This window comes from Glycine max, chromosome 17 (assembly GCF_000004515.6).
Source record: "Glycine max cultivar Williams 82 chromosome 17, Glycine_max_v4.0, whole genome shotgun sequence".
Classification (NCBI taxonomy): domain Eukaryota; kingdom Viridiplantae; phylum Streptophyta; class Magnoliopsida; order Fabales; family Fabaceae; genus Glycine; species Glycine max.
This window is the reverse complement of record NC_038253.2, coordinates 24,515,934-24,579,444: the sequence shown is the minus strand read 5'-3', so window position 1 is coordinate 24,579,444 and position 63,511 is coordinate 24,515,934. Positions and strand designations below refer to the sequence as shown.

Here is a 63,511-nt window from a genome sequence, read left to right as displayed (position 1 = left end):
TGACTAGGCTATCAAAATACAAACTCAAGAAGTTATCATCTAACATTTGACCTTCCAAATTATAATATTCAATAAAAGAAAATATATTACAATTAATATGCACTAAGAATCTTCTCATTGGCTACATTTTCTTTTGAAAAGAAAAATACAAAGAAAAACCATAAACCATAGCACAAGTAGTAGTCAAGTACACACATTATCCAATCTCCAACACTGTTGAAATTTGAAAACAATGTGCTTCAAAAATTCGAACCCAACAACTCTATACATAATAGACATTACTCGCATGCTCCGTGGTGAAATCTCCAAAGCTTGTCGAAATTGTTCAAATCCCTTCATGTAGAAAGGCTCACAATTTAGACATATCTTTAATAAATAGAAACAATTGAACACTAATGAAGCAACTTCATCATATATTTGTTAGATACATAACACTTTCATATTTTTCAAGTATGGATTTAGAGACAATAATTTATATCGTCTTATGCACTTCCTAGGTGCTCTAATCTGATAAAACTACGAAAGAAATAAACATAATTCCTTCCATTAACCAGTAGAAAACACTTCCTATAGTGAGGCTATAAGACTATACTAAATTGAAATTTCAAAGACCCATATAATGCTAACTAAAGCCCCACAATCCATCCATTAGTTTGTATTGACAGATAAAATTGTACAATTGAAGAACTTCTGCTTAGAATACCTATATATACGGCAGAAGCTCAACCAAGTGAGAAGTCAGTTATAACTGTCTGACAATGATAGTTATAACTGACTATAACAAAAAGCAAAAAATTGGCAAGGCAAAAACAACAGCTATCGAGAAGAGTTATTCTCTCACAAGAAGTTTAGTTATTCCTCAATCCAGAAAATCAGATTGTATTAAACTATTATATGGGAATTCTGCAGTAGGAGAACACAATTTTGATCTACATTTTTCAAAGTCCAACACCCCTTTGATACGATGTTGAAATTATAGGGTTTAGATAACGAAGGAATGAAAAAGAGGAATAAGCTATAATGAATTATGTGAGATTTGAATGATATGAAGTGTGTAAAGTACATAGTAATACCCATTTAGTATTTATACTAATAATTGCCAAGTGGAGAGTGTTCAGTAAACTTTAAAAGCTAGCTAGTTAGGTAAGATTAAGAATGCACAATTGTCGTCAAGTTTTTCAGCTATTGGATAAGAGAATTGCACCAGTGTTGTAACACCCTGACATATATATATATATATATATATATATATATATATATATATATATATATATATATATATATATATATATATATATTATTGGTAATTATGTTTGATGTTTGATTATATTTGTTGTGTTATTTTATCCGTAATTATTTTCAAGGAGGTGAGTTTAGTTATTAAAAAGGGTGTTAGTAGTTAAAACGTTAGCTTCTCATAGAAGCCTCTCGAGAAAGCTTCTCAAAGAAGCCATGAGGAAGCTTCTCGAGGAAGCCTCTTAATGAAGCTTCTCAAGGAAGCTACATGAAGATGCCTTAGTAAAAACATTGTCCAGCCTTCGTTAACCGTTGGATCTTCTCGAAATTTGGTTTACAGCTTCACAAGACACTTGTCCACAATCTGACCGTTGGGATCTTTGAGAAGATGTCTAGCGTGTGCACGACATTTCCGTTCCGGAGAGCATTACTCACTTGTGCGTTTTGAGCCTTGTAGTCCAAATAGCTTAGGAAAAACGCCATTTCTTCTCCTTTCTTTCTTCCAAAACCATTTCCAACATTTCAAGCTTTTTGTCCATCACCCACAGCCACCATTAGCCACCACAAACCGTTGTTGTTCTCCGTTGAAACCCACACCGAGAGGAACCCTTCAACCAAAGCGAAATCTTCCAACTTGGCTTGCGGTTTTGGTAGATAACAAAACCCTAATCTGACCTTTCATTTTTCTTCGAGGTAACCATGGTTCTATGCTTGTTCCTTGTTAGTTTCAACTTGTCTTTGCATCTTTTCTGACTTTGGAACCGCCATTACATGTTTTACGCTTCCTTTGAAAAACCCTAGAGAAAGAGACTTTGTAAACGTTATCATTTCATGAAATGCATGTTATTTTTGTAACCTACACTGAACCTCAGTCACATTGGCGTGGTCGGAATTTCCAAATGATGTTCCTTTGTAAAACCCAAAATGCTTTCAGCTCTTTCATGTAGTGATGTGGGTGTTTGACCCAGAGCATTGTTATTAGCTTTGTTTTCTGAAATCCATATTAAGTCTCCTTCGTTTTGACATGGTAGAGGCTTGCGTGGAACCAACGAGCAGAGAAGAAAAAGAAATCTCCAAGTGACGTGATGAGGAACCCGCGGGTAGCTCACAATAGGTGAGGGGAGTTTATTATAAAATTTACCGTTTTAACACCATAGTTAGGGTCAAGGAACCTAGCCATGAGGATAACTGCTTGTCCCTGTTGCATGTTGATTTTTCTTTTATAGAAAATGATGTTTTTAACTAATGGGATGCGATGAAATTGGTATTGATATGCATGCTGGTTTTTTAGGAAAAATTATGTTTTGACGAATGGGATGCGATATATATATATATATATATATATATATATATATATATATATATATATATATGTGTGTGTGTGTGTGTGTGTGTGTGTGTGTGTGTGTGTGTGTGTGTGTGTGTGTGTGTGTGTGTGTGTGTGTGTGTTTTGTGATGAATGATATTGTTGTCTTTATTTGATTTGTGTTGTTTGAAGACCTGTGAGTGTGAATCTCAGGCATGAAATATATATATATATATATATATATATATATATATATATATATATATGTGTGTGTGTGTGTGTGTGTGTGCGAAATGCGATTTTTTGTTGATGTCGCTATTGAGGATTTTAATTGATATGTGATGATAATGATAATTATGATGACATTGATTTGAGATGACGTTGTTAATAAAGACCATGTCAACATGAATTGTTGTTATTGTTGATGAATATGTGAATATGAAATGAGGTTGTTGTTGTTGTTGATAACATCATTGAGACGAGATGATATTTATGTTGAGAATGACATGGAAATGGAATGTTGATTGATGTTGGAAATGCATTGGCATGTGCATGTTGTATATGTTCGTGGGGGGCGAAGTGCACTAACCTTCCAAGGTCTTTGGCACTTGCTTTGGGCCACTTTCATATGTTGGATGTTGTGTATGTTCGTGGGGGGCGAAGTGCACTGACCTTCCAGGGTCTTTGGCACTTGCTTTGGGCCATGTTCATACGTCGTATGTAGTATATGTTATAGGGGGTAGAGTGCACTGACCTTGTCGGATGGCCCAGACATGGGTGACAAGCGTGGTTAGAGAATCTAATCATTTCTGAGGGGATGCTTAGGCGCTTTAATTGGTCCATGGTCTTTGGCACTTACTTTTGGCCATGTTCATAGCTCATACGACACAAGAAATAGAATAACTGTGGCGGAGTGTACTTTGTACTGAGGGGGCTTGTCACCTGGTAGGGAACTCCTTTAGGCTCCCAGGCTGATCACCTATGGGAGGGGGGCAGTTACGTGCACAACCGGATGGTCTCGACGAACTATGCATGATTCCCTAAGTGAGAGTGTCGTGTGGACACGCTTAGGCTATTTCTTGAGATTTGGTTGTTGGTACATACCACATTGCATCTAAGAGTTGAGTCAGGTGAATGCATCATTCTGTGCAGTCTCGATTGGATCCATGGATGGATGATGAGAAATTGTTGAATATGGATGATGAGTAAATGTTGAATGTGGATGATGAATAATTGTTGGATGTGAGTGTTGAATAATGAATGTTGTGTAAGCTCATACTGTTTGCCTATGTTTCTTGCTAATTGTGTTTATTTGGAATTGGTATTGGATCTTTTTATAATGAACTCACCCTTGCAATTTTGTATCGTGTGGTTGATACATGTGATGATCACGAACATTGTTCGTGGGAGTAGAATGACAGCAACAGGGTGCAAGGAGTAAGATTCTGGTGAGGAGTTGCCGAGCTGACGTGATGAAGTTGACATTATTTTTGGAGAGAGTTGTGTTTTGTAATCAACTCCTCCGTAGTTGGTTTAAGTTTTATTTTGTTGAGTTAAAGATGTAAAACTTGGATTTTAATTATATTTATGAACAGATTTAATTTCCATTATGCGTATGATGTGTAACAAGTTACTATTCCTATATAATTATATATTCACTTAAGTAATGGCATGTTGTTGGATGAATGTATGTTGTGACAAAATTACTTCTATTCTCATAAGCAAAATTAAGGTAGTTCTTTTTATAAAAATTGAAATTATCGCATATTAGAGTGATGATATCGTAGTGACGAGGCGGGTCGTTACAAGTGCTGCCTGTTAGTTCTTCTGCCTGTTCTGCTACCTGTAGAACCTGCACAAGATCAAAGAAAAACAAAAAACATAGCAAAGCAAGCAACCAAGGATCAACACCAGATTTATATGGTTCAGCAATGTGCCTATATCCATGAGAAATGGCAGCTCATCATCATCACATTGATCATGAAGAAATTACAAGTTCAATACAAGCAATAGATAGCTTGATCTCTTTCGGTTTCTCTTTTCAAAACCTATCTCAATCTACTAACTCTTCTTTTCTGTTGAACTCTCTGTCTGTTTTTCTCTTCTTCAAAAACTCCCTTAATGAATAACATGATCAAATATATATACACTCTAGTTGCTAGCTCTAGGAACAAAGGCTATACTTTGGTGCCAAGACCAATTCAGTTATGACAACTGAATTCAGTTATAATGAATTCAGTTATGACAACACAACTAGAATCCTTCCCATTTGTGCCTTTAGTGATTTTGAGTCACATACCACACTGCTAGAGGAAGCATGGATATGATGAAGGAGAAGAAGGATTCACCGCTATACAAGTGCAAAATGTTGGTTGCCTTGGCATAAAATGCAGCAATGTAGTTTGTGATGCGAGTGATTTTGATCACAGAGGTGGTAAGGTGAATGTTGTGACAGAGATATTGAATTGGGTGGTGTTGGTGGTGGTGTAGGACTGGATTCCATTGTTGAGGCTTCTAAAGTTCCAGATACCATATAAGTGTTTGAGTATTGAGAGAAAAGGAGAGAAAGAGAAATAGATTATCGAAGTTGTAACATAATTCTATTCTATTTAACATTCTGTCATTGGTTCCATGTTGTACCCTTTTAAACTAGTTTGAAAGTTGCCAAACACCCCATCAGGCCAATTACTAGTATAGTACCACAATTTACAATCATTGCATCAAACTCATGGAAAACAAATGAAAGGAAGAATCCAACCACTGAGAACAACAATTTTGGATGAGAAAGGCATCAGGATAATGACTAATGATTAGCAAAGTGTACCTTGCTAAAAGAACCAAGAGTCATAGAGATATTTCCACTTTCCACCAAAGCAAAGACCATTATATCATCCAACTCAATTGCATGGCCATTAGACTGATGAAGAACCCATAACCCATAAGTAAAACAACAATTGAGAGATCAATCGTCCATAAGATATAAAAGGGATCCAAGCAAAGGAGGTACCTTTATAGCTGCAGTAAACCTACCCAGATGTAGATAAGCAAGGCCTAAAGCCTAAGAAAATTTTAAATATTTATAAAGAAAAATATATGGAAAAGCAAATTCAATGAAAGGAAAGAGGGTAGAAAATTACTTCCCACAAATCAGCCAATGTTCAAAGATCTTAACTCTCTTTACCTGTGGCCAAGGAGGGAATTGTGACGATGCACTAGGCATGCCAGCCAATGTTCCATGGAAACTTCGATTGGGGAAGGTGTGAGAGGAATTGATACTAGGACCATATGCACCAGTTCCATGTCCTATGCGTGAATGAAGAATCTAATTGAAGATAAATGAAATTATCTTAGTTGTTTGTGTTAAAAATAGTAAATGGGCCTAGAGGATTAAGACCTTCACTTACATCCTTGGATATGATCATGTCTACATCAAAGTTTAGTTCTGGGTTCACTGTGGCAAGTTTCATGGACAAAAACTGCAAAATATCTCTTTGATAAGTTGACTAGTCACAAAACAATAATAATGGAACAAACAATAAAATTTGTGTTATTGAGTTATCATAAAATATCTCTTAGCATGCACTATTTGTAGAAGCAAGCTTCATAATGATGAACCAAGCAATTTTGATGATGCCAAAAGCCCAAGTGGTTGATTCAAGATTGATTCAAGACTTCAAGATCAAGCATCAAGAATCCAATCCAAGATTCAAGATTCAAGAGAAGAAATCAAGAAGCAACAAGTCAAGACTTCATATAGGATAAGTATTAAAAGATTTTTTCAAAAACCAAATAGCACAGTTTTTTTTTTACAAAAGAATTTTCTCAAATTTTCTAAAGTTGCCAAAGTGATTACTCTCTGGTAATCGATTACCAGTTGGCAGTAATCGATTACCAGTGACCAAATTGGTTTTCAAAATGTTTTCAAATGATTTGTAACGTTCCAAAATGATTTTCAAATAGTGTAATTGATTACACTATATTAGTAATCAATTACAAGTGAATTTGAACGTTGGAATTCAAATCCAATTGTGAAGAGTCATAACTTTTCATAAAATACATTGTGTAATTGATTACACCATTGTGGTAATTGATTACCAGTGAATAGTTTTGAAGAAAAAGTTAAGAGTTATAACTCTTAACATGATTTTCTCAAAAGTCATAACTCTTCCAATGGTTTTTTGACCAGACATGAAGAGTTTATAAAAGCAAGACCTTGGCACGCATTTTACAAGCATCCAAAAAACACATATCTCTTTCAAATCTTTTCTGACCATTGCCCATTGTTTTTCTTTGCAAAAACTCTTGCCAAAAAGCTTTCTAAACTTCGGTTTCAAAACTTAGTTTTTCTGCAAGTGGAAATTCTGCAAAAAACAAAAGTGTGCTATCTTTTCTTCCTTCTCCCTCTTGCCAAAAGAATTCAAAGGACTAACCGCCTGAGAATTCTTTTGATTCTTCCTCCTCCCTCTGAACAAAAGATTTCAAAGGACTAACCACTTGAGATATCTTTTGTTTCCCCTTACAAAGATTCAAGGGACTAACCGCCTAAGAATTCTTTGTCTTAACACATTGGAGCGTGCATCCTTTGTGGTACAAGTAGAGCGTACATCTACTTGAGTTGTAATACTGAGAACAAGAGAGGATACATCTCTTGTGAATCAGTTTAAGTAGAGGGTACATGTACTTGGTTGTTCAAAGAGAACAAGGGAGGGTAAATCCCTTGTGGATCTTTAATGGTGAGGGTTACCACTACTGGAAAACCCGAATGCAAATCTTTATTGAAGCCATAGACTACAACATTTGGGAAGCCATAGATATAGGACCTCATGTACCCACCATAGTAGATGGAATCACATCAACAGGCACAACAATAGAAAAACCTAGAGAGAAATGGTCTGAAGAAGATAAAAAAAGAGTTCAATATAATCTTAAAGCCAAAATCATTATTACTTCTGCCCTAGGAATAGATGAATATTTTAGAATCTCAAACTGCACGAGTGCTAAGGAGATGTGGGACAGACTTCAACTCACACATGAAGGCACAACTGATGTTAAGAGATCTAGGATTAATACACTAACCCATGAATATGAACTCTTTAGGATGAACACAAATGAGAACATCCAAAGCATGCAGAAAAGATTCACACACATAGTTAATGATCTTGCCTCCTTAGGAAAAACCTTTCCTAATGAAGATTTAATTAATAAAGTTTTGAGATGCCTAAGTAGGGAATGGAAGCCCAAGGTAACTGCCATTTCTGAAAGTAAAGATCTTTCTTCTATGTCTCTTGCCACACTTTTTGGCAAATTACAGGAACATGAGATGGAACTCCAACGGCTAAATCAAAATGAAGAAACCGACAAGAGGAAACGAAGCATATCACTAAAAGCCTCCTCATCAATGCAAAAAGAAAATGAAGATGAAGAATCAGAAGATGAAGAAGACTTCTCACTCGGTGTGAAGAAGTTTCACAAATTTGTCAAGAATAGAAGAATCGAGAGGCGTCAAAATTTCAACCATGGAAAAAGATTCCAAGAAGGCTCTCCAACTCTTAGATGCTACAAGTGCAACCAACTTGGTCACATAAAAGCAAATTGCCCCTCAAACGAGCAATGGCCTGGAAGAATGATAAGAAAAGCCATGAAGAAAGAAGGACTAAGAAGGCTTACATCGCTTGAGATGACAATGATTCATCCGAAGGATCTGAAAAGGAGGAAATCAACCTTCTAACAAAAGACTATGAGAGTGAAGAGGACATCACTCAAAGGGACTAAAATCATGATGGCAATCTGATTTCCATTTCATTCCAATGATGAAGATCAAACATTCCAATCACAGAAAAATGTATTATCTTATCCAGTTACTCAACTTAAGTGGTTCAGTTCATTAATTTTAAATTAAATTGTTAACACGATGACTAACATTTTTTTGTTGATTGTTGTTTTGGGATTGTTTTTAAAATGATTGATTGTGTTCTTTGAACTTTCCAAGTTTTTAAATTACCTTTAACAAATCTGAATGTTTGATGATGCTTGTGATCTATATCCTTCAATCCTTGTGTGATTCTTGTTTGATATGTTTGAATTACTTGATTGATTGCTTTGACCTTCCACTGTCACCATCCACTTAGATTATTATTATAGTTTCTATTTCTAAGTCGTGCATTTGGCTATGTTTTGATACACTTATTAGTATATTACTTTCTAAATTAGTTGTTTTAATTTGGTTATCTTGGATGACTTTCTAATTATCTAACATTTTATTATAGTTTATGGATGAATTATTATCTTCCTTGCTTAGTTTATGTATGAATTACTATCCTCCTTGATTGTTTTATGGATTAAAATGCTTGGATGATTGAGTGAATGTATGATTTTATGTCTCTATACGCACTTTGGCTTTTTGTTGATGCCAAAGGGGGAGAGAAAGTTGAGATTAAATCAAGAACTCATATAATTAAATAACTTAACTTCAAGTGAAGCTTAAACTCAAAAATAAAGGGGGAGAATTAAGTGAGTGATCGATTAGAAGATAGAGTTTGTATAAAGGGACTTTATAGGATGGTCTAATTATCCCTTGGCATAAGTGGAAATATTATTTAATTTAACCTTGGTTGATGATCGTGTAAGATTTTCCTAAATCTATTTGGCTCGAGTCAAATCAGAAATATTGACCACAATTATAAAATTCTTCAGCATGGTTCAAAGTTTGGTCAGGTTATTAAGCAAATGGGGACTAATAATGCCAAATAGTTGGCATTTATTAAATCATATTCTTCACAAGTCAGGAACCATCCACCTATTTTCCTGTGTTGAGAAGTCTAAACAAAACTCATGGTTGAAAGGAACCATTAACACTTATTGAATGTGGAAGAGATTTAGGTAACGTTTGGTTTGAATATTTTTTTAAAAATAATTTTTATTTTCAAATTTTTAAGATTTATAAAAACATGTACGAAAAGAAAATATGGATCTGAGGTGCTATCATGTTTTTACTTCTTTAGAAAAAACGAAAAACGTTGATTTTAGTTTTTAGCCTGTTTTTTAAAACATTTTTGGAGAAATATTTTCTCCATTTTAAATAAACGTGTTTTTACTTTTATTTTTTGTTTTCTTTAAAATGAAAAAAAAAAATCAAACCAAGAGCACCTTATTTTTCGAGTAAAGAGCTCTAGCTAGTTTCTTTTTAGGGTGATTGTCCATCATAACCTATGCTTCATGATCAATCTCTTTATGAGGTGCTTTACAATGTCAATAAGGAATCAGATTACAATCCTTTGTTTACCTATGCTCTACTGCAACTTTGCATTTCTAAAGGACAAAGTTATTATCGTTGGGCATACCAACTGTCTTCAGTGGGGTATAAGGGCTACTACAGGCTCTATAATATCAAACAAAGGAAATTCGTTATTTTCATGTATGTGATTTTCTTTAAGTCTCAGTTTCTACTTCATACATCTGAATTCTGATCCACTTTTTAAACTAGTTGATTTATTTCCTAATCTGATAGCTACGCTGCACAAAGTGTTGTTCACCCTCCAATTCATTTTCATTTTACAATTCTAATATTTCCACTACATTTTTTCAGGATAACCGTTAAGCCTCATCAACTACCCATAATAGTTTAGATACCCTTCCTTTCAAGACAACAACAAAAGTCCTAGACCACCCATTTACTAACAATAATACACTTGTTCCCCAGTACACACAAAGCCTAGTTAGGATAGACATATTGCAGGTACTATAAGAAATATAAAAAGCTAAAATGAAGCAAACTGTTCTCACAAGTTAAAATCAAGTTATATATTTTTAACTTTTGGAAAAAACGTGTGGAAGCTTCTAAAATGTTAAGGTGTACAAATTAATTTTAATCCTATTTGGATAAACTTTTCAACAAGTATTCATATGAAAGAAATTTGATGCATATTTTGACTTAATTGTAAAATTTAACACTCAACTTTTATTATTTTGTAAATTTTATCATCTAAGTTTTATTTTTGTAAATTTTACCATCCAAATGTTTAATTTTTACATATTTTTATCATCGTTTATGAAAGATAGATGATTTTGATTTTTAACATCCATTGTAATTATAACTAATGTAGAAAAATAACTTCACACATCGGTTATAACCACAACCAATATAGAAAGTTACTTTCCTGCATCAATTATAACTATAACCGATGTACAACGATCTAGAAAATTGACTTGTTATATCGTTTTATTACCATCACTATAAAATCCCTAAAAGAAATTAAATGGTAAAATTCGCGAAATGTTAAAAGTTGGAAGATAAAATTTGTGAAAAAAAAAACTTGAGGAATAAAATCTGCAAAATTATAAAAGTTGAATGATAAAATTGACAAAAATAAAACTTGAGTGGTAAAATTCACAAAATAATAAAAATTTATTGGTAAAATTTACAATAAAGCTTATTGTCTTTAAATTTTTTTTATTGAGTGATTATTCAAAAATTTATCCAAGGCCTTTAACTTATACTTTCCATCTATTGAGTGTAAGCCATTTTACCTCTTTGTTTTCTTCTTCCATAAAAGCTTGTTAAAAAAGTTTATTTGAATTGGGCCAAAGCTAACTCATACTTTTCAACAGCAACTCGCTTAGAAAAAGAATACATCGTCTACATTATATAATGATTTTTAATTTTTTTTTTTTTTTACTTCAGGTCTCTTCCCCAAACGAGCCTTAACTCTACCATCAAAATGTGCAACTTCCAGAATGGCAAAAGGACGTCGCAGAGGAAATGACATACACTCAATAGATGGAAACCTATTCGAAGAGGTCTATTGCAAACCCCGCATATATTGGATGACTTGTGAGAGGCTTCCATTCTTCATGTTCTCTGATGCGTTGTTTGCAAATGGCTTCGTCCCATTCAATAATGATGACTACTCTCTTTTACCACTGGTGTCTGGTATCATTGACAATTTGCCATTAAATTCTTTCAACAAAGATAAAAGAAACTATTGAATTTGATAAATTTGACTATTAAAATTGCAACTTCGAGGGTACATAATTACATAGTAAGTATCGCAAAGATATCCCAAGTGCAAGAAGAGCACAGAAAAAGGCTCCAAAGATTCCCGTATATAATCACCAAGGCTTTAGGTAAAATTCAAAATTATACATGAAAATATGGTGGAAAAGGGTTAAAAAGAACCTTCCACCCTCAATTAATAATGGGCCTCCCCATTGATAATTGCTCATCTGGTCCACTTTGCTCAACCGCAAATCTCAAGAAATCGTCTGGAACAGGAATATTTAACTCTGAACACACAAGTTGGACAATTTTTCCAGTGACACCTCCAAAGGACATTTTGTTCAGTGTCACAGCAACAGAGAAGTTATTGGTGACATCACAAAAACCCGTGGATCCACCCATTCCCGAGTGACCAAAGGCAATGGATGACCCATCCTTAGAACTAAACCTCTTAAACCCTAGGCCAAAACTTTCCCCTGGCAAAGCTAAATTCTCGTACTCTCCTGTACCCAAGAATTCATCAATAATCCTAGGATTCTTGTAGACCTTACGAGCAACATGGGTTCTCAGATTATTACCAATTCTGCTACTACTGTCATCACCACCACTGCTACTCTCACTGTTCGTATTTCTGCCCTCATTAGCATCAAAATCTTCGTGACTAGAAACTTTTTCGTAACTGTTAGTTGTACTAACTGAAGGTGAAGTTGCTTGCGTCCTCCGTCCAATACATTTCCGGTTTTTTATGGGGGGTTTCTGGGAAGAAGATAATTTGGGAATATGGGGATGGCTACCAAGTACTGGCTTAGAAGCAGAAGAATGAGGTGGTGGTATCTTGCCACCATCAGCTAGGGCTGCATAATAACGTGCAAGTGCTCGGGCAGATACATGTCCATTAGCTGCTGGTATGATGGCACGGCGAACATTCAGTGTATTGAAAGCAACAGGTAAAGTGGTTGCAAGTTGAGCAATTTGTTGTGGTTGGAAGGTGGAGGGAAGGTCAGCACGATTAGCGAGTGCTGAGATTTTGCTTAATTCAGCAGTATCTACAGTCAGAGCCGCAAGACGTGATTCCACCCCTAAAAATATACACAATGAAGCATGGTTACAATTTACAATGATATCAGAAGGGAAATATTAGATGTATTTGGTTTAAGAAAACATTTTGATTTTATTTTCTTGTTTTCTCAAAAGAAAATGACATTTTGTTTTAATTTGTTTCATGATTTCAAAGATTTGTACAGAAGATATTGAAAATAACATTTTGTTGTTTCATGTTTTCTATACAAATCTTTAAAAACAATAAGAAAAGGTGACATTTTGTAATTATTTGTGAATAAGAAATCAAAACAGAATATGTTCTAACACCAAACAGGTCCCAAATTTCTTTACCTCCAACAACTATGGGCTATGCAAACAATAAAATAAAATGAGTTCACAGTATGCACATCAAATACAATTTTCATATCATCCATACAAAAATAGTTATTCATAAAAAATTACCTGGTGGAATCCCTACATATAACTCGCCTTCAATATGAAGGGGGCGAACTATTGCTTCTTCAAGAATCTCCTGAAATTTCTTGCCAGATGCATGCTGTTTTTTATACAAAAAAATTATTAGAACATGATTGAAACTCTACTGGTAGGTAAATTTTCCTAGCAACTGGTTTAGCAACTTCATAAAACTTCGTACCCCATTGCCCAGAGGCTCTTCGCTATGCGAAGGTATGGGGGAGGGATGTTGTACGCAGCCTTACCCTTGCATATGCAAACTTCATGAAAAATAATAATTTAAAACTGACCACAACCATGTCAAAATTACTATTTTATATAAATAGGCAACATCAACTATGTCCTACACCGAATGTCATCAACAAATTGGAGGGACATGTCATAATCCATAAGCACAAGCACATAATCCATACACGTTTAAGGTCCTATGTCCACACTTACACCCACCAACCAATCACCATATATTGCATTTTTCACCATTACAAGCATAACAAGAGTAACCAAAGATATCATTCTTTACATCCCTTTTTCTTTTTTGAAAAAAATCTATTACTTTCTTTTAATAAAAAAATAATATATATATATATATATATATATATATATATATATATATATATAATTATCCTCTGCTTTTAAACTCATTTGTTCAGAAAGTCTAATGAAGCATAAAATTATAGAATATTTTTTGAACAGGAATAAGAATTATATAAGAATTGAAATTTTTGATTGACAAGGGCAAGGGCAAGGGCAAGCATTCATACCTCAATGATTCCTCCACACAACCAGCCAAATGATAAATAATGATAAAACTGCTCCTTGCCTGGTTCAGTCTCAGGTATTGACTGACAAATGCGATTTAAACATCCATCCCAATCAAGCATCAGAAGAGGGTCTTCTTGAGCTATGCCTCCCATTGCATTGTGCAAACCAGATGTATGGTTAAGCACATGATGAACCTGAAACAGAAGATTCTTAAATGTGTTTATATATATATTAGATTTGTAGAATGTAGAAGATCATTGTGCTGGCACAATGGCCCACACATGTGAGCTCAAGAACTAAAATGTGCAAAAACCTCCCAAATGAAGCTATTTTTGATAATCAAGTTGCCCTCCATATTGCCTCCAATCCGGTTTCTTATGAGGACCAAACATATTGAAGTGGACTGTCATTTTATTAGAGAAAAGGTGCTCTCTGGCCTTCTATAGTACAATCACCAGCTAACCCTAATAACCAGCTAGCTAACATGAGTAATGTTATATCCTCCTACAAATCCTCCTATCTTACAAAGAAAGTATTAAATGAAAGGTAAAAGCATTTATTGTCTTGAAAATACAAAAATCATTAAATACTTACCATAAAAGGAATTAGGAGGATTTAAAATTATTTATTCTCACTAATGTCCTTTAGAGGTCCCTCGTTCTAAGTTCATTTGTAACAAGTTGGGTGCACATAATTTGTATTCTCCATCTTAAGGGGGAGTGTTAATATAATTGCACAATGGTCAACACACTAGAATGCATATATACATGTCTTGTACCCTTTCTCCTTAGAAAATTAGATAGCACCTTTTTTGGCATTCCTCTCTCATTTCACTATTCTTTTCTCATTATTATCATTACGAATAATAGCTACAGAACTTAAGTAGGGAGAAAATATCAAATATTAGACCTTAATGACATCCTTCCCATTTGATCGAAATGCTGGCCAAATAGTTGCAACATTCTCTTCAAGGTTTAGTTGTCTGCAAGATTATAAGCAAGCATATAGTATTTTCAGGTTAGAAGCACCAAACATGAGTATCTGATGTTAGAATGTTCATTGTGTATGAAAGTATGATTTTAAACTTTCAATGACAATTTACAAACAAGTATCTTGGTTAAATCGAAGTACACATTTCTGACAAACAAAGCTAGCACCAACACAAGAGGTACTTTGATAGTATTTCAAACTTAACACAAGAAATATGATATTTAAATACAACAATTAGATTCCGTGGCTACCAATTCTTGATCAAATAGTTAAGCATATATAAAGACAGTCAAATAATATGGAGAAACTAATCGTAAGTGTAATCATATAAATATCAATCCAACAGATGATTAAAGTCTCGATGAATGCAAAAAATGTGTGCCATGTCATAAGTCATAACTTAGCAAAACGTTCTTTGAAATCAGCATAAAGGTGGAATTACTTATGGGGAAACTTAACATATGCTCACTTGTGGGTGTGAATCAATGAATGGTGAGGAAAATAAACAGGGAGATTACTATTCCTCTTATAGATGACCAATATTAGATATAAACTGGGGTGAATGTAATATAATGAACCTATGATTCAGGTAGTCTACTTCGGTTCTGCTCAGAAATGCTATACAAAGGCAAAGAAATTGCAAGTACGTCCCTTAAATTTTTTGTCCCTTCCCCCTTATCTGTTCTACTTTCACATCATTCTTTTTTTTTTTTTTTTGTAAAAGTAAGAAATAATTATGACGGATAACAGAAATTAGTCTCTTCACTATTCTGGAGTGATTCTGCGCAAATCCTTTTTCATTTCCTAACTCATTCATTGCATAGAGCTACTTTCCATCTTGATAAAACCCTTCGGAAGTTCAAAGCTCCCTCCAAGGTCAAGTCTTTTATTTGAACTACAATGCTTAGTAGAATCAATATTGATGACGTGTTGCAGGATGGTAGGCTACATAAGGCCCTTTCCTTTGATGCGCATTTTTGACTGCTCAAAATCCATTCTTACCCTGCTACTGTTTCTCAATGGAATTCTTTGGATTTCTTGTTGAATGTTGGTTGTGCCTTAGGTCCCCAGACATTTTTTTATGAATAACTTTCATCATTCTGGTCCAACTAAAGAGGCTAAATCTGTGTTAACAAATTGCAACCTATGTTGCACCACTTTGGTGCATTTGGTTGTCCCATAACACTCATCTTTTAGCAGGTCTCCTTGATACAACAGATAATTAGGGATAAGAATAGGCATTTGACTTTTATTTATAGTAGTTGTAAAATAAGAGAAAATAGAGAGATATTTGAGTGTAAACCGTGTATTAGAGTAGTACAAAGGGAGGTGCAGTATTCAACTGCACACTCACTTAACTATGTTAGTCACTGAGTTAGTTACTCAGCTAGTTAGAAGGTTAGTTAGTAATAACTAATTGTTCCAGAACTCTATAAATACTTCTCTTCGTAACAGAAATCAGTTACCCAATCATAATAACAACTTCTGATTCTAAAGTTCCTTCTCTCTTTATCTTTTATCTTCTTCAGTTCTGTTAAGAACTCTTTTAGAACTATTAGACAGATTTCAGTTTAGTAATCAATACCATGTAATTCAGAACAGCTCCACTGGCCCTTTTTTCTATGTCAAATGAAAACTCCACATGTCCGACAAACAAGAAATTACAGCAACCAGTTAAGGGGCGTACAATCTATATGGTCATAGCATGTTACAACATACCCATTGTCAACCAGCCAATGTATCATTCCTGCTGTGATACCCTTCGTAACAGAGAACACAGGAAAAAGGCTATCAGGCTGAACCGGACGTGGATCATATTTACCAAGCACTCCTGCAGCAGTGTCAATAATGGCCTCTCCATCTTTGTAGGCACATACCTTCAAGTGATTATGCAGAATTTATTAAGACAACTGAACAAATACAGAGCTATTTGATTGGCTCTTGACATCAATGCAAAAACAACAACAATAAGAGACAAGAAGAACGTGAACCCTTTAAAACAAAATGGAACACTTGGCTCAACAACAACAGTACTGGATCATACCAGTAATACATGTCAATGCAAAGATAGATTCTGCTAACTATGGATTCTTGATCAATATATAATATGTATCCTTAATATTTGAGGTAGGAAAGAATATGAGAGAATAAAAACAGAATTTATATGAAGGGTGATTATAAAGGAATAAATGCAGAATGCAATTTATAAGAAAAAATAATTAAGCTAATTATATTTCTTAAGTTGCAATGTACGTTTTCGGACAGTGGAATAATTATTATTATTATGTTATCACCAATGTGATCCCAATTTCTAACAGTATAAATGTTCAGATACAATCTTAATTCATAAACTGAAATAAGAGATATAAGTTCCATGAAAATATGGATTATTTTGGTTTAGTCCATGGTAGTATTGTAAGAATGGCACGAGTCGTATCTCGATACGCAACGAAATAGAGTCTCAGCAATACAAATCGCTTGACGTATCGTTTTGAAGCCTGAATCGGTGCTAAATCGCATGAATCGCTTCTGAATCGGTTGATTCGCGATTCTGGAACTGTCTCGCACGATTCAAGTTCGTGGGTCGCACTTACCAACCAGGTCGGGTTTGCGCAACCCGTTTGTGCAAAAAGGCCTTCGGGTCGAGTTTTGATACAGGCTTAGGAAGGTAGTTAGTTAGTTAGACTTGATTCTGTTAACTTCTGTTAGTTGGAAAGTAGTTAGGCAGTTAGTGGTTAGAAGCTATAAGTAGCAATTGGCGGTTAGAAAACATTTGGAACATGTAATCAACCTCCTTGTAATTTCTTCCTCTAATAATGAAAAGCATGACCACCATGCTCATCGGAATTCATTCGCTTCATTGAGTTCCCTTGTCTGTCCAAGAACTTAGAATCCTTTAGCTGATTTCCTAGTTCTGCTATATCAATTGGTATTAGAGCCTGTTCTTTCCTTGGTGATCAAGCAATGGCAGAGAACACGCGCACAATCAAGCTTCCCTTCGTGAAATGGAAGAACGTCTCAGCAGCAAAATGGAATCAAGATTTGTCGAGCTCGTTGCTTCCATGCAACAAACAATACACGGAATGTTTCAGCAGAGGCAACAAGATTCTCCAGCAGCAAGCAATCCACCTAGAGGTGAGAGATCTAGCCCCTATTCTTGTGGCACTCGATTGGCTAGGTTGGACTTTCTAAGATTCAATGGTGAAGGAATAAAACAGTGGCTGATCCAATGTGAAACTTTTTTTTCGGTTGATAATACACCTGATGAATTCAAAGTACGTTTAGCAGTAGTTCATTTTGAAGGGAAAGCACTGCAGTGGCATAGTGCTTACATAAAATCTGTAGGATTGGAGAATTTACCTTCTTGGAATGAATATCAGATCTTGTTACTTGATCGTTTTGGAGATGTTTGTGAAGATCCCATGGCGGATTTAATAAAACTCAGGCAGACAGGATCCATCATAGAGTATCATGAGGAGTTTGACTCAATTGTATCAAGAATAGATCTTTCTGATGAGCATCAACTTAGCTACTTTTTAGGAGGATTAAAACAAGAGGTTCAGATAATTGTTCGAATGTTTCAGCCAAATTCTGTTCGAAAGGCTTATTCCCTTGCAAAGATGTACGAATCTTCCTTCTTCAATACACAAGCCAAACCATTTGTCAAGAACCAGAAATCTTCCTTTGTTTCTAAACCACCCCTTATTCCAAACCCTCCTAGATCAACCAATCCCTTAACCATCAATCCCTCCACCAAACCACAAACACCTAAGCACCTAACTCCTGCCTACATGGCTGAAAGAAGATCGAAGGGCCTATGCTACTTTTGTGATGAACCATTTACACTTGAACATGGTCTTACACATAAGAGATTGCAGATCCATGTGTTGGAAATTGAAGATGAATAGGAGGGCTCTGGACCTCAAGAACCTGATGCTAATGTGGTTAGTGAACATGATTCAGAACCTTTAATTTCTGTGAATGCATTAACTGGAGTAGCTAATTTTCGAACCATGAGAGTCACTGGTCATTGTGGGAAGAAACCTCTCCATATTTTAATTGATAGTGGAAGCACTCATAACTTTTTGGACTTACACATAGCTCAGAAGATGGGCTGTCAGACAGAAGCTATGGACACCGTATCTGTCACTGTAGCAGATGGAAATAAAGTCTAGATTTCTTCAAAGGTTCCAAAATTTTCTTGGTCAATTCAAAATACCAACTTTACTTCTGATATGATGTTGTTACCTCTTGGCTGCTGTGATTTAGTATTGGGAATTGAATGGCTGGTAACACTAGGGGACATCACATGGAATTTCAACAAAATGACAATGGAATTTTTTGTGCACGGAAAAAGACATATCCTGAGAGGAGCACCTCTCCCTGATTAGTTTGCAATCTGAAGTTGAAGGCTCCCTGCTCCACTCTTTGACTACTCATGCTAGTCAACAGGTATTGCCACTTGATATTAATAGCTTGTTACTCGAATTCACAGATGTTTTTCAGGAGCCATCTGGTCTTCGTCCTTGCCGAGTTGGCCATGATCACAAGATTCCTTTAACGCAAGGAGCTAACCCTGTTAACAAGAGACCCTATAGGTATGCTAAACAACAGAAACAGATTATTGATGGATTGATTCAGGACTATTTGAAGTCAGGAATTATACAGAAGAGTGATAGTCCTTATGCAAGTCCAGTAGTGTTGGTGGGAAAGAAAGATGAGGCCTGGAGACTTTGTGTGGATTATAGGGATCTTAATAAGGCAATGGTTAAGAACAAGTTCCCTATACCATTAGTAGAAGACCTTCTGGATGATTTGTATGGATCAACCATTTTTTCCAAAATTGACTTAAGAGCTGGTTACAATCAAGTTCGAATGGATGCAGCTGATATTCACAAAACTGCCTTCAGAACTCATGCGGGCCACTTTGAATACTTGGTGATGCCCAATGCTCTTGCCACATTTCAAGGACTGATGAATTCAGTTTTTCAGCATTACTTGAGAAGGTTCTTACTTGTTTTCTTTGATGATATACTCATCTACAGCAGAAGTATGGAGGACCACCTTTCTCATCTATATCAGACTCTTCTTACTATGAGAACTCACTGTTTGTATGCTAAGAAATCCAAATGCTACTTTGGTGTTGACAAGGTGGAATATTTGAGCCATTTTATTACTAAAGAAGGAGTTTCCACGGATCCTTCTAAAATCCAGCAGTACAAGATTGGACCCTACCACAAAACTTGAAGCAATTGAGGAGTTTCTTGGGTCTTGCCGATTATTACAGAAGATTTGTAAGTCAATATGGTGCAATTGCAAAACCCTTGACTGATATGTTGAAAAAGGATAATTTTAGTTGGTCTTCTATAGCAAAAGAAGCATTTCAAGAATTGAAGCAAAGGCTAGTAGCAACACCAGTTTTGGCCCTACCAGACTTTTCTAAGGAATTTGTAGTGGAAGTGGATGCTTCTGGCCTAGGCTTAGGTGTTGTGTTAATGCAAAATCACCACCCAATTGCCTTCATCAGTAGAAGTTTGAACACGCAGCAACAGTCCTTGTCAACATATGAGAAAGAGTTATTGGCAGTTGTGTTTGCAGTCCAAAAATGGAGGCACTACTTACTTCCCAAGAAGTTCATCATTAGAACTGATCATAGAAGTTTAAAGTACATCCTAGATTAGAGATTGTTCACAGCATTCCAGCAAAAGTGGTTGGTAAAGTTGAGGGAATTTGATTTCAGCATAGAGTATAGAGAGGGTCGAGAAAATGTTGCGGTAGATGCTTTATCTAGACTTGATTCCCCTGAGATCATGGCTTTACAGGTTCATCAGCTTGATTCTAGCATGCTCTCTAGGATCCAACAGTCCTGGCAGAAAGATTCTATCTTACAACAACTTGTTAGTGACTTAAAAAGCAATCCCTCTTCTCACAAACATTATACTTGGGTTCGGAATGAGCTGAGGAGGAAAGGCAGATTAGTCATTGGCTCAAATTCCCAATTGAGACAGGACATTCTCTCTTGGATTCATGCTTCAGCTTGTGGTGGCCATTCAGGTAGAGATGCTACCTTGCAAAAGATGAAAAATGTGGTTTATTGGAGAGGCATGTCCAAGGCTGTCAAGTTTTTTGTGTATCAATGTGCCACTTGCCAGAGGAGTAAATATGACACTGCTGCATCTCCAGGACTGCTTCAACCCTTACCTATTCCTGAGCATGTATGGCAGCACATCACCATGGACTTCATAGAAGGTCTTCCTTTTTCTTTTGGTAAACAAGTCACTTTTATAGTGGTAGATAGGCTTAGTAAGGCAGCTCATTTCATGGCCTTATCACATCCTTATACTGCTGCGGATGTGGCCCAATGCTTCCTTGATCATGTCTTTAAATTCCATGGTTTTCCTGACACCATTACCAGTGATAGGGATCCTGTTTTTGTTAGCCACTTTAGGAAGGAATTTATGTCCTTGCAAGGGATTCAGGTACAGCTTTCTACAGCCTATCACCCATAAACTGATGGTATATCAGAAGTGGTGAATAATGCCTTGAAACATATCTCAGGTGCATGTGTAGTGATTCTCCAGCACAGTGGTCCAAGTGGTTGCCTCTTGCTGAATGGTGGTACAATTCCACTTACCACAGTACTGTTAAAGCAAGTCCTTATGAGATTGTGTACGGCAAAGCTCCTCATGTTCATTTACTTTATCTCCCGGGGGAATCTAAGATTGCTTTGGTTGATAGAAGTTTGCAGAAACACGAGGAAATGTTAAAGTTACTCAAATTCCACATGAAGAGGGCCCAGGACAGAATGAAGCAACTTGTAGATAGAGGCAGATCTGATAGGAGTTTTCAGATTGGTGACTTGGTTTATGTAAAATTACATGCTTATCGCCAAGTTTCAGTGTAGGCCAAATCCAATGCAAAGTTGGCCCCTAAGTACTATGGCCCATTTCCAGTAGAAGACAAGATTGGTGCTGTTGCATACAAGCTTAAATTGCCTCTTGGATCAATGGTTCATAATGTCATCCATGTTTCTCAGTTAAAGAAGTTTAATGGTACTGCTACTGCTGGGAACTTTAGTCCTTCACCTTTATTGGATACTTCTCAGAAGGAACCTGCAGCTATCATTGACAGAATGACAGTCAAGAGAGAAAATCGTGCTGTAACCAAAGTTTTGGTTCAATGGAAACATCAACTACCTGAAGATGCAACTTGGGAATTCTTTTATGACTTGAATCAGAAGTTTCCTCACTTTAATCCTTGAGGACAAGGATTCTTTTGGGTGGGAGGAATTGATACAGGCTTAGGAAGGTAGTTAGTTAGTTAGACTCGATTCTGTTAACTTCTGTTAGTTGGAAAGTAGTTAGGCAGTTAGTGGTTAGAAGCTATAAGTAGCAATTGGCGGTTAGGAAACATTTGGAACAGAATCTGTAATCAACCTCCTTCTTGTAATTTCTTCCTCTAATAATGAAAAGCATGACCACCATGCTCATTGGAATTCATTTGTTTCATTGAGTTCCCTTGTCTGTCCAAGAACTTTGAATCCTTTAGCTGATTTCCTAGTTCTGCTATATCAAGTTTCACTACAAATTTTAATTTAGAAAGAGTGAGAAACGAAGCGCCCAAATCAGTTCTACATGAGAGCCTCTTCAAATTTTCAAGCGCCCAAATTCTCTTTATATTCCCACGAAGAAAACGAAGCAGCTACGATGCTTCTTCTATTTCCCCTTCAACAGTAACCGAGTAAGCTGAACCACAACACTGCAGTTTTTTCCTTTTGAATATTTAATTAATTTTCATCTGCAGCTTGTGGTCCCTCTGTAGCGTCACTTTTTCTGGTTAGTCACGGCAGTTTTTTACTTTTGAATATTTAATTAGTTTCCTTTGTTTTGTCAATTTGTGCTTTGTGCACCACTTTTGTCATTGTGCAACTTTAGGTCACTTTTTTTCCAATTTTCACCACTTTTGTCTTATTTGCCATATCTCTTCTTTTCTTTCTCTATTGTTGACCACTTTTTTATTTGACTTTTTTTCCCTAATCTCTTACATGGTATTTCTCCACATCTTTTGTCTTTTTACCAAAAAATTTATGTCAATTGATGTGTTAATTTGTTTGTGGGGGCAATGGGTCACACGAAGAAAAAGAAAGATACGGGCATTACTTGGAACCATTGTGAGAGTGTTCCACCTGCTAGACTTTTAGTCAAATGCAAGTATTGTTCATATACTTGTTGGGGTGGTATTGCAAGAATGAAGCATCACCTTGCTGAAATAAAGGAGAATGTTATTGCTTGTATCAAAGTTCCAAATGAGGTTAAAGAGATGTTTTTGAAGATATTAGAAGATAAAGAAAAAATGAAAGAGGCAAACAAACAAGACTGTTTTGAAGAAGTGAGTACTCAGGATAATACAAAAAAAGGAACATTGGAGTCATTTGCCAAGAAAGGGAAGCAAGGAACTATGAAGCAACAAACTATGGCTGGGATGCTTAAAGATAGGGAGCCAGTAAATGCAGACATTTGCAAATGCATCTATGTTGAAATATGGAAAAGGTTTAAAACCTCCCACTTGTCATGAGATGAGTGTCTTATTTAAAAAAGGAAATTGACGACATCCAAGCTGGTTTGGAAAAATACAAGGTAGAGTGGGAAAATGGGGTTGCACTTTGATGTGTGATGATTGGACGGATGGAAAAGGTAGATCACTAACCAATTTTTTGGTTAATAGTCCCAGTGGAACTGTATTCTTAAAATCTGTTGATACCAGTAATGTGATCAAGGATGCCAATCACATGTTTGAGTTATTGGATTCTATGGTAGAAGAAATTGGAGAAGATAATGTAATGCAAGTTGTGACAGATGGTGCCTCTAATTTTGTGAAGGCAGGAAAGATGTTAGAGAATAAGAGAACCAAATTATTTTGGTCTCCTTGTGCCACTCATTGCCTTGATTTAATCCTTGAAGACAATGGTCAGCTACTGGTATTCTATAATACCATTGCAAATGCCAAAAAAGTCACAACTTTCATTTATAGGCATCCATGGGTGCTAAACTTGTATAGAAAACATTCCAAAGGAAGGGAGTTAGCTAGACCAGTAATCACAAGGTTTGCAACTGCTTTTCTCACTCTACAATGTATATCACAGCAAAAGAATGCTCTTCGATCTATGTTTGCTTCAGAAGTGGGCAACTAGTAGTCATGCTAGTAAAAATGAGGGCAAACTAGTGATGAGTGTTGTTTTGTGTGATTCTAGATTTTGGAAATCTATCCACTATTGCTTGAAGTGTGTGACTCCAAACCTCTCATGCTGTATATCTATGAAGCTGTGTATAGAGCTAAAGAACAAATAGCTGCAAATTTCAAGAATCAAGAGTCACGATATAAGAAAGTGTAGAAGATAATTGATACTCATTGGGATTTGCAATTACATAGCAATCTTCATGCTGCTTCATTCTATCTTAATCCCAAGTAAGTAATTTCAATTTGCTAAGAATTATAGCCTACAATTATTTAGAGATAACAAAAAATACTAATTTCTTATTTTATTAGGTTTGACAATGCCAAAAACTATGATCCGGATACTGAAGTTTTAATGGGTTTATACGAGACCATTGAAAAAATGATCCCGGATAGAAGGACTAGATTTCTAGTTGATCAACAACTTGATAGATTCAGGACAGCCAAGGGACTTTTTGGAATGAGCATGGCAATAGACACTAGGAACGAAGCAACCTGGTGAGATTTTAATTCTTTTTCATAATTTTAGAGAGAGAATGACAACCAAGGTAGTATTTGTTTATGTTGGCTTTTGTTTTGAAATTTCAGCTCTTTGGTGAGAAAGTTATGGAGGAGAATGTTAAGAGCTGCAAAAGCTAGCAATGAGAGTTTTAAATCTCACTTGTAGTGCAATGGGACATGGAAGAAATTGGAGCATATTTGATCAAGTCCATACTAAAAGAAGAAACCACTTGGAACAACAAAGATTAAATGCTCTTATCTTTGTTAAGACCTTCAACTTGAGATGAGGGAAATGGTTAGAGAGGAGAAAGGAGATACTTATGATCCTATATGTTTATTTGATATTGAATCAGATGATTAATGGATTACTAAAAAAGATCTTTTCCTACCAATTGATGCTTCATGGATGGATATACATGAGTCTTTTACTTTAGAAGAAGGAGCTCCAAGCAAGAAAAGGAAGAGGGGTATTTTTTTAACTTTAAAACATGTAACACTTAAATATATTTATATGTTAAGATACTCATTAGGATATTTTTCTTTAATAGGTCCAAGAAACTTAAATGCCAAGGATGATGGGAAGAGAAAATCTATCATCACAGGAGAAGAAAATGAAATTGTAGAATTGAAGATGTAGAGGAAGAGGAATAGCATTTGATAATAGAGGATGAGGATGAACTAAGTGACATTGATCTTAGAGATGACGGGTGAAAGCATGAGACTAGGGTGTAGGACATAGGAAGTAGAAAATAGAAATTACTTGGAGTTGATGATATTGATAAATGAAAGCATGAGACTAGGATGTAGGACATAGGAAGCATGAGACTTGGAGATGATGACATTGATCTTTTTGTAGCCACTACTTTATGTTATTTTTTTTACGACTTTGATCTTGGATTATTTTGCTTCATATATGATATATTATTGTCTTCTTTTGCTTATATCACTTATTTTTACTTTAAAATAATATGTATTTTATTGATCTTGTATCTTATGATTCATAAAACGATTTAATTCACGATTTGTAAAACAGCTCTTCCAATTCGTGATTTGTAAAACAGCTCTTCCGATTCGCGATTCAAATCTCGATTCGATAACCATGGTTTAGTCCCCATTTAATGAGTATACTCTAATACATGGTGAGTCAATTCATGCATTCCCCATATGAAAAACAAGTTGAAGTTGTTTGCAAATTCTTTGATACCTAATATACCAAGAAAAGGTCTCTTCAAAAAACACGAGAAGAGAGGAATTGAGACATTGATGTTGATTTGGCAGGTTATGTTATGGATAGAAGGTCAACATCAGGATATTGCACCTTCCTATGAAGTAAAAAACAAAAAGTTGTTGGTAGGAGCAGTGCTGAAGCTGAGTTTAGATCGATGGCTCAAGGAATATTTGAGGTTCCATGGCTGAAGAGAGTAGCTGAAGAACTTGAAAAAAACAAAAGTTCTTCCTATGCAGCTATGTTGTGATAAAGCATAGCTCATAATCCAGTCTTACATGACCGAACCAAAAACATATTGAGATTGACAAACACTTCATCAAGAAGATTGAAGGAGTAATTTGGATTATGGATGTTTTAACCAAAGGTATATTAAGACAATCGTTCAAACATCAAGTTACCAAGTGGGGGGTGATAGATATCTGATGAGGACCCGAAGCCCAAGGTGTATGTAAGGAGAGGGAGGAGGCTTGATGCACCTGACCAAGTCTAGGAGAGAGAAATTGTCCAATTCACTTCAAGCTGGCAGTAGAACTGGAAAGAGGACACATGAGTTGGTTGCATGGAGAGAAAATATTAGTGGAGGAAATCACTTGGAGAGGTAGGCTGGAATTTGGAATTGACATCTTAGGAGAGACTAGGCCTCTTGAACACCAAGAGTTTACTGATTCGTCTTCTTTCTATTTTCTGATTGTAAACACCTCTATACCTAGGACTGGAATTCTTTGACTAGACCCGTTTATACATAATAATATATGTTCTCACCATTTATTTTCCTTGTCATTTTTTTGGTTCCTATCATATGGGTATTGATAAGAACCTTAAGAAAACCACACCAAAAAAGCTAGTTGTTGTAGTTGGAAATCCCAATGCCTTATTAATCCGACACTTGAATCCTATACTTCCAATGTGAAACTCCCAAGTATCATACCTTGCAATTAGATACTAACATCCCAGCATGCTTCACAGCCCCAACACCCATACGGACTGGCTATGCGCTAGCCCTTTGATTAGTCTTGAGCAAGCACTGCAATGACAACGTCACCACCTATGTCGCTTGTTTGCAGCAAAGTGATATGGAGGAAGGCTCTGATACCAAATCATAAGAACCTTGGGAGAACAACACCACAAAAGCTAGTTGTTATAGTTGCAAAGCTCAATGCCTTATAAATCCTACACTAGAATCCCATACTTCTGATGTGGGACTCCAAGTTCCATATCTTGTAATTGGATATAGTGGTGTTCGGAAAATAGAAAGAAGACAAAATAGAAAACTCTGGGTGTTCGAGAGGCTTAATCTCTTCTAAGGTCCCAATTCCAAATTCCAACATACCTTTCCCTATGATATACTCCACTAATATTCTCTCTCCACTCAACCAATTCATGTTCCCTCTCTCCACTACTATTGCCACCTTGGCAGTGAATTGGGCGATTTCTCTCTCCTAGACTTGGTCAGGTGTATCAAACAACCTTCCTCTTCTTACATACACCTTAGTCACCTTGGGCTTGTACTTGGGCTTGAGCTTTGGGTCCTCATCAATATCATTGCACCAACTTAAGGGGGAGTGTGGATAAATTAGGAATGTTTGGATTTTAAATAAATTAGGAAGATCAAATCCTACAAATAAGGAAATGATTAGTCAATTCCGACTCATGGGATTTACCTTCCTATTTTTTTCTCATTTATATTTTTTGGAATTCCAATTCCCAATGATTAAGGGATTTGTCTTCATATCAAAGTTTTCATTTGTCAATAGCAACCAAAGCAGTCATGATAGTGGTGGAGCGTGCCGGAGCGGCGATGTGTCGCGACAAAGATGTTGTATCGAAGCAACTGCAATAGCAGCTAGGCAAAGCGGCTGCAATCCCACTCCAGGGTCATTTCTATGTTCGCAACACAAAAGATCCTATGAAATCTCACTCCGGGGTCATTTCTGTGTTCCAACACAAAAGACCCTATGGAGTCCTACAACTTCCAACAAAGTCGGCTAGGCATAGATATTTTGTTTTTCAAATTAAAATGAAATAGAAGGTAAGGGACAATGAGAGAAAGAGAAAGAGACTAGGGTTTCAGTCTTTCAGAACAAATAAGAGTAGATTAGGTGTTTATATTTAAGACATTGATGGCTGATGTGAGAAAAATAAACTAGGGTTTCCTTTGTTGTTTTGGATGAGAGTGGATTTTGGGCCTACAACCCAAATTGGATCACTCTTCATCCCATCCCAAATAATCCTAAAATTGAGAATTTATTTTACTATTTTTATAATTAATTAATCATATATATTATACTATCATAAAAGTAATAAAATTATAAAATACCCTATAATATTTAAGAAAAAATTAAAATATCAAAAAATATCAATACATAATTATTTATTATATAATAGAGACATAATATATAAATATATATAAACAAAATATATATAAGTAAAAATGTAATAATTTAATAACCTAATTATATAATGAGTAGAAAGAATATAAAATATCATTAAATTAATATATATATATATATATATAATATTAAAATAACGGTCATCCTGCTATCCGAGTTCCGGGTTCGGCTACTCCACTCCGCGATATCGGACTGACTACTATGCTCCGTATGTTTTTCTTATTTGAGTTTTACTTCTTAGCTATTAACATTTGAATCACTAAAGAAATTATTTCTACAAATCAATTAAGAAAAACCACTTGCACCTGGATTCCGAGTATTTTATCATTATTTCCCATCTCGATTAAAAGCTGCCTCAGCTTGGATTCTACATCAGAATGGACGGGTGAATCAAAAATCCATCTATCATTTAGGGATGGTCCTTTACTAATGTACCTGGCAAGTGTACCTCTGTTCAGCCAAAAAGGAAACAAGCAAGTAATAAATACCAATCAGAAAATTTTCAGAAGACTCACCCACTCAAAACTGATTCAGCAAATGGCCTCATAATGTCCATATATACTATTCGTACATTCATGGTGGAAGAAAGCCCTACATCCACATCAGGTAAGTAATATGTAAAATAAGACTGGGAAACAAATAAGCATTACACTTGCATCACCACAGAAGACAACAGACCTCTTAGAAGATTAAGAACCCTTCCAAATATTACAATATCACCTGGAAATGCATCAACCTGAAAATATTTTTAGAAAAATTATCATTCTATCTAAAACACAATCAGTAGCATAATTTTGGAACAGGGGAAAAAATGTAAGTTTATAGCTGAACTCACAGGATTAAAGCGTTTCATTTCTTTTTTGTCAAGGTTCATTTTCTCCTGTATAACCTTCATATTTCTGTCCCTTTGATCGGCTAGCGATTTCATTGTTTTCTTAGTAACAGAAAAATACACCATAATTAGGGAGAAATTAAAAGTCTGAAAACTGAAGAAACCAAAGTATACTTCAGGAGCTAAAGGCATACTTACATGATATTCATTTGCTGGTGTTGTTGCACGAAAGAATACGGTTGTTACTTCCATTGCCTGCTCTGGTATGTCCAGACGCAACTTAAGCCCCATTTCTGCAAAGGCGGACAGAAGGGCCACATGGTCCCCCTTTAACAAAAAGGTTTACATACTCAGTCATTGTTTAGAAAGATCATTTGGAGCAATTAAGGAAAACTTGTGCAAATACTAACAATCCTATAAAAACTGTAATACAAAAAAGTGATGAAAAATAATATTAAAGTAAAATTGAACTAGACAAATTAAAAGTATTTGTTCCTGAATCACATAGACAATTTGTGATGGTGAACTTTTTGCCATGACTGCATGAGTACAAAACAACCCCTACCCAATCAAAAATCTTATTTTTGTTAGGCGCCTAGGTGAGGTTAGGAAAATGACATTTGCATCTCTAATTAATAATAATCCCTCTAAAACCCAACTTGCTGAGGGAACAAATTACCATTTAAAGCCTCCATTATGTCCTGCTCAACTTATCATCAGAAAAATGGAGATAATGGAAGTCATGAAGATCAAAGTACAATTTGCAAAAGAGTGGTTTTAACACCATGCCAAATATATCAAACAAAAATGTTAAGCTACTACTGTTACTAACGTTAAAGTCGTGCCTTGGTGACCGGTTGGTCATTGGTTCAAATCCAGAAACAGTCTCTTAGCATATGCAAGGGTAAGGTTACGTACAATGACCCTCCCCCATACCTTCGCATAGCGAGGAGCCCGACTGGGGTACGTTAGTAGTACTACTAATACCAATACAAATAAATTTATCTTCTAAACATTATTACTTAATATAAGTACTAAACTAAACCACAAAAAAACTTCACCAGCATACACTCATCTAAACTTTGGCCTGATAAGTAGCACTCAATTTAAAGCACAACCCTCTAAAGCCAAAGATAGGATGGTCTAGCTGCTTAAGTCATTTTGCAATAAGGGGGGTGAAATAGGTAACAGGTGGCTTGCATCCAAGCCATCCCAGCCACAAGGAATCAAGAGATCTTCACCTGAAAATGACAATTATAACCACTACATAAACAATATATATGATATTATTAGTATCCATATAATCATGAAAAGAACAAAAGAAAAACCCAACCTCAGCAGATGCCAAAAACATCTTTGCAAGTGCTTGCTTAATGGTGCTTGATAGTTTCTTCGTAAGGCCAAAGTCAAGTAAAATAGGACGATGGGGAGATTCCTTGCTCACAAGAAAATTTCCTGTGATGATTCCATTAAGAGAGCCAAAATAGTTCGTGAGCACATGGAATAATCAGAAGTGTTACAGATTGTTCTTATATAGTTTCTACAACAAATTGAAAATTCCATAATATCATTTGCACATGCAAACACAAGCACAAACGTAGAGGGAGAGAGTACCTGGATGAGGATCACCGTTGAAAAATCCATCAACATATATTTGATGGGCATAGGCACGAGTAATCTCCTCAACAAGCTTTTGTTTATCTACTCCATAAGCGTCTAGTGATTCTAAATCATTCAACCGAATGCCATCCATGTACTCCAAAACAAGGACTTTCTCTGTAGACTATCATTGGAAGCAACCAAATTATATAAGTAGGAAAAACTATGGAAAAAAGATAAAAGAATAAGAAGAATAAACAGGAAGCACATTTCATTTTGAACCCCTAACAAACTTAAGGTATTAACACTTATCCACCCACTGGAAATTTGCACAAAACATGATATAAGAACACATTAATAAGCTAATCAGCATATAATTATGGACAAAAAATCATTTTTACTTGGTATGGGACCTTGTCGGGAAATACGTAAAAAACAGGTTACTTCTATTCTCACATAGAAATATGTAAAATATGGGAATATGTCTAATCAGGTCTAGACATGATAATGAATGGCATCATGTCCCCATTCTAAGAAGTAAGGACTCTACAAAAATTACAAATAAAAGGGGTCATTTGTTTCACACAACTTTCCCTTGATATTCTGTGATGCCTGATTTCTAACATCATCATTGCATTTGAATCTCTCAATATAATATTTTATAGATAGAACATACCTGAATTACATCTGGGATTAAAACGTCCACTCTATTGGCACTCATATTTCCATCATATTGGTTTCTGCAGCCAAGATTTTTAGCCACCGTTCTAGTGTTTTCTACAGAAACAAATGTGTTAGTAAGAGAAACACTTTAAGTGAAGGGAAGGAGGGGGAATAAAGCCTGATTGCTGAGATTAGTCTATAGAGAGAGAATGCTAAAATCACCACATTCACACAACCCCTCCCCCCGAAGAGAGAGAGAGAGAGAGAGCAAACAAAAAGAAATCATCATAAAGCCTAGAATTGTGGTAGATTCATTTATTTGGATATATTGGTTTATGAATTTCTTGGAATTTGAGCTAAGGGCCTAACTCAACCCCACAAAACCAGCTAAAAAGGTGAGGAGAGAGGACTGTCCAAGCCTTAATAAGCACTACTTAGGTCATATCTATAGGCTACCTATTTTTTGGTTTCTGCCAGTTGTCTCTTTTCTATAATGCTATTAATCTGTATCTCAATAACGGTTATAACTGTCACATATGGCATCTGTTAGGGTTTCAAGCTTTTGCACTATAAATATACAAATGTAAGTAGAAGTTTTGTGTCATACAATTGATAACTTTCAAAAATACAAAATAGTCTCCCAAATTCTCTTCCTCTCATTCCAATACACAACAAGGAAACAAATACTTATAATTTGGACTTAGAGCCTAACTCAATCCCACAAAACCGGCTAGTAAGGTGAGGAATGTCCAAGCTATATAACCTCTATTTATGTCATATCTCTAGACGATTTGAAACTAAACACAACCCTTGAGGCTGGCAATTAAGGTAGTCCCTAAAGAAGCCACAATTAAGGTGGGCTAGGGGTGACAGCAATTAAGGTGGCTTTCCAACACTCCCCCTCATGCCCAAGGCTACCAACCAAGAGCATCGCAATGCAAGTGGCCCAACAATGAGTCTAGGATAGGCTCTGAAACTAACTTAGAATTTGGACTTGGGGCCTAACTCAACCCCACAAAACTGATTATAAGGTAAGGACGGCTCAAACTTATAAGCTTTAGTTAAACCATATCTCTAGTTGATGTGGGACTAGACACCACCCTTGAAGCTGCAATTAAGGAGTCCCTAAAGTGGTCGCAACTAAGACAGGCTAGGGTTGACTGTAATTAAGGTGGCTTTCAACACAAATACTATACTTGTAAAAAAAATATCAATAACTAGAACTCAATAATTTCTCAACATATCAGCCAAAGAAAGCCATTAGGAAAGTCTGCTAAACACCAAAAAGAATGAAAACATTTCTGCCTGTGAAAGATCTGAAAAGAAAACTTCTTGAAAATCCAAGAACTTATCTCCAACAAAATACACCAAAGATATTTCCAAGCATAAATTTATATCTATTACATCAAATACAAATTTTAGAAAAGATCTGAAAATACCAGCTTCATGATTGAAGTCAAGTTCCTTAGGAGCTTCTTTGCACCATTCATCGATCATAGGATTAAAGTTATATTGCGGCTCAGCCCATGCAATCCAGTCGACAATTGACTTCGCATTTTTTAAGTCCTGAAAGATATGTAGGTACAAAAACCTTTTGAAAGGCTCCATGGACCTCTATATCCATAAATCCCAAAGGATAAAAGAAGCAAACCTCCAGTATAATTGTCTTGATACCATCATGTTGAACTTTAACTACCACTTCAAGTCCATTGAGCAAAGTTGCACGGTGGACTTGTGCTATCTGCATAAAATGTCTAGCTTAGATATGATTCACTCCACTCAATCAAGGCAAAAACTTAACTTATAAAGATTCTTAGCCGAGTTATATAATCATCCTCTAGTAGAAAACATATTCTTAGGATCTTACTGATGCTGTTGCTAGAGGTTCGTTGACAAAATCAGCAAATAACTCATCCATTGATTTCCCCAACTCTTTCTGTATGGTGCCATAGACCTTGCATATATAAACTAAATTCAGAAGTCTAGTAGTGACTTGAGAAATAAATTGAAATTCTCAAGCAAGTTAGAAAGTGTGGGCCCTTATTCTTGTTCATGGACTGTGGAGCCCAAACTAACAGTTCCATTTTCAACAGCAAAGTGAGAATTTCACAGCCAACACAAGCACAAAAACAAAAAACTTTGAATTCTTGTACTAGCCGCTTAATGAACAAAAATCATCTACAATGCTCAAAAAGTATGCGGGATTCTTTTATTAAAACCACATAATGCAAAATTGTTTCCTAAAAGCAGTTCTTCTATAACATATTTGAAGAAAAACCTCTTCCAAGGGTCTAGGAGGAAGAGAGTCCTGTAATTGCTTCAAAAGGCGTATATAAGCAGCAGGAAGCACATCTGCACGTGTTGACATATATTGCCCAAGTTTAACCCATAAGCCTTCCATCTCTATTATCAAATTTAGAACACGCTTAGCATTACGCTCATGAGCCTTCTCCCACAATGCAGCTTGTCTTGATTTGCTAGTCCATTTCTCTCGTTGTTGTACACCCTATAGGGATAAATTCAAGAGAGTAAAAGTTGAATAAACTATTTAAAAGGAAAAGAAAAAAAAAATGGAGTAACCCACAAAACTCACCTTATAATCTAGGTATACTATTAGGGCCATTGTAAATACTCTAACCCGTCTCTTGTAAATATCTCCCCACCCCATTCTCGCAGGCAAGCTACAAAAAAGAATGACGGTTAAGGTTATGTTTAAGGCCAAAGATACAGATATGGCAGACTAACTAGAATGAAAAATATATATTTCAAGCAAATCAAGAAACAAGAGAGTCAAACAAACAATAACAGAGTAACAAATGCCCATTACGCATTTTAACTAAAAAGTTCGACAAGTTGATTATTGAAGAAAAAGATTCAAGAAAAATACAGAAAGAGCATATAGAGTATTTCAATACTTGTAATTGGTAAACACATTGAACAAAATAACTCTGAGATTATTAAGTATCTCAATATACACAGCACTAAGCTCAAATTTATAGAAATTAGTATTTCCATTGTCAAATTAGAAATAAAATCATTAATACTTCTTCATTTAACAACTTAAGCTTTTGAGTTAGTTGGTCCATGAAATGGTATTACAACTTATATGACCAAGTGTTCAAGAGTTGTGCTTTAGCACATGCTGAAGACCGAATATAGACATTATCCACAGTACAAGCCCAAAGGCTCTTATGTGCAGGACTGTGCTAGGGATGTTATAAAACCACATTCATGAGCCTTTAACCAGTTGCTTATGCTTTTAGGAGAGTTGGTGATTGATAATGTCTCAGAACTTCTATGACCAAGTGATCAAGAGTTTAATCTTTGCTGCCCCATTCTTCTAAATAAATAAATAAAAAGACAAATTTCTGCATAAGGTAGGGTTGACTTATGCATTGTCCATGCTTTAAACCCAAAGGACTTTCATACAAAAGACTTGTGTGAGGGGAAACATCATAATAAACCATTCACAAGTATTCACCTAATAGCTTAAGTTTTTAGGAGGGTTGATCCTTGACATCCAGGGATCTTTCATAAAGGCATTCAGTACATTGCACCAACATTTTAATATTTGTATGATTGTATTAATATATAATGGATTCCACCAAACAAATTCTGAATGATTTTTAAATTTTAAAAGCAATGTCAAAGGCACCTTTATTTCCCTACATCCACAAAAATCTGATACACTATATTTTCATCTCAAAATACCAGCACCAGCCAACTAATAGTTAGAAGTCAATGTCCTCAGACATATACTGTTCCTACCAGTGAATTGGAAATATTCACAGACAACAACAAGAAAAGCAAGCAGTGTAAAAAGTTAATGAACCCGGGTTCAAAAATAAAAATATATATAAATCCACAAAATAAGATAATATGAAAATAAATAGATTAATCTTTGTTCTCAGGCAGGTCTCAAAACAATGAACTAGAGGAGACTTTAATATTTCATCATTCAGTAAAATGCTACGCCACCCATTATTTATTTATCCAAGATATACACTCAACAAACAGCAAAGCCAATGAACACAACCAAACTTTGTCACTGACGCAAAATTCAGGTCTAGTTAAATAGTATACGTGTAAAACTCTTAATCTCAGGGGCTGTTTTCAACTACTGTCACCACTATACGTGGACTTCTTCCAAGTAAATTTAGTAGAATGACATTGAAAATTTAAGGCGGTGTTTGGAAAAGCATTTAGACCACGTTGAACCGAAAAAAACACACGTTCCGAAACAAAAACGCCAAAGCAACTGCCTAGCTGCTTCTCCATTGCATCAAATCGGACGCTCACGCTAACACACACTTATAGGCCGGGAGATATAAGGTTGACCCAGTGGTTGAGTAAGGGTGAAGGGAGAAGGGAGGGAGGAGAGGTCACGGGTTTGAATCCCCCAATTGACATTTCTAACAAAACTAACATTTGTCGATCAAAAAAAAAAAAACTTGTAGGCTATCACCATAGCAAGAGGATCATTTTTCTTAAACCCTAAGTAAAATTTCCATCCCAAAACTACAGATCGTTTCTTAAACCCAAAGTGAAGTTTTCATCCAGCAATAACCGCAAGCATGTAAAAATTCATATCCGTTATGATAATAATAATCATGTACAAGACAGAACCGACATTTCAGTCACACATATTCAATCAACCATGTATCAATCCATCATCGATAACTAAACTCCAAATCAAATTCGGGAACAATATCGAAATTCAAGCAAAATCGAAAACATCCACACGAAGAATCCGTTACCGTTCGTTAGAAGCGAACAACAAACAGAGATAATTCAATTCATCAGTGAGAACTGAAAAAGCATCGAAACAGAGAAAGGAGAGAGAGTTGATGAAAACTCAGACTGTGTCGTTTAGGGGTAAAACGGGGGAGAAGAGCGGTTGTGGTGCAGTTATTACCTGAAAGTCTTGGAAAGAGCACTGAGTAACTGCTCGGACAAGAAGGAGGGGTGCGGAGTGTGTGGGAATGAGCGCAAGTGTAAAATGAATAAAACCTATAATTATTAATAATGAAAATTATTGTATTTTTACATATATTTTATTAGATAATTTTATCTTTAAATCAATTTTAACTTATATTAACTTTTCATTTTTTTATCAGTTTTTTATTTTATTATTATTTTTATTAATTGTATTTAACTTTTATTTGTTATTATTTCAAAAATTTAGTCTTCCACTAGCATAAATAAAAATATATTCTGTTAGTGTTATGGTCCCAATGATAATTGATTACAACAACTTTAAGTAAAAATAGTTAACTAAAAAGCGGTTGGGTCATTTTACTTTTATGCAGAAAAAATTACCCAAATCAAGATTTATGAGTTTAACTCTATTTAAATATCGTCCTTGATCCATCAACAAACTTAGTTTAAATGAGTTGCATTAAAATTACAACATAATAAGGATTAAATCACTCCACTCCATTCCTAGACATACAGTCTTATAACTTGCTCTATCAAATTCTAAGACTTTAAAACACTTCTCAATCTAAAAATCCTAACTATACATACAAATGGGTGATCAAGAAACAATGAACACATAAAAACATCATTAAGTAAAAATTATTTTATATCAATATCATAATCTGAAATAAAAAATAAGTTTTAAATATATTTTTGTTCTGACATAAAAAAATAAGATTTAAATATATTTTTGTTTGTCTGTATTTAAATATATTTTTGTTTGTTTGTATTTTTTATTTTAGTTTTTGTAAAAAAAATATTTATTTTTAGTTTCGATAAATGTTTTTTTTATTTTAGTCTATATTGTGTTTATTTTTAATTTATATTTTTTTATTTTAGTCTTTATATAAACACAAATTTATATGTAATAAAAATTATAAAAAAAATAGATTCTTACATAAACTAAAATTAAAAAGTGCAAATTCATAAGAATTGAAAACAAAATAACTTACTGAAATCAAAATTAAAAAGATATAAATTTATAAAGATTAAAAATAAAAAAAATAGCAGGACAAAATAAAAGAAATAAAAATATATTTAATTCTAAAAATAATATGAAAAATGATTTTTGGGAAATTGAAACGACGGGTACGTCAATGTCGTGTAGTGGGATTGGAATTTCCGCAACTCGTTTGCTTGCCAACCAGGAAAAGTGTACGAGGCTTCCTCACCAAAAAATGTTGAAAAGGAAAATTGAATGCTTTTTTTTTTCTCTTTTTCATCCTTCGGCTCGCGGAATTGGACTTTTCAGGCGCGTTTACGTAAGCATGAAACACGTGTCGTTTTGTGGACCATTTACTCTCTTGATTACCGTTGTCTTTTTCGGTTAGACGTAGGGCAATTGTTATTGGCAATACCCACTTGGGTACCTTATCATGGTATTCCTAAATTGTGTGCCCCTCATGAAAAAAATGGAAATGTGTTTTTATTTTACAAATAGGGGTGAAAAAAAAGGAAATTATGATTTACTTGTTAATTATTTTTTCACTCCTATTTACAAAATGAAAATAAATTTTTGTTGCATAGTTTGATATTTACACAACTGAAGAATATTTTTGTAGAAGCATATTTTTTGTTGTGCTATTTTTTTGACAACCTCAATTTATGCAATAAAAGTATGTTTTTGTTGTTGACTTGACAAATTGTTCAACAAAAATGTATTTTTGTTGCTATAGTTTTTTTTTTCCTTATGCATTGTGAATAATGGAAACACTTTTGTTGTGTAGTTGCATAATGGAAACATGTTTTCAATTTGTAAACTAATTACGAAAAAAATAACAATGGAAATGTGTTTCTGTTGTTATTTTTGTCTATCAGTCATAATAATTAAATAGTTAAGGACCTCAAACTAACTTGCAACACAAAATGTATGGCTTACAACAATTAGCAAGCTTTATAGTCCACATTAAATGAATTAAAATATTAGCTAGAGTTTTACCAAGTATCAAATGAATATACATAACAATACTTCATACAAGAGGAGTTGAGTAAAAAAAACTAATCCCCAATGATGTCTAATACATGTTGAGATCTTATAGTTGAATGAAACATCAATGAGTTTCACAAGTATGGTCTTTGCCATGAACGAGCTTCACGTGTGCAGTATGTAACACCCTGACGAATTACATTGGAAAGAAAGGGATTTAGAGACTATGTAGATATGAGACTATATAGTTGAGAATGACTTAAAATGAATTAATTGATATTACCTATACCAACAAGATGCATTCACTTTTCAGTAGCATATCACTTAAGAACTCCATAGTTAAGCGTGTTTGGCTAGGAATAGTTATGGGATGGTTGACCTTCTGGGAAGTTTCCCAACAAGTGTGAGCGAGAACAAAACACGTTGAAAAATCTCGTGTTGGTTTGTGAGGTCAATCATTGATCCTGAGAGTAGTCCAGCGGTGTTAGAGCTAATTGTCAATGTCTCAGAAAAGGCTACATACTAAGGATTCTGGCTGATGAAGGGTTCTGACCAACAAGGATGTTGACTGAAGTGTCACCATGTGAAATGTCGTAGTGTGTGAGCCGCTGAGAAATTGACAATTAGGGATGTTACACAGTATGTACTCCATTGTGGTGCAATAAGAGGCAGGGGACAACCATCCTTCAAATACATCTATATTATCACAGAAAAATGGTATAGTAAGTTTGTTAACAAAACAATTAATGGTTAAAATAATAAAAAAAGTCTTTTGAGAAGATGTTGTATACCTGCACAAAGTAATTTTTGTTAACAAATCTTATTGTAATAAGGCGTTGTCAAACTTCTGAGCGGGAAGAAAGTCCAACTTTGGAGCATAAATAAGAAAACCAAGACAACATTATACCAACTAGCAATGACATAACCCATGTCATGAATGGTCATCCACTTATCAACGGATGTTGTTGGGTCACGCTGGACGTACAAAGAGTCTAATAAATTAACTAGTCCTTCTTGTGTACCAAACAACTCAACATATCCTTATCATATGAATTAGCATAAATTTAAATTTAATTTCTTCCTTTATTTTTATATTAAATTATAAGAGATATTATTATCTATTTATTTATTAACTTTTAATAAATATTACAATATATAATAAATTAATAAAAATATGTAATTTGCATATAAATTTTAAATTTTAAGAAAAATTTTAAAAAGTCAATATATTTTTGTATCAATTTTAATATTATCAATAATAACTTTTTTTGGAAGATTGGATTACAATTTGTTTATGAGAATTAATAATATCATTAATTGTTTCAGAAAAAAATTCAAAGTATTATGGGAAATAATTTCCCTTCCACAAGTTTTTGAAATTATTGGAAGATTAAAAAACAAAAAGGTATCTTTTCAATTCTAGAAAACAAGACTGAATGTTTGTATTGGAAGATTAAAGGGTTTGGCCATGAAAATTTATAACATGAAGTGAAGTCTTGTTGACTCATAATCTAGACAAGTGTACCTAGTCTATGTAGTAAATAAACGATAAGTATTTATGTATCGTATCCACAAAACTTGTGTAATATATAAGTAATTAACAATAATGTTATCTAAAGTTAAAGAAATATGGAACTACAAAGGAAAATTCATGGTGGTTAAGACAAGATTTGCTATAGTGATAAAGTTATAGAATTAGGAAAATGGTGATTTTAGCCACAACGAGAATAAATCTAGTCGCAACGAAAATCACATAGAAGTGAGCCGTCAATTCATTGTAGCAAAATAGCAATGTTTACTAATTTTCACAAACAAATTTATGCAGAAAATTATGAAATCGAATGTAAGGTAAAAGTGTTGTTGGATTCGAATATCATAGAAGATTTGTATCATATTACTAATCTTAGCACAAACAAGATTCATGAAAGTTAATCAAATCTTAATTCCTTAATTAAGTGAATGATCCTTAACTTCTAGATTAGATTCCTAATTCCTTAGGTATCCTAACTAAGAAATTAGATGAAGAGCTGAGAATCTTAAATATGTAGAATCCTAATGTCATCCCTAAAATTAGGAACCCAATGTAATGCCCCTGATTATCAACTTCTCAATGAGTCTCTGATAACGATTGTCGAATCATCTCAAAACAAACTAGAATTAATGCTGCCGTATAGGAATAACCTAGGTTGACTCAGAGACACAATCCAATTAGGTTCTAACTTCAATCCACTTGTAAATCAGAATAGAGGATTTCATTGAACAGTTTGTAGACAATTGAAATGCAGAATGCATAAACACAAAATTTGACAGAACTATGAAATAGATTTAAGAAGTGTCAATCCAATTCACCGAATCCAAGAAAATTGAATTATCACAGTTTGCTACAGATCATGATCTTGTTATGAAAGTTCAGTCAATCTAATTAGAGGTAATTCAATCGAACTAATCCTTAATTACATTGAGATCACAAATCAGATTGAAGTATCATTCGATTAATCTATAATTAGGAATCGAATTAGGAAATTAATTAATAACCTAATTCATTTCCAATCCTAAACACATTTAGAATCATGACTACGAAAATAGAATTGGAGAAGAGGATGAATATTCACAACAAAATTTGAAATACTTAACCAAAACTCAAAGTCCTCACTGCTTGAACTAGATCCTTGGATTGATTAGTTGTTTAGCCTTCCATAGTCATCACGAATGGAAGGATAGAGAAAATTGAGCAAGAGAAGAGAAGAACATAGTTGAAGAGATGAAGAAATGTGAAGAACAATTGAGAGAAAAAGATAGAGAAGAGTTAAATCTCAAAACTTGCACTAGAAGTTTCTAAAAATCTGTTTTGTACAAAATGATTCTAACTAACTAACTCTAAAAATGTACTAAGTAGACTAATATATACTCTAACAATCAAAAGTAATGGATGGGCCTTGATTAGACCCAACTAATATCTCTAATTAGAGATTTGCTTTGGGCACCAACTAAATTGTTGGTACACCCAACAATTTTTGTAAATCCTAATAATACTCTTCCCTTATAACTTCCTGTTTTGCGCTTTCCTTATTTACGTGATATTTTTATTTTGTTGCCTTCACCTTCGTTCTCGTGAGAGATTTTCCATGAGAGTCACTCATTCGTTGTTGTGTCCTCTTAGGTGGAGGTGCATTTGTTTACGATGGTTTGTCGGCAAGTGGTGGTTGTGTCGGTGGTTGGTTTGGCCATTAATGCTGGAGGTAAGGTCTTGATTTGTTTTTTTTCACGTAATACTTACGAATTGATAATCCGTAAGTTATATAAAATTTACAGATGATAATCCGTAAGTATTATATAACTTACAGATTGTATAACTTATGGATTACCAACTTACAGATTGACAATCTGTATGCTACTTACGGATAGGTATTCCGTAAGTTGTTTTTATTTTATTTTTTTTTTATAATTTTTTTATTGTTTAATTAAATAAAATAAGAATTGTTAATTAAAAAACTTTTAAATAGATATAGTTTCAATATTCATTTGAAACTTGTAGTTTGTATAGTATGAAAGTGATATTAATGTGAAAAAAATTTATACTTTTAATTTAATTTATTCCTTTTAACATAAATTTATTTTTTCATTTTTAATTTAATGTATTATATTAATAAATACAGTAAAAAATGTGAAAATTATGTGACAATATAATTATGGTGTGGTTAGGGATTTTTTGTTTGTCATTGAAATTTATCAATGTTTTGTTAAGATGGAAAAAGATAAGTGAATGTAAGACAGTATAATGTCTGAAGAAGTTGATATGAATGAAAAAAATGAAGACGAAGATGGTGTGAATGAAGAACATGTTGATTCTTCTTATGCGTTCAATACTTCTCAGGTATTAATATGATTTGTTGTTATTAAAGTAATTAAATGAATGTCCCTTGAAGACTAAACTTGTATGGATTACATTGTAGGTATTTGCTACCTGTGATGATGTTCTGCATTGGGCTCGATTTGTTGCTTATGAAATTGGTTTTGTGACAGTGATTATGAGGTCAGACATAAATAGTGGTATTAGAGAAATGACCTCATTTGTTTTAATTGGTTGTGAAAGGAGTGGTGTGTATAGGGCTAAGAAGAAAGATTTGGTAAGAATAGTTACTGGCAGTAGAAAATATGGGTGTCCCTTTAAGCTGCGTGTGAAACTAGTTGTAGGAGGCGAAGGATGGATGGTGAAGTTAATGTGTGGGAGTCACAATCATGAACTGGCCAAGTCATTAGTTGGACATCATTATGCTGGTCGACTGACTAAGGATGAGAAGATCATTGTTGCTGATATGACAATGTCAAAGGTGAAACCAAGAAATATTCTTCTAATGTTGAAGGAGCACAATGACAATAGTTATACAACAATCAAGCAAATATACAATGCAAGAAATGCTTACTGTTCTTCCATAAGAGGCAGTAATACTAAAATGCAACAACTAATGAAGTTTCTTGAACGGGATCAAGATATTCATTGGCATAAATTGAAGGATGAAGATGTTGTACGTGACATATTTTGGAGTCCTCATGATGCAGTCAAATTAACCAATGCCTATAATTTGGTATGTTTGATAGATAGTACCTACAAAACAAACAGGTACAGGCTGTCGTTGCTTGATATTGTTGGTGTGACACTAACAGGGATGACATTCTCTGCTGCTTTGGCCTATTTGGAGGGAGAATGTCTAAATAATGTTGTTTGGGCTCTAAACGATTTTTGAGGTCTTTTCCTTAGATGTGATGCACTCCCTGGAGTTATTGTTATCAACAGAGATCTAGCATTGATGAATGCAGTGAAAACTGTATTCCCTGAGGCTACCAATTTGTTGTGTCGATTTCACATTGATAAGAATCTCAAGGCAAAGTGTAAAACCCTGGTTGGTAAAAAAAATGCATGGGATTATGTCATGGAAGCTTGGGGGAGTTTGATGGATTGTCCTTCTGAGCAAGAGTTTGATGAGTGCCTTAAGAAGTTTGAAATTGCTTGCTCACCATAGCCAATGTTTGTTGACTATGTCAACCAAACATGGTTGACTCCCCACAAAGAAAGATTTGTTAAAGCCTGGATGAATAAGGTGATGCACTTAGGGAACACAACAACTAATAGGTATCAAAATTGTAAATTTTTCTTGTTGTTAGGGTTTAGGATTGAATGGATAAAAATAATTGTGTTTGTTTACTTGGTTGTGCATTTAATATGCAGGGTTGAGTCTGCTCATTGAGCCTTAAAGAGACTACTACAGAATAGCCTTGGAGACCTATGTAGTGTTTGGAAAGCCATAAACAACATGATCACGCTGTACCACACTGTAATTAAGGCATCTTTTGAGAAAAGTACACATGTGGTTGGACATGTTTTTAAAGTTACCTTATACAAGGGACTCTTTGGCATGTTATCAAGGTATGCTTTAAACCAGATTGCTATTGAGTTTGAACGTGTACATTATGCTGGCAAAATCCCTTCTTGTTGTGGATATATCATGAGAACTATTCACGGTCTTCTATGTGCATGTGAGCTAGCTAGATATGTTGTTGGTACCATACCTCTTGACACAATCCATGTTTTGGCGGAGGCTAAGTTTTTCAGACCAAGGGTTATCTGAGCCCAAAGTTAGCATAATTGAAGAGATGGAAATCATATCCAAGCGATTTGAAGAGCTTGATGTTTGAGGCAAAGTTACTCTAAAGAGTAAACTTTGGGAAATTGTCTACCCTGATCTAAACTCTATGTGTCCTCCTCCAGAAAGGGTGAAAACAAAAGGTGCTCAGAAGAAATCAATGACCAAAGATCAACAAAGTGTGATCCGTCTTACTATGAGTATGTTGATGCATTACATTTTGTGCAAAATGGTAATTCTTTAGACAAACGTAGTGCATCATCATCTAAGCAAGCAATTCCAAGAAGGACCATGCCGATGTTGGATCAATTTCATCCATGCATTCATGATTCCATTTAAAACATTGTTGATGTCAAAGCTGATGGTAACTGTAGATATCATGCAATTACTGCCTTTTTAGGTATGAGTGAAGATTCATGGTCTTTGGTGTGCAACCATTTGCTTAAAGAATTTTCAAAATGGTTTGATGAGTATATCAAACTACTTGGTGACATAGATAGATTTGAGGAATTAAAGTGATCCCTACTTGTTGATGGATTATCCATGGTATATAAGTTTTTTGTTATGTTTTGTTGGATTAAATTTGCTTTAAATAAATGTAATTATAACTGTTACATGCAGGTTATCATGGATAAGTGGATGAATATATCCAACATGGGATATGTGATTGCATCAAGGTATAATGTCATCCTTGTTTCTTTTTCTCTATAACAAAGCATGACATTTTTTTCCTCTTAGAAGTCAACCACCAACAGATTGTTATGTGCATCGCGTCATATGTATCGGTCATGTGTATGGCATTTATTTTGTTCAGGTAAAAGCATGATCATCCTGTTTGTGTAATTTATTTTAAAAAAATTGTTTTGATAATTTGAATGTGTATGTACCTATGTAACAAGTATTTCTAAGAGACCGTTGTCCCTTACCGCCAATAGCTTTATTATGGTCTACACATTGTCATCATTAAACAAAGCAATGACCTACACCATATATTGGTAGAATGCAGTAGTATACAAATTTGTCAAGGTTGAAAATAGACTTTGTTGATTTAGGTGAAGATTAAACTTTAAACCATATTACTTATGGGGTTGTCATGTAATACAATAATATACGCATATTTCACTAGACATTCATATAATTATGTATTTTACATAAGTTTCAAACGTTATATAATTATTTATGTTTTAGTGTTTTATGACAAAGTCATTTAACTAATCAGGGTTTAGGGTCACTGTTCGCTCTTCCGTGATGCTAATTAGCAAGTGTACTGAGTCGCACAAGTAATATAAAACAATAAGAATCGAGTATCGAATCATAGGGAACTTGTTTCATTCAGAAAATATATGTTCAAGGAGCAAACCTTTGTTTAAAGCAAGTAAATATTAAATGGGGGTTTTATATGAAAATCTAATTAACTACAAACTAAAATATCTAGAAGTTGAGAAGTAAAAACAGTCAAGTAAAAAGCGTTGGATCATTCTACTTAACTTACTTTGATGTTGCTAAAGGTTTTTCTCTATTTAACGTTGTTTTAGTGTTCTTATGCTGAAAAACTTACCCAAACCAAGATCCCTTGAGTGAATGGGCCTAACTCTATTTAAACCTCGTCCTTGAGCCCTCAACAAACTTAGTTTAAATGAGTTGCATTAAGATTACAACATAATAAAGACTAAATCACTGCACTCCATTCCTAGACATACAGTTTTCTAGCTTGCTCTATCAAGTTCTAAGGCTTTAAAGCACTTCCCAATGCTAAAAATCCTAACTATACATACAAATGGGTGATCAAGCCACAAGCATGTAAAAATAAGCATAGATAGAAGTAATGAACACATAAGAACATCATTAAATAGATAGTAAAAGAGTATTACATCAAAGGTTCAGTAGAAGCCCCCAACAAGAGATTTAGCCTTCCATTACAAGCAATGAACTTTTCAACACAAAGTACAGATTTTTAGGGAAGAAAATGGTTGAGGATGTCTCCTTAAACCTCTAGAACCCTAATCTCACCCCTCTAACCTAGACTCTCTTGGAGGCCGGTGGTTTATTGCTCTAACTTTTTCTCTTGTTCTGTTTTTCGACTATTTTCCTTATTTTACGCCAACTTCAGTGTTTTAAAGGCTCCTTGATGTTTCAGATTCTGAAGGATCGCTTAGCAAGTTTGGCTCGCTAAGCGTGAGTTAGTGAAATCTGGCTTAGCGAGTTGGGTGCGCTGAGCGCGAGAAGGGACAAACAATTCGCTGGGTGAGTTGGCAGCGCACTGAGCGCGCATCTCTCTGGCTGATCCTCTTCTAGGGTTTCCCAACACCTTAAGCGAACTGTGTGCCTCGCTTAGTTGATGTCACTCGCTAAGCGCATATGGCTCGCTTAGTGAGACACCAACTGCTTGAACCTCCTTCTTTTAGCCTAAAACTAAGGTTGATTCACATTAATTCACAAAATTGGGAGTATCTACTGAGTAAAATCAAACTAAACATGAAAATATGTACAATTCTTACAAAAAGAACCATAAATTGGGGAAAAGATGCTAATTTCATGTGACTATTAAATACAAAAGTTAGTTGTAAATAACGATTAACAAACTCCCCAAATTTACAGTTTTGCTTGTCCTCAAGCAAAGAAATAACAGTTTACTTGTCCTCAAGTGATAGAAATCACAATTGTTACTCAAAAATGTGTTTGATCCAAAACATTCAATCACATGAATGTATGTGGCAAGCAATACTTCAACCAACAGCTCCTCATAAAGATATGCAGAATTTCAAAGATATGAGCATGATCATTAAGCAGCACAAGTGAAATAAGCTAGCAAGCAAGACAGGTATCAAGGAAGGTTCATCAAGCCTAATCCTCACGATCACTGTTTCTCTCATAAGCACAAGTGTTTAAGGCAATTCTTCAAATCAACAACCAATACAAGTCTCAACTTTTGCATTTCATCTCATGACATACAATCACAAATACACAAATTGAATCTGAAGGACTTTCTTGGCTTGTAATGAGGTTGGGCTACAAACAATTCATGGTTTTTCTAGGATGCAAAAAGTTAGGTTCTAGGAGAGCATTCATCCTTAGGTTACCTTTTTCTTTTATTCCCAACTTCTATTGAAATGCCACAAACATAAGACATTTAACTTAAGTAATAGCACACACATATTCTTATTCTTGAAATTTTCTTTTTTTTTTTATTTTAGCAATTTTTACTTACTGCTTCTTTACATAATTTTTCTGTGTGGCTGTTACTTGTCTTACCAAAATTATCATCGCCCAATATCTTCCCCAAAATTTGGAACAAATTTGCTTTGAACCATGATGCTCTCCTACAACCTAAAGAAAGGTAGATGGAGATTATAATTCAATAGGCTTAAGGTTTAGCTCAATCAATCGTATTCAAGCTCAAAATGGGTGCAAGGGATTCATCATTCATGAACAAGGTGTGACACCCTCTACCCCACATATATATGTACTAATAATAAAAGAAATAATTAAAAAAAATTAAACTTAATTCAAGTTTTTAAAACATATTTAAATACAAGCCTTTCAAGAGGGTAGCAGGCTCACATTCACCTTTCTAACATCATCATAAAACTTTTCTAAATAAATAATAAATTCACTTCGGCTCAAACAAGGCCGTCTATAAAACCCTATATCCCAATGCCACATCCTATCAGAGCGTTGTGTCCCGACGTCCTTCAACACATGGTTCCTTAAAGCAATTCACCTAGTCATCTGCTCCCCCGAACACAAAGTTCAAGATCATCACAGGATCCAAACACAAACAACACATGGGGAGTGAGTTATCACATTCCTAACTAATAGAGAAATAAGGCAACTAGATATACATATAATATAAACCAAATAAAACTTAGTTACACGTAATTCACGTAATTCCACCACTTTATCATTCAAAGTTCACTTTTTAATCATCAATCACATTACACAAGAATCACACGCTCTGATCAAGACATAATAACACATCAATTTCATAATAAACAATTAGCAAGCACATGAGACAGTTATGCTAAGACTCAAGCCTATATGCAATGTGGTACCATGTCAGTGAAAAACCACCCTGGGACACTTAGGAGTACATAACAAGACACACCAAACAATGGGTTTGTCAGGTCACTCTCACTAAGTAAGATCATAGGGAGACCAGTCAGGATCACGATGTTTTGCGAGAATGCTCCAACCATATGGGATCAACATAGGCTTAAAGGAGCACTCAAACCCGGTGACCCCCAAGGCCTACACTCCGAAGAGTCCGTTAGGGCCTCTCCCTCCTGATTCAGGTCCAACCCCTAAAATCATTTTAGCACACAGACACTGCTCATGAATTATACAATACCCATGACCTCACACTCGTGTGTTAAACACGTACAACATATTGCGCTACAATTTAATATTGGTTCCTAAATAGGAAACCTACACTTTCTCTTTAACAGTGCGCATTTACACTTTTCTCAAGATAACACTGGTCGGGTTATTGTACAATTCACAGCTTACAACACAAATAATGTCACATCAAGAGTTAATCACACACTTATTCACAACCAAAACTCATTCACAATTTCACATCTCATAATGTCACAATCCACCTACACATGTTTTCACGTATCTCACAATTCAACACATGTTCTACTTTACACTTTTACTCAATCTCAATAACAATATTATAATCTCAAGACAACATATTATTCCATAATTCATCACATATTTCATTTATAAACAATGCTCATGAATTATACAATACCACGACCTCACACTCATGTTTCAAGCATGTTTAACACAATTGCGCTACAATTTAACGCTGGTTCCTAACTAGGAACCTACACTTTCTCTTTAACACTGCGCATAAACAATTTTCTCAATATCAACACTGGTCGGGTTATTGTATAATTCATAGCTCATAACTCAATACACACATCGGTGAATGCTCGGAATGTGGTTGTGAACCTGGTGTTTAAATTTCACGGCGATCCAACGGTGAATGATTCTGTGATCATCGTTTTTTTGAGACAGGTTTAGTGAGCTGCGAGAAAAAGAAAGGGTTCTGAGAGGAGAAGGGGAAAAACGAAAATGAGAGACAGAGGAGGCTGAGGAGTCAGTCTGAAAAACCTAGCATGTTGCTATTTATAGCTAGGGGCATTTACGACCTATTATTTACTCTATTTATTTATTTTTATTATTTTTACTAAAAAACTTTTTAAATTTATTTATGAAAAAAATGGGATGTTACACAAGGTAAGCTATTTGGCTAAGTGGCTAATTCAATCAATCACGACCTTCATCATTTCCAGAATCATGCATTCATTCAGTATTCAGAGATTCATACAAAAATTGGTACTCAATGCTAGTCATTCTCTCACAATTTAGGTTTACTATCCTATGTAAGGTTAATGGTTACGTGATTAAAGGGGGTATTGGTTTACCTTACTAGGTAGGGGTTAGGATTGCTTAACTAATTAAGGTTTACGGTTAGCTTACTACTCAGGGTTCAATAATTGTGGTTTACTTTTATCTTTCCAAGTAGGGAAAGTGTTGACGTCACTATTTAGGGTTTACTGTTACCTTTATAATTAGGGTTTAGGGTTAATTCAGTTGTTAGGGTTTAGTGTTACGTGAGTAATTAGGGTGGTTTCACTAATTAGGGTTATTGAAGGTTTAACATAATAATATAAATTGGTGATTACTTTTAAATTCACATACAACTTAAACGAAAATAATTAAAAACTTTATCAAATATCGTTAAATAATAAACATTGTTTAGTCATATTGCATACATAGTTCATATAAAACCTAAAGAATCAAAAAATTCTTCATGCGTCTTTCATACGCCACCTTTGTCTCGATCGAACGTATACATCCCATTGTGTAGTGACACCTCTTGTGATCCACATGTAGTCTTCGATCATAGTGTATGCTTTTATTCCTTCGGTCACTATCCTTAGGTTGAGCAACCTTTCTAACCTTTCAGCTATTGCTTGACAAGCCTCTTAGGGCATTGATAATAATGGAAAAAGTTTAGGGTTAATGCATGTTCAGATAAAATGACTAACAGTCACAATTGAAAATATATTATACCACTGTATGTTGAGGTTGGTCTACATCAACATGTGCATCTGAAAGTGCTTTGTCCAAAGCCGCTATCGCCACCAGGTGCTAATGAACATCTGGTTCAACAAATGTGTCATCATGCACCACAGGCGGGATGTCTAGGAGGATCCCCTGGCTGTGTTAGACTCATGAAGGGATGAGATATCATGTAGAACCATTCCATGTAGTCTGCTAAACACTGTCCAGGCGTAACACATATCTAACCCACCGATGCAATGTATTCAGAAAACTGAATCCATCTATCATCAATGTCTTTTATACATAGAGAAGGAGCAACATGGTGTGGATGAATGGTCTGCACATACCCAAACTACCGTACAATCCTTTCTAGTCGGTGTATGACAATAGATGGATCCCATCTAATATGTTCGGAAAATAAAGAGACAAGCTCAAACTCTATGAATGCACGGTGGTCACTGTAGACAAAGGATCAAGGCGATGCTTTGATGATGCCAAAAGATCACATGCGTCTCAAAGCTTTATTCAAGACAAAGCAATTAAAGATATTCAAGATGGATGATCAAGACAATCTATAGAGTCTTAGAAAGGGTATATTAAATAGGAAGGAAATTCCAATTGAAGAAGCAAAAGGTTTGACCAAGAAATTTAAGTTAAAAAGTCTTTTTCAACAAATTTACTCTCTAGTAATCGATTACCAGTGGCCAAAACTGATTTACAACAGCTATTAAAATTTGAATTCAAAATTTGCACTGTGTAATCGATTACACATATGTGGTAATCGATTACCAGTAGTTTCTGAACGTTTTAATTCAAATTTTAAAGTGTGTAATCGATTACACATATATTGTAATCGATTACCAGAGCAGATTTTCAGAAAATATTCTCAACAGTCACATCTTTTTATGTGGTTCTTGAATGGCTATCAAAGGCCTATATATATATGACTTGAAACACAAATTTGCTAAGAGTTTTTCAGAACAAAAAAGTCTTATCCTCTTAAAAAGCAAAATCGTTTTATCCTCTTACAAATTCCTTGGCCAAATTACTTGTGATTCAATAAGGAATTATTTGAGTGCTCAAATTGTTCAATCTATCTCTTTCAAGAGAGATTTCTTCTTTTCTTCTTCTTCATTCTGAAAAGGGATTAAGAGACCGAGGGTCTCTTGTTGTGAAAGAATTCTAAACACAAAGGAAGGGTTGCCTTGTGTGTTTAGAACTTGTAAAAGGAATTTACAAGATAGTGGAACTCTCAAGCGGGTTGCTTGGGGACTGGACGTAGGCACAAGGGTGTGGCCGAACCAGTATAAATCTGAGTTTGCATTTTCTCTTCCCTTAAACTCCTTTATTTATTATTGTTTTATATTCATATTCAAATTGTTCTATTTGAATCAAATATTTAAGAAACTCATTATTAAGGGAATTTATAACTTGAATAGAGAGTGAAATAGAATTTTAATTAGGGAAATAAGTTGTAATATCTTAATTCAACCCCCCCCCCCCTTCTTAAGATATCTGAGGCCACTTGTCCAACAAGTGGTATCAGAGCTTCATTCTTGTATAAAGTTTAGAAGCTTCAAGAATTATGGCCTCATCAAACTACTTGTTTCCCAAGGGAAATTCTATAAATAGACCTCCCATCTTTAATGGAGTGAGTTACCACTACTGGAAAACCCGCATGCAAATCTTTATAGATGATGAGGACATGACCAAGAGCAAGGGCAAGGATCCACTTGAAGGACTTGGAGGGCCTATGACAAGGGCTAGAGCAAGGAAAGCCAAGGAAGCTCTTCAACAAGTGCTGTCCATACTATTTGAATACAAGCCCAAGTTTCAAGGAGAAAAGTCCAAGGTTGTGAGTTGTATCATGGCCCAAATGGAGGAGGACTAAATGGCACCACTTTGTCTCAATTTTAGAGTGTTTAGTTTGTCTAAATAATGGACCAATCCTTGTAAAGTTGGCTGACCAAAAATATGTTTTGGGTTAATCAACTAAAAGGGCTTTAGTAGGTTTAGTTCAAGTTGTAATAAGGGCCCAATTGGCAACCAAGGCATCAGCCTTTTGGGAGACCAAATGGTGGCTGACTTGTTGGCTGTTGGGGGTGACTTTTGGTTGCCACAATTTCAGTTACACTCAGCCATTAAGTTTTTTTTTAATTCCCTAGATTAATGGCATTAAGTTATTTTAATTCTAGGTTAGTGGGTCATTACTAAAATCTGTTGTAAAGCTTCTATATAAGCTGAACCATTTTATCAATAAACACAAGTTGAGTTTTATTCAGAAAATTAGAGTTTATCTCTATTATCTTAGTGAGAGTGATTCTCCTAAATTCTTGAGTGATTCAAGAACACCCTGGCTGTATCAAAGGACTTTCACAACCTTTGTGTGTTGCCCTCGCTGGAAAGAGTGAGTCTTTCCTTCCTTTCATCTTCACCCTTGTTCTTTCAAACCACAATTCTAGAAAATCCACCACCTCTGCCCAGAATTATCTCGTGGCCATAACTCCCATTTTATGCACTCAAATTAAGTGATTCTTAAGCCTAAATTGACTTTCAAAACGAGACCTTTCACCTCGTTTTGGAATCACCTCATTTGGAGCCCTGTAGCTTCAGTTATTGCCATTTCTATATTTCTGTCCAGCCACCACTTTACCTACATTTTACCATCCTATTCATCCATTTTATGCCAAGAACCACCTTATTAAGACCCACGAAATTAACCACCTTATTTTCCATCCTTTCCTTAATCAATTTCCGCATTTTCCATCAAGGTTTAATCCTAGACGATCCTAAGTCAGCCCTTGTGCCATGAGGGTTCATATCAATAGAGGCAATAGATTTAAATATTTGGGAAGCCATAGAACAAGGACCTTATGTTCCCTCTATAATAGTCGGAAGTGCAACAATAGAAAAACCTAGAGCAGATTGGACTGAGGAAGAAAGAAGATTAGTACAATATAATTTAAAGGCCAAAAATATTATTACATCTGCCTTAGGAATAGATGAATACTTTAGGGTTTCAAATTGCAAAAGTGCTAAGGATATGTGGGATACACTACAAGTAACACATGAAGGCACAACATATGTTAAAAGATCTAGGATAAACACTTTAACTCATGAATATGAACTTTTTAGGATGAATGTAAATGAAAGTATACAAGATATGCAAAAGAGGTTCACACACATAGATAATAATCTTGCATCTCTAGGAAAAACTTTTCAAAATGAAGATCTAGTAAATAAAGTCTTAAGATGTCTTAATAGAGAATGGCAACCAAAGGTAACAACCATCACAAAATCTCAAGACTTATCTAGTATGTCTCTTGCTACATTATTTGGAAAATTGCAGGAGCATGAAATGGAATTACTAAGATTAAATCAGCATGAAGAAACTGATAAGAAGAAGAAGGGAATCACTCTTAAAGTCTCATCTGCAATCCAAGAAGACAGTGATAAAGAAGATTCTATTGACTTGGATAATGATGAAGATATTAGTCTGTTTGTAAAAAGATTCAACAAATTCCTGAGAGTCAGAGGAAATCAAAAGCGACCTAATTTTAAACCTAAAAGAAGGACAGAAACTTCATCTTCTACTTTAAAATGCTTTGAGTGCAATCAACCTGGACATCTGAGGGTTGACTGTCCCATCTTCAAGAAATAGATGGAGAAGTCTGAAAAGAAAAATATTAATGAAAAGAAATTGAAGAAAGCATACATTACATGGGATGAAAACGATATGGAATCTTCTGAAGATTCAGAAAATGAAGAAATAAACCTCTGCCTTATGGCAAAAAGTTATGAAAGTGATGAAGAGGTAACATCTTCAAACAACTTATCTATTTCTTTTGATGAATTACAAGATGCATTTGCTGATCTGCATAAAGAGTCAATTAAACTTGCAAAGTTAGTCTCATCTTCAAAGAAAACAATTTCAAATTTAGAAAATGAAATTTCAAAATTAAACAAAGAATTAGATCATCTTAGAAATGAAGTCTCAATTTCTAAACCAAATGAAAAAGTTCATATTTCTACTATTTCTGACAAGAGAATGTCAGATTCTTGCAGTTGTTGTGAAAAGTATGAAAAAGAAATCAAAGAGTTGAAAAAATCTCTTGCAAAATTCTGTTATAGTAAAAATAATTTAGATGTCATATTAGGAAAACAAAGACATGTCTCCAATAAGGCTGGATTAGGATATAAATCTGAAAAACAACAAAAATTTCATAAAAACTTCTCGACTTCCACACAAAAATATAATTCTAGTTCTATCACATGTTTTTACTGTGGAAGAAAAGGGCATGGCACATCTACATTCTATTTTAGAAGAAATTGTAACAATATTAAAATGATTTGGGTCCCAAAAGGATCCTTTATTCATACTAACACACAAGGACCCAATAAAGTTTGGGTACCTAAGTTACAACCTTGATTTTGTAGGAACCCTTGAGGAAAAAGTGGTACATAGATAGCGGATGCTCAAAACATATGACGGGAGACAAATCAAAATTCACACATATCTCTTCCAAGAAAAGCGGACATGTAACTTATTGTGACAACAACAAAGGTAGAATTCTTGGAGTTGGAAAAATAGGTACAAATGCTTCAACCTCCATTGAAAATGTTCTACTTGTTGAAGGTCTTAAACATAGTCTGCTTAATGTGAGTCAATTATGTGACAAAGGCTATCTGGTATCATTTGATTCTCAAAAGTGTGTCATTGAACATAAACATGATACAAATATAAAGCATATAGGGTTTAGAGTCAACAATGTTTACATGATAGACTTAAGTAAAAAACTAGATAATAATCAATGTTTTCTTAGTAAAGATGATGATCCATGGTTGTGGCATAAACGGATTGCACATATAAACATGGAACACTTAAATAGATTAATATCAAAAGATTTAGTTGTTGGTTTGCCAAAACTAAGATTTGAAAAAGATAGGCTATGTGATGCATGCCAAAAGGGAAAACAAACTAGAGTTTCTTTCAAATCTAAAAACATTGTTTCAACTACTCAACCCTTACAATTACTTCATATGGATTTGTTTGGTCCTTCCAGAATCATGAGTTTTGGAGGAAGTTACTATGCTCTTGTTATAGTTGATGATTATTCTAGATACACTTGGACTCTTTTTATCACTCATAAGAATGATGCATTTCAAGCATTTAGAAAACTTGCAAAAATCATTCAAAATAAGAAAAATCTAAAGATTATATCTATTAGGAGTGATCATGGGGGTGAGTTTGAAAATAAAGAATTTGAATTATTTTGTGATAAGCATGGGATTGAGCATAATTTTTCTGCACCAAGAACTCCTCAACAAAATGGTGTTGTTGAAAGGAAAAATAGATCTTTGGAAGAGATTGCTAGAACTTTATTAAATGATACTCCTCTTCCAAAATACTTTTGGGCTGAAGCCGTTAACATTGCATGCTACATTTTAAATAGGGCTTTAATAAGACCCATTTTAAAGAAAACTCCATATGAATTGTTCAATGGCAGAAAACCAAACATCTCACATCTTCATATCTTTGGTTGTAAATGTTTTGTATTGAATAATGGAAAAGATAACTTAGGAAAATTTGATGCTAAGTCAGATGAAGGTATTTTCCTTGGATATTCTCTGCATAGTAAAACTTATAGAATATATAATAAAAGAACAATGACAATTGAAGAGTCTATACATGTTTCCTTTGATGAGTCTAATGCCATTCTTCCAAGGAAGGATTTTTTAGATGATATTTCAGATTCCTTAGAAGATACACATATTCATGGAAATGACTCTAAAGAAAAAGATGAAGGAAGCAATGAGGATTCTCAAGATAATGGGGCTAGAGGAAATAATGAACTTCCAAGAGAATGGAAAGCCTCAAGAGATCATCCCCTCGACAACATTATTGGTGATATATCAAAAGGGGTAACAACTAGACATTCTCTTAAAGATTTATGCAATAATATGGCTTTTGTATCTATGATTGAACCTAAAAATATAAAAGAAGCCATAGTAGATGATAACTGGATAATTGCCATGCAAGAAGAACTGAATCAATTTGAAAGAAATAATGTGTGGAAACTAGTAGAAAAACCTGAAAATTATCCTGTCATAGGAACAAAATGGTTTTTTAGAAATAAATTAGATGAACATGGCATAATTATTAGAAATAAGGCTAGGTTAGTAGCAAAAGGGTATAATCAAGAAGAGGGAATAGACTATGAAGAAACATATGCTCCAGTTGCAAGATTAGAAGCCATTAGAATGCTCTTAGCATATGCATCCATAATGAATTTTAAACTCTATCAAATGGATATTAAAAGTGATTTTCTAAATGGTTTAATTCAAGAAGAAGTATATGTTGAACAACCCCCAGGCTTTGAAATCCCGGATAAACCAAATCATGTTTATAAATTGCAAAAGGCTCTTTATGGTTTGAAACAAGCCCCTAGGGCGTGGTATGAACGTTTAAGTAATTTTCTCCTAGAAAAAGAATTTTCTAGAGGAAAAGTGGATACAACATTATTCATAAAAAGAAAGCATAATGATATTTTGTTGGTCCAAATATATGTTGATGATATAATTTTTGGATCCACTAATGATTCATTGTGCAAGGAGTTTTCCTTTGATATGCAAAGTGAATTTGAAATGTCAATGATGGGAGAACTAAAGTACTTCCTGGGATTACAAATCAAGCAAACTCAAGAAGGTATATTCATCAATCAATCCAAGTACTGCAAGGAATTGATCAAAAGATTTGGGATGGAAAGTGCAAAACACATGGCTACACCAATGAGCACTAGTTGTTACTTAGATAAAGATGAATCTGGTCAAATCTATAGACATGAAACAGTATCGAGGTATGATCGGATCTCTTCTCCATTTATCTGCTAGTAGACCTGATATTATGTTTAGTGTATGCATGTGTGCTAGGTTTCAATCCAACCCCAAACAATCACATTTGAGTGCAGTTAAGAGAATCATGAGATATCTATTAGGTACAATAAATTTAGGATTATGGTATCCTAAGAACTCAACATGTAACTTAATAGGATATTCTGATTTTGACTTTGCCGGATCTAAAACTGATAGAAAAAGCACAAGTGGAACTTGTCAATTCATTGGATCCGCTCTTGTCTCATGGCATAGTAAGAAACAAAATAGTGTTGCTTTATCCACTGCTGAAGCGGAATATATTTCTGCCGGCAGTTGTTGTGCACAGATTTTATGGATGAAGCAACAATTATCTGACTATGGTATCCTTCTTGATCGTATACCTATTAGGTGTGATAATACTAGTGCCATAAATCTATCCAAAAACCCTGTTCAACACTCTCGAACCAAACATATAGAAATTAGGCACCATTTTCTTAGAGATCATGTCCTAAAGGGAGATTGTATATTAGAGTTTGTTGATACAAAGAATCAGATTGCTGATATCTTTACAAAACCTCTCCCAAAAGAAATATTCTTTTCAATAAGAAGAGAATTAGGCCTTTTAGACCTTAGTGATTTGGATAAGTAATTTTTATAAATGATTGTTTGTGTTTTGATTAAGTATGACGCTTGTTTTGTTTAATTTAGTTTACTTTTCTTGTTAGAATAATTATCTCTTAAGATAGTATAAGTTTTTAGACTTAGAAATAAGTTTTCTTTTGGGAAAAGGCTATTTTTTGTTCTGGTAATCGATTACATGAATATTGTAATCGATTACACTAGAACAGATGGCCTGTAATCGATTACAATATTTATGTAATCGATTACCAGTAGGCTGCCTCCTCATGTAATCGATTACCATTACGTGTAATCGATTACCACGCGTCCTGCTCTATAAATATTAGATTTTCCAGAAATCCATGCGCAGCCCCTTCCTCCTTGCGACATTCCTCCATTCCCAAACCTCCAAATCTTCCTATCTCACTCATTTCTTCATCAAATCAACTCCCATAAATTGCAATCTTCTTCTTTTTCATTTTTCTTTTGATTTCACCGATTGAAATCTGCAAAAACTCCTTCAAATGGCAGAATCGTCAAAGAAACGTAAGGGTTCCTCCACCTCCACTTCGGCTTCAAGAGCTCATCGTTCCAAAGCCACTAGCGCATCCACAGCACCAATTCCACCCTCATTATCCTCTTCCACATTGTTTTCTTCCGAAGAACAGCAGAAACGGTATTCAAATCTCTTCTCATCTCGTTCCATTATCGACCCTAAGTTTATTGATATGGAATTCTTTTCTGCTGAAACTTTTGATTGCATTCAAGCCTTTCAGAACCTAGGTCTTATACCTTTCATGTCATTACAATTGCCTGTTTATCCTGAATTGGTTAAAGCCTTTTATTGTAATCTTGAAATTCAGGACAACACTTTAATTTCTGAGGTTTTTGGGATAAAAATGGTCATTGACCAATCCCTTTTCCATGACTTAACCCAATTGTCCAGTGACGGTGTACCATTTGAAGGTACACTGAATGACGATTGGAAGTTTGATTTTTCTGCACATGATGCCCGCCAGTTGGTTTGCACCAACAATGCGGATATGACCGGACGCCTGCTTGCCGGCTCATTGGCTTTTGAAAGCCGCATCCTTCATTATCTGATTGTTCGGATTTTGCTTCCAGGATCTTCCAATCTTGCCTAGGTTTCTGAGGAAGATCTTGTTATCATGTGGGCCTTTCATACCGGCCGTCAACTTGACTGGGCACATCTTGTAAGATATCGCATGCATAAGGCATTGCGATTAAATGCACCTTTGCCGTATCCACAGCTTGTCACTCTCTTTTTCCGCCATTTTCAAATTCCTCTTGATTCTGAACCTTATGTTCCAATCAAGAGATCTTTTTTAATTGGTGCTGCTGTGATTGCTTCTTTTGGTTACCGCAAAGAGCGTGATGGCTCTTGGGTCAAAAAGGGCACTCAACCCGCTGATGAAGAAGACAACCTACCAGTTGAAGATAATTCCACTCTTCTTCGACGGCTTATGGACAAGTTTGATGGACTTCAGACTTTTGTTGGTGACAAGTTTGATGCCATGGAATTGCAAGTCGACATGCGGTTCGATGCCATGGAATCAAGGATCACCAAAGTTGAAGAAGATGTCTCCTTCATCCGTACTTGCTTTGATCCACCACCACCGCCTCCATCATCATCTTAGCTTAAGTATTATGAATAAGTATTATTAGTACTTTGATTTATCACCGTGTATTTGGCTTTTTATTGCTTAGATTATTGTACTCTTGCACTTATATTATATTTCTTGACTTTGCTTTGGTTGGTTATGACAATGTATGGATTTATTTTGGTTTACTGTTTGGCTCTGTTTGGCTATTGATTATGTTGCTTAGTTCTTTTTGATGTTGCCAAAGGGGGAGAGAATTTGAGAGAACTTGGGTTAGAAATAAATTATCAAGTAAAGTTAGGCATACATGCCAAAAGATAGGGGGAGTAAGGGTTGTGTGAACGTGCTATCATCTTGTATATAGTTTGTCTTGATTTCAGGGATTGTCATCATCAAAAAGGGGGAGATTGTAGACAAAGGATCAAGGCGATGTTTTGATGATGCCAAAAGATCACATGCGTCTCAAAGCTTTATTCAAGACAAAGAAATTAAAGATATTCAAGATGGATGATCAAGACAGTCTATATAGTCTTAGAAAGGGTATATTAAATAGGAAGGGAATTCCAATTGAAGTAGCAAAAGGTTTGGCCAAGAAATTTAAGTTAAAAAGTATTTTTCAACAAATTTACTCTCTGGTAATCGATTACCAGAGGATGTAATCGATTACCAGTGGCCAAAACTGATTTACAACAGCTATTAAAATTTGAATTCAAAATTTGCACTGTGTAATCGATTACACATATATTGTAATCGATTACCAGAGCAGATTTTCAGAAAATATTCTCAACAGTCACATCTTTTTATGTGGTTCTTGAATGGCTATCAAAGGCCTATATATATGTGACTTGAGACACGAATTTGCTAAGAGTTTTTCAGAACAAAAAGGTCTTATCCTCTTAAAAAGAAAAATCATTTTATCCTCTTACAAATTCCTTTGCCAAATTACTTGTGATTCAATAAGGAATTATTTGAGTGCTCAAATTGTTCAATCTATCTCTTTCAAGAGAGATTTCTTCTTTTCTTCTTCTTCATTCTGAAAAGGGATTAAGAGACCGAGGGTCTCTTGTTGTGAAAGAATTCTAAACACAAAGGAAGGGTTGTCCTTGTGTGTTTAGAACTTGTAAAAGGAATTTACAAGATAGTGGAACTCTCAAGCGGGTTGCTTGGGGACTTGACGTAGGCACAAGGGTGTGGCCGAACCAGTATAAATCTGAGTTTGCATTTTCTCTTCCCTTAAACTCCTTTATTTATTATTGTTTTATATTCATATTCAAATTGTTCTATTTGAATCAAATATTTAAGAAACTCATTATTAAGGGAATTTATAACTTGAATAGAGAGTGAAATAGAATTTTAATTGGGGAAATAAGTTGTAATATCTTAATTCAACCCCCCCTTCTTAAGATATCTGAGGCCACTTGTCCAATAGTCACCGTATGAAATCCAACACACACCATCAAACGCCAATCTATTCAAACGCTTGCGATATGTCGACACTAGTAATGCCTTCCCAAACTTCCAACGGCAAGCACATGGTTTGCTCCCATGATAATCTTCGATAGCAGTAGAAGGAAAGTACTCATAGATCCAACACTGCACACATTTTAAAAACAACAAAATCATGAAAACAATACTCAATATAAACTAAAGAACTAAAAAAGAATTAAAAAAATAAATAAAAATTACCTATAAAAGTATGATATATCTTGCAGGTTGCCTGGCGGTGCTCTTTGACAGAACATTCAAATTCTCATACATATGGACCAGTGCAGCAGCTCCCCATGTGTAGCTTCCATTTTGCATCAGGTCATGAAATGCATCCAAGAATACCACATGAACATGTGTGGCACTCTTGTTAGCAAAGAGTTTGCAACCTACCAGATGCAACAAATATGCTTGAGTTGCTACAATCCATTGTACTGTGTCACATTTGCTCTGATATATGTATCACAGCCAGGATAGCCTAACATATGCCCCATGGCATTGTACTATCCCAGGTCTTGCTTCTTTTGAACTAACAGCAAGACAACTTCGTCCACATAAAGAGCCTCGAAGCTGTGGAAGGCTCGCGTAATGGACAGATGTAGCAACGATGCCACATCGTCGAGGGTGATAGGCACCTCTCCTACAGGAAGATGGAAACTACTAACTTCCTTGAGAAGCAAGGAAGGTAGCTTCCTTCGGAAGCTAGAGGGGGGGGGGGGCTACTCACAGCCCTCCAATAGCTAAGCTCACCCCGATGCCAAAATACATGAAAATACAAAAAAAAGTCCCTACTACAAAGACTACTCAAAATGCCATGAAATACAAGGCCAAAACCCTATACTATTAGGATACCCTTAACTTATAGGGTTGGGTGCCCTTAATTCGTAGGCCAAAATACAAGGCCCAAAAGAAGAAAAACCTATTCTAATATTTACAAATGAAAGTGGGTTCATAGTTAGCCCATGGGCCCAAAATCTACCCTAAGGCTCATGAGAATCCTAGGGCTTTCTCCTGTATCTCTGGCCTAATCTTCCTGGAGTCTTCTATCTAATGCCCTTGGGGGTAGAATTGCATCAAATGGGGAGTAAGCAAACAAGAAAAAAGAGGAGTAGAAAAAAAAATTGGAGAACAACAAAATTAAAATAAAAAGAACTTACAACTGAAAATGAATCACAACACACTTTTATTGCATTTTTTCTTCTTTCTTCTTCTTTGTTGTTACACTTTTTTTCCTTTTTTTTCTTTGAACTTTTGCTTTTTATACTCTTTTTTTTTTATCTTTTTTCTCTTTGTTTTTTCTTTTTTAACAATGCAAAAGAAAATGAAATGACAAAAATAAAGGGACTTACGTGAAAAACAAAATACAAATCCCCCCCACTTGTTTGAAACCCACTCCCTAAACAATTCCAAGACCCATTTTCTCCCTAAAGTTTAAGACAAACATGGTTTCCCACTTTTTGGCTCGTAATGAGCTACAAAATGAAAGAAGGGGTTAAAGGCTCAAAGAAGGTGACAATGAATATTAATGCAAGGTAGGTTTATTTGGCTAGTAGCTAAAAGGAAGAAGGCCTAAATCATCTCAATTAATGCATGTGCAACAAGGAATAACAAGAGAGGCAAGACAAAACCTAGAGTAATCTAGCATAAGGGTGAAATCACACATGAAAGAACATGAATGGAATAGTGCAATCCATCCACCAAGGCCCCAAAACTCACAAGGCATAATTCTATCACACATGATCCACCTTAAAATTTAATTTCCAAGCCTACTTACCATTTCAACAATTGCAACAATGGTAGCAAAATTCCACCCAGAGGAAATAATTCGCTCCACGACACTTGTTCACTAAGCGCAATTTCAGCCAGTAGAGAAATTTTGCTTAACGCGAAACATCTTGCTTAGCGCCAAAAGTTAAATTTTGAAGTCCTCTTAACGCGACACTTGTTCCTTTGTGGTTGTGGTATTGGTTTGAAGTCCTCTTTGATGTTGATTATGTGCATGTAGATAGATGGGTGTCGCAACCTACCCTTCGGCGGGAGGGCGACGCGTGACTCGCGGGATGCGTGTTCCACGAAAGGAATACGCGCGGAGTCGCCACCAACGTTTATTTGAGGAAAACGTCGGAAAAACCGGAAAAGACGCGATCTACGAACTTTTAAGTGAAAGGTTCGGGAGTTGTATTTACGCACGGGGAAGGTATTAGCACCCCACACGTCCGTCCCAAGGGACGGCAGCCTTTAATCGAATGTGCAAACATGACTTTGATTTTTTATGTTCCCTTTTATGTCTCTATATCCTTTATACCCTTTTTATATTTTTCTCTTTTGGTGGTCGACAAGGGTGTTTCCCTTTGCTCCTACGTATTCCTCAATTTGCGATGAGGAAATCAGACCTACGTAGTTCTTTTGGAACAAAGTGTTTGGTTAAGTTGTTTTTTGTCTTTTTTTGCAAAATATGTTTTTATTGAACAAAAGGTCATTTAAGGTGTTGGACCATTAAACGGTCTTTTGATTTTGAAAGGAGAGAAACGTTAAGGCATCGGACCATTAACGATCTCTTGGGGTGGTCGACAAAAGCGGGGCTTTTGCTCCTACGTATACTCAATTGCGATGAGGAAATCAGACCTACGTAGTTCTTGCTTATCAAGTGATTCCTTTTTTACTTTAAGAGGTGATCATTTTAAGGCGTTGGACCTTGAAAAATGATCCATTTACTTAGTAAGAAATTAAAATGACAAACTTCAAAAACCTATTTTTATGGACGAGCTTGACTAGGCGAGTTGATTTTAGCCTTAGTTTCACTTTAGTTGTTTAGTCAATTCAATTAAGAATGAGAAATCCCAAAGAGAAAACGTCCGATTGATTTTCCGCTTTATTTTACTAAAAGATGTTTTTTTTTGTTATTATATTATTTTTTACCTCTTTTTTGATTTTCAACGTGGTTACGGCACGACCGAAAGGTCGGAATTCATTTTAACCGAAGTTAACGGATAATACAATTCAAACGTTCGGTGGAAATTGATTTTATTTTTAAGTTAGGC

At 35.0% G+C, this 63,511-nt stretch overlaps 1 protein-coding gene across 2 annotated transcripts; it reads right to left on the bottom strand.

The window, feature by feature from the left end:
* Positions 1-11,528: 11,528 nt before the first annotated feature.
* On the bottom strand, positions 11,529-36,273 carry LOC100775929 (uncharacterized). Of its 2 annotated transcripts, none has more exons than XM_003550055.4 (19): positions 36,167-36,273; positions 33,845-33,932; positions 33,530-33,757; positions 33,119-33,205; positions 32,903-32,992; positions 32,691-32,817; positions 31,265-31,365; positions 30,604-30,772; positions 30,323-30,444; positions 29,188-29,316; positions 28,993-29,091; positions 28,836-28,893; positions 28,673-28,748; positions 28,463-28,592; positions 16,524-16,681; positions 14,724-14,796; positions 13,814-14,008; positions 13,041-13,134; positions 11,529-12,616 (listed from the first exon to the last, which is right to left on the bottom strand). In XM_003550055.4, the coding sequence occupies exons 2-19, from the start codon at positions 33,917-33,919 to the stop codon at positions 11,727-11,729; spliced, it is 2,901 nt and encodes a 966-aa protein (XP_003550103.1). In that variant the 5' UTR covers positions 33,920-33,932; positions 36,167-36,273; the 3' UTR covers positions 11,529-11,726. The 2 variants fall into 2 exon arrangements, with proteins under 2 accessions (XP_003550103.1, XP_040867323.1); XM_041011389.1 differs by having other exon boundaries at positions 36,009-36,179.
* Between the last annotated feature and the right edge of the window lie 27,238 nt (positions 36,274-63,511).

What these genes read in the sequence shown, in the direction of transcription:
- LOC100775929 (XM_003550055.4), bottom strand. Translation starts at nt 33,919, where the DNA reads ATGGGGTGGGGAGATATTTACAAGAGACGGGTTAGAGTATTTACAATG. An exon ending in TAATCCCAGATGTAATTCAG is followed by an intron (nt 30,773 to 31,264) that starts GTATGTTCTATC and finishes TTCCAATGATAG; the next exon opens with TCTACAGAGAAAGTCCTTGT. An exon ending in CACCAGCAAATGAATATCAT is followed by an intron (nt 29,092 to 29,187) that starts GTAAGTATGCCT and finishes TCTGTTACTAAG; the next exon opens with AAAACAATGAAATCGCTAGC.